We start from the raw sequence: 72,089 nt of genomic DNA, 5'->3' as shown, positions 1-72,089 counted from the left end.
GCAGAACTTGGGTGCAATCTCAAAAATGACAGGATTATCTTGATTTGTTTCCAAAGCAAACCATTCAATATCACCATGATGCAAGTCTATGCCCCAACCACTAATGCCAAAGAAGCTGAAGCTGAACAGCTTCCAGAAGGTTCTGTTCTAGTTCTTTTCATCATAGGGTACTGGAATGCAAAAGTAGGAAGTCAAAAGCTACCTGGACAAGTTTGGCCTTGGAGTACAAAATGAAGCAGAGCAAAGGCTAACAGAGTTTTGCCAATAGAACACACTGGTCATAGCAAACACCCTCTTCCAACAATGCAAGAGACAACTCTACACATGGACATCACCAGATGGTCAATGCTGCCATCAGATTGACTATATTCTTTGCACCTGAAGATGGAGAAGCTCTGGCAGTCTGAAAAAATAAGACCATGAGCTGACTGTGGATCAGATCATGAACTGCTTATTGTGAAATGGAGACTTAAATTGAACACATTAGGGAAAACCACTAGGTCACCGAGTCAGTCAGTCTTTTCAGTTGCTCTGTCGTGTCCGACTCTTTGTGACCCCATGGACTGCAGTACGCAGGGCTTCCCTGTCCATCACCAACTCCTGGAGCTTGCTCAAATTCATGTCCATTCAGCCGGTGATGCCACTGAGTCGGTGATGCCACCATCCTCTGTCATCCCCTTCTCCTCCTGCCCTCAATCTTTCCCAGCAACAGAGTCTTTTCTAATGGGTTAGCTCTTCCCATCAAGTGGACAAAGTATTGGAGCTCCAGTTTCAGCATCAACCTTCCGACAAATATTCAGGACTGATTTCCTTTAGGACTGACTGGTTGGATTTCCTTGCAGGCCAAAGGACTCTCAAGAATCTTCTCCAACACCACAGTTCAAAAACATCAATTCTTCGATATTCAGCTTTCTTTATGGTGCAATTCTCACATCCATACATGAATACTTGAAAAACCATAGCTTTGACAAGACAGACCTTTGTCAACAAAGTAGCATCTCTGCTTTTTAATATGCTGTCTATGTTGGCCATAGCTTTTCTTCCAAGGAGCAAGTGTCTTTTAATTTCATGGCTGCAGTCACCATCTGCAGTGCTTTTGGAGTCCCCCAAAATAAAGTCTGTCACTGTTTCCATTGTTTCCCCATCTATTTGCACAAGCTGGAATCAAGACTACTGGGAGAAATACCAATAACCTCAGATATGCAAATGACATCACCCTTATGGCATAAAGCAAAGAGAAACCAAAGACCCTCTTGATGAAAGTGAAAGAGGAGAGTGAAAAAGCTGGCTTAAAACTCAACATTCAGAAAACTAAGATCATGGCATTTGGTCCCATTACTTCATGGCAAACAGATGGGGAAATAATGGAAACAGTGACAGACTTTATTTTCTTGGGCTTCAAAATCACTGTGGATGGTGACTGCAGCCATGAAATTAAAAGATGCTTGCTCCTTGGAAGAAAAGCTATGACAAACCTAGACAGCATATTAAAAAGCAGAGACATTACTTTGCCGACAGGTCCATCTAGTCAAAGCTATGGTTTTTCCAGTAGTCGCGAATGGATGTGAGAGTTGGACTATAAAAAAAGCTGAGCGCCAAAGAATTGATGCTTTTGAACTGTGGTATTGGAGAAGACTCTTGAGAGTCCCTTGGACTGCAAGGAGATCCAACCAGGGCATCCTAAAGGAGATCAGTCCTGGGTGTTCATTGGAAGGACTGATGTTGAAGCTGAAACTCCAATACTTTGGCCACCTGATGCAAAGAGCTGACTCATTGGAAAAGACCTTGATGCTGGGAAAGATTGAGGGCAGGAGGAGAAGGGGATGACAGAGGATGAGATGGTTGGATGTGTTAGGTAGTTAGAATAGGGGAAAGGAGTACAAGATGGCAGTGACTAAAAGACAAGGAAGGGAAAAGCCCGTGAAAATAGAACAAAGGAAGGTCGAAGGAACGTCCGAGGACCAGAGTGAGGACTTCAGGTAGAACAGCACTCCTGACTAAGCCCAATTTGCATAGGGCAGGCCCAGGGGGAAGAAAAAAACATATAAAAAGAGGAGCCAAAGTGTTCTCTCTCTCTCTCTTTTCTTCTCTCTCTCTCTCTCCCACGCCTGCGTGCGCTTGCTCGCTCTTTCTTTCTTTCTCTTTCTCTCTCCCCCGCGTGATGGGGCGCTCTTCTTTTCACATCTTTAGATCGACGTGCCCTCAAGCCTCGAAGATGGATTTTCCTTCTATCTTCTAAATAAAGTGGAGTTGTAACACTGAGCTGTAACACTGATTTGTCTAAGAGCTATAACACGGTCTGTCCAAGACCCGAGAGCTGTGACACGCTGAGGGGGCTTTAATGTCCGTCACTCCAAATCTTTGTTGTGACGAGACAAAGAACCAAGGAGCATACACTCGCCTGACAGATGGCATCACCGGCTCAATGGACATGGGTTTTGGTGGACTCCGGGAGTGGGTGATGGACAGGGAGGCCTGGCGTGCTGTGGTTCATGGGGTCGCAAAGAGTCAGACACCACTGAGGGACTGGACTGAACTGATGCTTAATCCAGCCTTTGTACCCCAATACCAAATTAGATCTCAGAGACCAAGTCTTGTATGAAGTAGAAAGTAGAAAAGAATAATTTTATTGCTTTACCAGGCAAAGGAGGCCACAAGGAGCTAGAGCCCTCAAAACTGTGTCTCAACCCTGGAGAGGGAGGTTGGGGGAAGAAGTGGGGAGGAGGCTGTAAGGGTTGCTGATAAGGATGAGGGTGAATTCAGGACCCACATTCTTTCAGTCCAGAGATCACCTGGCATCAGGTGATGATGGACAAAATGTGACCTTCTCTAAATTGAAGAGTGCTTCAACAGGTGCAACATTTGCTGGGGGTTTGGTGGCTCAGAGGTTAAAGCGTCTGCCTGAAATGCAGGAGACCCAGGTTTGATCCCTGTGTTGGGAAGATCCCCTGGAGAAGGAAATGGCAACCCACTCCAGTATTCTTGCCTGGAGAATCCCATGGAGGGAGGCGTCTGGTAGGCTACAGTCCAAGGGGTCACAAAGAGTCGGACACGACTGAGCTACTTCACTTCACTTTCACTTTAGCTCTGCAGAAGAGTTCAAAGATAATGTTATGTATATCCCTTGAGGGGAAACCAGGACCCTGCCCCCACGGCTGTCTTATTGTTTGTTGACTGCTCCTCCCTTGTCTCAGCATCCCCTCCCTTCCCAGATTAGCAACTGTTTGAACCTGCCCTTTGGAACTCAGGGAAGAGGATTCAGAAAGTCTTTTGTGCTCAGGAGCCTCACAGGGTCTTGCTTGGTTTCAGTCTTCTGTTCACAAAATGAGTAATAACAGAATATGGCTCAATTTGTTAATATCATCATCATTATCTCTTTGTCATCATCTTTTATTTTGTGTTCATTTTAGAAGTCTCAAATTTTTGGAATATTTTTTCATCTAAAGGAATATACATTTTATATTCAGGAGAAATATTTTAAAAGAGAGAAAAATGCATTTAACCTTGTGTATTTCTCATCCTGTTCTGCCTTAGTCACAAAAAACTGGGCAGAATCAATATTTCTTGTTTAAAAACAAGTGTCAACTACAAACTGGCAGTTACCAAGAGCATTGCCAATGACTGAACAACAAAGGCATTTGTCATCTGCCTCTATGGAAATTGAATCCCATGCTGCTATAGCTGTTGACCTTCAACAATCCCTGAGGGAGTTCAGGATGGAGTGAGGCAGTCTGTGCACCAGAAAATCTGGTGGGACGGGTCTTTAGATAGTTGGATGCTTTTAGGAACAGATTTAATGATCTCAATCCTTGCATCTCTTCATATCTAGAGAAGCACTAAATCCCTTCTTGGTGACATCAGATCCTCATGACTAACAAAAAAACATTTTGTAAATTAAGTGCTTCATGGTATTGAACTCCTCCTTCACCAAAACCTTATATATTGAGTTTCCCCCACTGCTACTTTGGAGTGGCCTCTCAGAGCTATCTGAGGTGCTACCTCCCGGGCTGCAGTCCTCATTTTGCCCCAAATATAACTTAACTCACAACTCTCAAGTTGTACATCTTTTTTAGTTGACACAAACAAAATGAAAAACTTTTCAAGTTCTCAGGTATTTTTAGGCATATTTTGTTTGTTTTGTACTCTGAAAAATTAGACTGTTTGAAATTCAGGGCTAAGACAAGCTTGAGAAATCATATATTTAAGCCTATGGGGGAACAAATCTTGCCACCCTAAAGAATATATATCTCATTGGCTTGAGATTTATTTTGGACTAATTGCTTTTAAGAAACAGAAGTCTCAGTAAGTCTTTCTTTTAAATCTCCCCTTTTTCTGCCTAAAAGAATTTAGATTTTCAGAAATAAAAAAAAATTGCTGTATCCTCTTAGGTTCTTCTGGCTGGCCTAAGAATTAAACTGACATGAGACAAATTAACAGGAGAAAATCAAACAAAAGTTTAATAACATGTATACTTGGAAGAGACCTAGGAGAACTGAGTAAAATGGCAGAGACTCTCATCTTAAATATGGTCTTCAACTAAAGACAAAAAAGGATGTTGAGGGTGGTGATTTGGGACTTCAAAAGGGCGGATGGCAATTCACATGGAGATGGAAAAACAAATTTTGATAAACAAATGCTTGTTGGGCCATCTAGAGACAATAAGACACAAAAACAATGGGACACAGAGAGGAACTTTAACAAATAGACTTTTCTTGGTTCCTGTCTACATTTCATATATAATTATCTATGGTGATGGCTTCCTTCCTGGAACAGGTCCTCTATTTACATTTTAGGCAGTTAAAGAAAGATCAAAAATTCTTCAGGAGTCTTTTGGGCTTTCAAAATAACTAACCTAATTATCTCAATAGATGCAGAGAAAGCCTTTGACAAAATTCAACACCCATTTATGATTAAAACTCTCCAAAAAGCAGGAATAGAAGGAACATACCTCAACATAATAAAAGCTATATATGACAAACCCACAGCAAGTATCACCCTAAATGGTGAAAAATTGAAAGCATTTCCCCTAAAATCAGGAACAAGACAAGGGTGCCCACTCTCACCACTACTATTCAACATAGTTTTGGAAGTGTTGGCCACAGCAATCAGAGCAGAAAAAGAAGTAAAAGGAATCCAGATTGGAAAAGAAGAAGTGAAACTCTCGCTGTTTGCAGATGACATGATCCTCTACATAGAAAACCCTAAAGACTCTTCCAGAAAATTACTAGAGCTAATCAATGAACATAGTAAAGTTGCAGGATATAAAATTAACACACAGAAATCCCTTGCATTCCTATATACTAACAATGAAAAAACAGAAAGAGAAATTAAGGAAACAATACCATTCACCATTGCAACAAAAAGAATAAGATACTTAGGAGTATATCTACCTAAAGAAACGAAAGACCTATACATAGAAAACTATAAAACACTGATGAAAGAAATCAAAGAGGACACAAACAGATGGAGAAATATACGGTGTTCCTGGATTGGAAGAATCAATATTGTCAAAATGGCTATTCTACCCAAAGCAATCTATAGATTCAATGCAATCCCTATCAAGCTACCAACAGTATTTTTCACAGAACTAGACCAAAGAATTTCACAATTTGCATGGAAATACAAAAAACCTCGAATAGCCAAAGTAATCTTGAGAAAGAAGAATGGAACTGGAGGAATCAACCTGCCTGACTTCAGACTCTACTACAAAGCCACAGTCATCAAGACAGTATGGTACTGGCACAAAGACAGAAATATAGACCAATGGAACAGAATAGAAAGCCCAGAGATAAATCCACGAACCTATGGACACCTTATCTTTGACAAAGGAGGCAAGGATATACAATGGAAAAAAGACAACCTCTTTAACAAGTGGTGCTGGGAAAACTGGTCAACCACTTGTAAAAGAATGAAACTAGAACACTTCCTAACACCATACACAAAAATAAACTCAAAATGGATTAAAGATCTAAATGTAAGACCAGAAACTATAAAACTCCTAGAGGAGAACATAGGCAAAACACTCTCCGACATAAATCACAGCAAGATCCTCTATGAGCCACCTCCCAGAATATTGGAAATAAAAGCAAAACTAAACAAATGGGATCTAATGAAACTTAAAAGCTTTTGCACTACAAAGGAAACTATAAGTAAGGTGAAAAGACAGCCATCAGATTGGGAGAAAATAATAGCAAATGAAGAAACAGACAAAGGATTAATCTCAAAAATATACAAGCAACTCCTGAAGCTCAATTCCAGAAAAATTAATGACCCAATCAAAAAATGGGCCAAAGAACTAAACAGACATTTCTCCAAAGAAGACATAGAGATGGCTAACAAACACATGAAAAGATGCTCAACATCACTCATCATTAGAGAAATGCAAATCAAAACCACAATGAGGTACCATTACACGCCAGTCAGGATGGCTGCTTTCCAAAAGTCTACAAGCAATGAATGCTGGAGAGGGTGTGGAGAAAAGGGAACCCTCTTACACTGTTGGTGGGAATGCAAACTAGTACAGCCACTATGGAAAACAGTGTGGAGATTCCTTAAAAAACTGGAAATAGAACTGCCATATGAACCAGCAATCCCACTTCTGGGCATACACACCGAGGAAACCAGATCTGAAAGAGACACGTGCACCCCAGTGTTCATCGCAGCACTGTTTATAATAGCCAGGACATGGAAGCAACCTAGATGCCCATCAGCAGATGAATGGATAAGGAAGCTGTGGTACATATACACCATGGAATATTACTCAGCCGTCAAAAAGAATTCATTTGAATCAGTCCTAATGAGATGGATGAAACTGGAACCCATTATACAGAGTGAAGTAAGCCAGAAAGATAAAGAACATTACAGCATACTAACACATATATATGGAATTTAGAAAGATGGTAACGATAACCCTATATGCAAAACAGAAAAAGAGACACAGAAGTACAGAACAGACTTTTGAACTCTGTGGGAGAAGGTGAGGGTGGGATGTTTCAAAAGAACAGCATGTATACTATCTATGGTGAAACAGATCACCAGCCCAGGTGGGATGCATGAGACAAGTGCTCGGGCCTGGTGCACTGGGAAGACCCAGAGGAATCGGGTGGAGAGGGAGGTGGGAGGGGGGATCGGGATGGGGAATAAGTGTAAATCTATTGCTGATTCATGTCAATGTATGACAAAACCCACTGAAATGTTGTGAAGTAATTAGCCTCCAACTAATAAAAAAATTTAAAAAAAAATAAGTAAATAAATGAAAAAAAAAAAAAAAGAATGAAACTAGAACACTTTCTAACACCATACACAAAAATAAACTCAAAATGGATTAAAGAGCTAAATGTAAGACCAGAAACTATAAAACTCCTAGAGGAGAACATAGGCAAAACACTCTCCGACATAAATCACAGCAGGATCCTCTATGACCCACCTCCCAGAATATTAGAAACAAAAGCAAAAATAAACAAATGGGATCTAATGAAACTTAAAAGCTTTTGCACAGCAAAGGAAACTATAAGTAAGGTGAAAAGACAGCCGTCAGATTGGGAGAAAATAATAGCAAATGAAGAAACAGACAAAAAATTAATCTCAAAAATATACAAGCAACTCTTGAAGCTCAATTCCAGGAAAATAAATGACCCAATCAAAAAATGGGCCAGAGAACTAAACAGACATTCCTCCAAAGAAGACATACAGATGGCTAACAAACACATGAAAAGATGCTCAACATCACTCATTATCAGAGAAATGCAAATCAAAAGCACAATGAGGTACCATTACACGCCAGTCAGGATGGCTGCTTTCCAAAAGTCTACAAGCAATAAATGCTGGAGAGGGTGTGGAGAAAAGGGAACCCTCTTACACTGTTGGTGGAAATGCAAACTAGTACAGCCGCTATGGAGAACAGTGTGGAGATTTCTTAAAAAACTGGAAATAGAACTGCCATATGAACCAGCAATCCCACTTCTGGGCATACACACCGAGGAAACCAGATCTGAAAGAGACACGTGCACCCCAATGTTCATCGCAGCACTGTTTATAATAGCCAGGACATGGAAGCAACCTAGATGCCCATCAGCAGATGAATGGATAAGGAAGCTGTGGTACATATACACCATGGAATATTACTCAGCCATTAAAAAGAATTCATTTGAATCAGTTCTAATGAGATGGATGAAACTGGAGCCCATTATACAGAGTGAAGTAAGCCAGAAAGATAAAGAACATTACAGCATACTAACACATATATATGGAATTTAGAAAGATGGTAACGATAACCCTATATGCAAAACAGAAAAAGAGACACAGAAGTACAGAACAGACTTTTGAACTCTGTGGGAGAAGGTGAGGGTGGGATGTTTCGAAAGAACAGCATGTGTATTATCTATGGTGAAACAGATCACCAGCCCAGGTGGGATGCATGAGACAAGTGCTCGGGCCTGGTGCACTGGGAAGACCCAGAGGAATCGGGTGGAGAGGGAGGTGGGAGGGGGGATCGGGATGGGGAATACGTGTAAATCTATGGCTGATTCATATCAATGTATGACAAAACCCACTGAAAAAATAAATAAATAAATAAAGGAAAAAAAAATAACTAACCTAAACTAATCCTCATGCCAAAGATATATTTTTGAGTGGCAAATTTTGTTCCCCTATGAGATAAAGGGCTTGGAAGGGCCAGAAAGAGCACTATCACCAGAGACATCTACAAAGAATGGGGCTAGCTCTGGTGGAGAAAACTTGTCAGGGCCTAGAGACCAAAGTCCTCTCTGTTTCCCCAAGTCACACAGTCAGTATCAGTAGTGCTGAGACTATAAAATGGACCCCCCATATGTGGTCAATCCAGTGCTCTATCTCACACCCTTTGGCCCTTTAAGTAACCCTCATCTTGTTTTCTAAGCCTTTGTGGGTTACTCAGGCAGCAGCTCTGTTTGCTGTAAATGGTTGGCAGGACTTGGGTATAGGCAGCTGATGGCAGGGCCCTGCTGAGCATCTGGTATAGTACAGAGGTAGGTGGCTGAGATGCAGGCTGGGAGGCTGTGATATAAAAGGAGCCCTGTCTGAGCCTGGTGTCAGAGGTCGCCCTCAGTCTTCTGTTTCTCATACTCGCTTTCATGTATTAGGATCAAGACAACCAAGCCTCTTCCCAAATCTTGTCGGTACCACCATAAAGATATTGGAAAATAATTTGTTCAGTTACAGGTCACAATGGCCTTTTCACCCTCCCGAAAGCCCAGGGACTAAGGATTCTGTTCCATCTTTTGGCTGTTCATCCCTAGACGGAAACACTAGACCACATACAGGAGGTTGACACTAACACTCTTAAGAGTTTTATTTTCTTCCCACAACCCCAGGTATAACCAAAGATGAAGCAGAGTGGATCCTGATCCTCCTCACTCCTTCATGTGGGCTGTGTCCCTGGATCTCTTTCTCTTCATCACCAGGAAGCTTCTAACTCACAGCCCAGTGGAAGCCACAAAATCACTAACAACTCCCAGGAGCTGTAGCATTCTTCTCCCCAACTGTGGCTTGAAAGGTGGACTCAGCCTCCTCAGTCAGAGAGCTACTCTCTTTAGTTTGGCAAGTATTACTGGGGTTCTTCTATTGGAGGAAGTCTCCACCTCCTACCCAACTAATCCATGACGAGCCTGTTCAGTCCTTTACATACACACACTGACCTAATTCAACTCTAAAGTGAACTTTCTCTCAAATCTGAGAAAGCATCTGAAAAAAATAGGAAACACTGCCATCTTGTGTTCAGCAGGTTTTTATAAAATGCAATGTGCTCTAGAGAGGGCTTATCTGGTGGCTCAGACAGGAAAGAATCTGCCTGCAAGGAGACCCAGGTTCGATCCCTGGGTCGGGAAGATCCCCTGGAGAAAGGAATGGCTACCCACTGCAGTATGTGTTCTAGAACAGTGCTTCTCAAATTTACTATGCATACAAAGCACCTAAAGATTTGCCAAGATACGAATTCTGTTCCATTAGGGTTGGGATAGGACTGGATAGTGTAAGTTTCTAACAAACTTACTGGTGATGTTGGTGCCACTGGTCTTCAGATCACACTTTAAGTAGCAAGTCTAGGACAAAGTTTGTTGAGCCTCAGTACATGCAAACTGAATTTGTAGTATTAGGTTTGGGCTTCCCTGAGAGCTCAGCTGGTAAAGAATCTGTCTGCGGTGCAAGAGACCCTGGTTAGATTTCTGGGTCAGAAGGATCCCCTGGAGAAGAGATACGCTACCCACCCCAGTATTCTTTGGCTTCCCTAGTGGCTCAGACTGTAAAGAACCTGACTGCAGTGCCAGAAATCTGGGTTCAATCCCTGGGTTGGAAAGATCCCCTGGAGGAGGACATGGCAACCCACTCCACTGTTTTTGCCTGGAAAATCACCGTAAACAGAGGAGCCTGGCGGGCTACAGTGCATGGGGTAACAAAGAGTCAGACACAACTTAGTGGTTTTCACTTTCACTTTTTTCACTTTCAAGTTTGATACAGGACAAATGATAAGGCTTCCCAAGGTCTCCATGCCATTGCCCAGACTATTCTGCTGTTCCCATGACAGTTATTAGAGGGTTTCATGAGCTCCAGATAATGTAAACATAGAAGAACACATGACTGAATTCCAGGAAACCTCAGATCCAAGGATCGAATCTCCTCTCTTCACCTTATTTACCTCCCCACAGGTAGGAAAATTATTGCTTTGACTTCAAAATTTCTTTCTTCTTAATCTTGTTGGGCTAGCATAAGTAAATGGTTAAAATCCAATGACAACTCAAATCAGTGATGTTTCTCAGTTCATACAGAATGCTCTCTAAGAGGTCCTGTAAATTTTTTTTAAAAAATACAGCCATCCTTTCCTGGTGACTCAGTGGTAAAAAATTCACCTGCCAATGTAGGAGACACAGGTTTGATCTCTAGTCTGGGAAAATCACATATGCCATGGAGCAACTAAACCCATGCACCACAACAACTCAGCCTGTGCTTTAGAGCCCACGAGCCACAACTACTAAGCCCATGCACTCTAGAGCCTTTGCTGTGAACTAGAGAAGCCACCACAATGAAAAGCTTGCACACTGCAGCCAGAAAACAGCCCCTGCTTGCTGCAACTAGAGAAAAGCCCAAGCAGCAGTGAAGACCCAGCACAGCCAAAAATAAATAAATGAAATTCTTAAAAGTACACCAGTCCTTTGACTATAGATATCAGAATTTCTTTCTTTTCCACTTTGCTGTTTTCAAGATGAATTACAGTTATTTCCTCAAATATATTTAAGCCATACTTGTGCCTAGACAGATGGATAGAGGGACAGACAGATGGACAAATTCATGGAAGAAAGGAGAGAATCATCTACAGTATGATGAGAAATAAACCTAGAAGGAGAGTTCTGGTTTAGAAAGCAGATTTTGAATGCCTAAATTCATTGTGTAGGTTATTTTATTAGCAAATAACTACTGAGGCTTTTGAGCAAGTGAGTAATGTGAAAATTCCATACATTTGATCTGACTGCTTGTCCACAAGAGGAATTTGGAGGAGGTGGTAGCCATTATGAAGTAATCTTTAAAAGACTATGTTCCAGCCTCAAACTAATCTGGCTTTGAAATTCAGTTCTTTCATTAAATCTCTCTGACTGAGCTTCAGTAAGCTACTTAATGTCTTCAAGTACCACTTTTCTTGCCTATAAAATATGGATACTATCAGGATGTTATTATGAGGAATGGATAGACTAATGTACATGGAATGCTTTGTACATTCATCATACACAGTAAGAACTATTGATAGAGGAAAAAGAATACAAGGCAAACAGTATAACCAGTCAGGAGCCCATTTCTGCCTTCCCACTGTGAAGTAGAGGTGACTGAACCAGGGTCACTAAACTTCAGAGCTAGAAGGAATTTTAGAGAATTTACAGAAAGTGATGGATTAGAACTACTTTATATCAAACAAGATTCAAATTTTGAAAGTATAGAAAATGGAATGAAAAAGTAAAAATCATTACTTATCCTATCAAGCAAAGCTATGTATTGTCAGTGTTTTGGTGTATTACTTTCCAGCCTATACACTAGTCATGTTTTTACTATGTAGCAATCACTACAGTTAGTATTTTGATTCCTCCCAATTATCACTTTTAAATAATCATTGTAGATTTTTTTTAATAAATACCATTTATTTGCTATTATATAATATTCCATTTGAGTGATTAAGCCTTTCATGATTATACATTTTGGTTTTTAATTTTTGGATGGTATCAATAACTTTACAAATACCTTTGTAAATAATTATTTTTTTATAAATTGAGGTTTTCCTGCATACAGATTCCCTATAGAAAATTACAACAAAGAAAATAATTTTAAAAATAAATAAGTTTAAAAATAATAAGAAGAAAAAAAATAAGAAGAAGAAGACAGTAAAAACAAATTGTTAAAAAGAAATTATGCTTTTTAAGAGTTTCCAAAATTGCTTACAGATGTATTCTCTCACTAGAGTATGTCGATATCACTGCATCATGTCCAAATTCTTTCTTTTAATTGCCATTAAATTATTCCTATAATTCCCTAATAGGTTTTTTAAAGTTATCCATTTACATTTATATCACTTAATGGCAAATAGAAGGGGGGAAAGTAGAAACACTGACAGATTTTATTTTATTGGGTTCCAAAATCACTGTGGACTGTGACTGAAATCATGAAATTAAAAGACACTTGTTCCTTGGCGGTAAAGCTATGACAAAATTAGACAGTGTATTAAAAAGCAGAAGCATCAGTTTGTGGACAAAGATCCATATAATCAAAGCTATGGTTTCCAGTAGTCATGTATGGATGTGAGAGTTGGACCATAAAGAAGGCTGAGTGCCAAAGAATTGATACTTTTGAATTACAGTGCTGGAGAAGACTCTTGAGAGTCCCTTGGATTGCAAGTAGATCAAACCAGTCAATCCTAAAGGAAATCAACCCTGAATATTCATTGGAAAGACTGATGCTGAAGCTGAAGCTCCAGTACTTTGGCCACCTGAGGCGAAGAACCGACTCGTTAGAAAAGACCCTGATTCTAGAAAAGATAAAAGGCAGGAGGAGAAGGGGGCAGCAGAGGATGAGATGGCTGGGCGGCCATCATCGACTCAATGGATGAGTTTGAGCAAACTCAGGGAGATAGTGAAAGACAGGAGAGTCTGGAATGCTGCAGTCCATGGGGTCACAAAGAGTCAGACATGATTTAGTGACTGAACAACAATGATTTATGTTATTATAAATACCAGTAGGTTTAGACATTTTCCATGTTTGTGAACCATGTTGTTTTTTCCTGTGTAAATTACCTCATCACATCTTCTGTATATTTACCTACTTGGATATTAATATTTTTCTTTTGATGCATTTTAAAAGTATTTATAAAAATTATTGATCTGCTGTCAAAAGCAAATTAACAGTTAACTGTGACTGAAGTGAAGTGAAGTGAAAGTTGCTCAGTCATGTCTGACTCCTTGTGACCCAATAGACTATACAGTCCGTGGAATTCTCCAGGCCAGAATATTAGAGTGAGTAGCCGTTCCATTCTCCAGGGGATCTTCCCACCCCAGGGGTCGAACCCAGGGATGGAACCCAGGTCTCCTGCACTGCAGATAGATTCTTCACCAGGTGAGCCACCAGGGAAGTCCTGGTGTGATTGGGGCATAATAATTTTGATTTTTTTCATAGAATATATTAGCTTTTAATATTTAAGTAATCAAATCTTCTACTTTTCCCTTTATTTCTTCCATCATTTCTAAGTTCAGAAAGTCTTTCCTATTCAGTTTCTCAATTAATATGCATTTGCATTTTTAACCAATAACTTCGTGATTTAATTACTTTAATCTCTCTGGAACTTACTTCCTCATGTAAGGTACTTCATTTGTTTGTTAATCAATATTTATTGATTATCTGGTGATTTGGCAACACTTTTTTTCCACCAAATGTTCAACTTTGTGCTTCTCAATTTAGAGTATTCCTCTCTTCAAGACAAAACCTGAGATACATCTGGGAGCATTATTACCACTGAAAAACTAAAGAACAGGCAAAGTGATAAATTAGTTAAAATTAATATGGACATCAGTTCAATTCAGTTCAGCCTCTCAGTCATGTCCGACTCTTTGCGACCTCAAGGACTGCAGCACGCCAGGCCTCCCTGTCCATCACCAGCTTCCGGAGTTTACTCAAACCCATGTCCATTGAGTCGGTGATGCCATCCAACCATCTCATCCTCTGTCCTCACCTTCTGCTGCTTTCAGTCTTTCCCAGTATCAGGGTCTTTTCAAATGAGTCAGTTCTTAGCATCAGGTGACCAAAGTATTGGAGTTTCAGCTTCAGCATCAGTCTTTCCAATGAATATTCAGGACTGATTTCCTTTAGGATGGACTGGTTGGATCTCCTTGCAGTCCAAGGGACTCTCAAGAGTCTTCCCCAAAGTTGGGGTCCTTTAATGGACCGGAACCTGGTGGTACGGAGTCAACGATAAGAAAATAAAAGAGAGAAAGAGAGAGAGACAAAAAAAGACCCGGGGACCTAAGCTCTGATGGAGCAAAGGTGCTTTAATGATTTTTCTATGAATATATATAGGCTGTGGTACAAGAAACGTGTTCGGGAATGATAGAGATCAGAAAACCAAACATACAGCAACCGTTACCAAGGGAACAAGGGGTAATGTTAGTCACAAGGTCAGGAGACACTCCATATCTCAAGAAAGGGGAACAAGACTAAGCAGTTTTGTCCTAAAGAGAATGTTTACTAAAGGAGACCCAAGCCTGCCTCACACAATGACCTCAGTCCCTGGGAGCAGCATGCTGTTCCGCTTGAAGAGGGACAAAGGACTCATGAGAGACAGCACGTAGGAATCTTCCCATCAAACATTCCCTGACACCCCAATACCACAATTCAAAAGCATCAATTCTTCTGTGCTCAGCTACAGTAAAATAAAAATGACCACTCCAATTTTTTAAAGTAAATATGAGACTGTTTGCACTGACAGCAGACTACTTTGAACCACTGTGCCTCATTGTATAGATTCCAGGAAGGAAATAATCATGTTTATTCTCCCTTCTTTGTAGGGATGCTTCAGGAGAAAGTCTGAGAACCTCTGATCTAAAAAACTGATATAACACAATTGGGGAAATAATCCTGTTCTGCCCATTAATTTAGAACTCATCTTCTGTTTTACTCAAATTCTTCTTTTTGTAGTCCATTCCTTCCTTTTTCACTGTCTTTATACCATTTATTAGTATAAATTATTTTGGTAGCCATTGCCATAAATATGGCTGCGTGTGTGTGCTCAGATGCTATTGAGTCCAACTTTTACTGACCCCATGGACTATAGCCCACAAGGCTCCTCTGTGTCTGGGAATTTTGCAGTCAAGAAAAAATGGAATGGGTTGCCATTCCTACTCCAGGGAGTCTTTCCAACCCAGGGGTCGAACCCACATCTCCTGCATTGGCAAGCACATTCTTTACCACTGCACCACCTGGGAAGCCCATAAATATGGCTACCTCATTTTTAAAACTATTTAAAGGGTAACTTCAAGAAAAATATTGCCTTTTACCACAAATGCAAGGGGATGATGTAAAAAGAAATAAAATGGTGACATAAAATTACCCATGAAATCATTATAAACTAGCTTTTATAAGATTTACAAATATGAAATGATTAGATTAGGATATAATATTAAGTGGAAATAATTCAAAATATCTGTCTATATGCTCCTAATTTTTAACAAGATTTTAATGAAGAAGGTATACTAAACATTAGCCATGATTTATCTGAATGATAGGATCACATTTTAACTTTCTATTTGGGGGGGGTTCTGTAACACATAGTTAATATTTTTAAAGTCAGGAAAAGTTAATAAATGATACCCTCAAAAGAGGAGAATCTTTCCGTCAAGAAGAGTGATCCTTGACACTGACACCAAAGATGTCCTTGGAAGGAGAGAACTCTGAGTGGTACCCATAAAGTCAGCCCTAAAGTCCAAATATCCGACTAAGAAACCACTAACTATCCTTGAGCAATCATTCAAAATATTCTAACACTTTTTGGGCCATTTTGCAACTCACTTTCTTTGAGGGATGTATAGAATGTCTATATATTTAAAATGCAATCGTATAGCAGAATATCTGACTATCTCTGTGGCAAGGAAAAAAAGGATTGGGGCTTTTACCCAAACTCAGGTTTGGGTACAGGCTGCAGGTGCCTGGGGACCACTGTGCTCTTGTAGCACAGAAATAGGTGGCTGAGTCTTCAGGGTGCGTAGCTGTGATGTTCAGGGAGAGATGTTTGTTCTTCTTATTCAATAAAACAATGAGTCTTTGTCCTTGTTTCTTACCCTCATTTGAAAGAATATGTATGAGCAACTGCAGACCTTTTCCAGGTTCTTGTTTGTACCAAAAAAAGTAAGTGGAGGCACTGTCTGTATAAGTGCAGTTGATAACACAGTTGTCTCCCTCCTGGACACTCTGGAAAGAGGGATACTGCTCCACTTTTTCTCCTCTACTCATATCTGTAACAAAAAAAAGAAAAGAAAGGAAAGCCAGACAAAATCATTATCATCATTTTCCAGAGTTTGCTTTTTTTCCCCTACAGTAATTTCAAGCAATCCAGAAAAGACCAGTCTTCTCCTCAGACTTCTCATAAATATTTACTAAAACACCCACTTCACAAAAGTTCTCCACTCACAGTCCAGCTGCAGCCACAAGAAGAGGAACCAAGGTCCCATAGGTGTCTTCATTGTTCTCCAAATTGGGACCGGCAGTCTCCAGCCAGGAGAGCTACTTCTATTACCAGGTTATCTCTTCCTTTCCTCCAAAGCACAGTGGTTTCTTAACGTTTCAACACAGGCATCTGCTTTTGTTGTTACAGAGTCAACCAAAAGGAAGCATTCACATATTCTTCCTCGGCAAAGGTGCTCTGCCATCTTGTGGTCAGATCCCCAACTGCTAAACCAACTTGTCAAATCCTCTCTTGTCCTGTATCTGTGAGAGACTCTGACCCACAAACAACAATAGGTGAAATAAATAAAGTTCCAAAGGTGTTTCCAACAAAAAAATTATGCGGATTAGCAAAAAGCAGACACAGTTAAGATGTAGAGCTCAGAATTCCATTCATCTTCTCAGCACACACTGAGTCATTGTGAATAAATTTGAAGAAGTTAGCTGTTTCTAACATTTTTTTCAAAAACAGGCTTAGTCTCTTTGAAAGAAAAAAAATGCCATGATTGACTCTGCTAAGCAACTGAGGAGCAAAACTTTTCCTTCTTATCTTCTCTAGCCTTTTCAATTGGCCAGAGAGTTCATCAGCCAAATCACCTATCTTAGTTCAGCTCTCACAAAGGAAAACTCTTCTAAAAGCAACATTTAAGCACAAGGACTGGAGTAAGAGATGAATAAATACATAAATATGTAAATAAAACATCAGATGCTTGCTATTGCAGACTCTGCTAAGCCTGGCCTTGGAGCGATAAATGGACAGTGACATGTGGCAAAACATGAATGTTTCTTTAGTAAAAGCTACTAGACTGTAGGGTAAGAGATAAAAAGAGGAGGAAAGACTTCCATAAGTTAGTATTATTCCAACCATAGGGAAGAGTTTGGCTGTGGACTGTGATAAGAAATCTGACATTCACTTTGAAATCTTTTCCTCCAGAAGAACAGATCATCTGAGATTATGAATAACCCTCATAGAGCTATTCCCTGGACAAATCTTCAGCTGTATGAATTTTTTAATTAAATCTTGCCTTGCTTTAAAAAAAAATTGACATGGAGGAGATTCTGTGGCAACATATGAGGCTACAGAAATTACTTTCTCCCACAGACATACCAAATCTAAAACTACATACAGTTTTTTCTCAAAGAAATCCAAAAACTAGCTATGTGACTCCTACACAGCAGGTGAACAAGAAAAAATATATATATATCAAAATAGGTAAGAAAGGGACTTCCTTGGAGCTCCAGTGGTTGAGAACCCACCTGCCAATGCAGGAGACATGGGTTCGATCCCTAGTCTGGGATGATCCCATATGTCCTGGAGCAGCTAAGCCACTGAATCACAACCACTGAGCCCATGCTCCAGAGCAGATGAGCCTCAACTACGGAGCCCACGCGCCACAACTACTGAAGCCCGTGTGCCTAGAGCCTGTACACAGCAACAAGAGAAGCCACCAGAAAAAAAAAAAAGAAAGAGAGAGAAAAGCCACTGCAATGAAAATCCTGTGCACCACAACCAGAGAGTAGCCCTCACTCGCGGAAACCAGAGACAGATTACAGGCAGCAATGAAGACTCAGCACAGCCATGCACATACGTAAGAGAGGCAGAGACAGTCTCACCATAAGACCCCTAATATGGCAATGAAAAATTGAGAGAGAACTCACAAGTCCAACCTTATCCTTGCAGTGTGAAGGGCTTAGATCCAACACCCAGCACCATAACTTTTAAGATCTGAGGAGAAATATAACTTTTTAAGATCTGAGAGACAGGTCCCCAAAGCAGTCACCTCTAAAAGGGCTTGCATCCATGAAACCCACAAGACTATAACAAACAAAGAAACAGTTTTTAATGGGCTCACAAAGACTCGCTGTGGCCATCCCCCCAGAGCTCGGCACAGAGGGAGCTAATGGACACACCCATTTCCCAGCTTTTCCCTGATCGAGGTCTATTTGTATAGTTAAAGAGCTATTGCCTGATGGTCTGGCTTCCAACCAACCCGCATCTAGGTACTGACTGAGATCCCCCTTTTCGGGCATTGACAGGTCTTTACCCACTTCCAACTACCGGGAGCCACTAAGAACAAAGAAGGCTACTTGGACAATCACACAAGTTTAAGAGACAGCAAAGAGCTAGGGCTAGGTTGAATGATAAGATTCATCTTCTGTATAAGACCACTCCTTCAAGACTGAGAAAAGTGTCTATTTGATATAATGGACAGAAACCAACACATAGAGTCAAGGAAAATGAAGAAACAGAGGAAGATGTCCTCAATGAGCTAAAAAAGCAGAACAAACTAAGCTCAAAATTATAGAAGGAAGAAAGTAACAAAGATCAGGCAGAAATAAATAAAATACAGACTAAAACGACCCAGAAAAAAATCAACAAAACTCAGAGCTGATTTTTGAAAAGGTAAACAATATACACAAACTTTTAGATAGACTCAACAAAAAAAGAGAACTCAAATAAATAAAATTAGAAATTAATGAGTAAAATTATGACTGATATCACAGAAATACAAAAGATCGCAACACAATTTTGTATATGGCTACATATTTGGAGAACCTAAAAGAAATGGATAAATTTCTAAAAACAATCAACCAAGACTGAATCAGAAAGATTTTTTTTTCCATTTATTTTTATTAGTTGGAGGCTAATTACTTTACAATATTGTTGTGGTTTTTGTCATACATTGACCTGAATCAGCCACGGATTTACATGTGTTCCCCATTCCGTTCCCCCCTCCCACCTCCCTCTCCACCCAATCTCTCTGGGACTTCCCAGTGCACCAGGCCCAAGCACTTGTCTCATGTCAGAAAGATTGATAACAAATAAATTACTAGTAAGGAGACTGAAGGGCTTCCCTGGTAGCTCAGCTGGTAAACAACCCGCCTGCAATGTGGGAGACCTGGGTTTGATCCCTGGGTGGGGAAGATTCCATGGAGGAGGGCATGGCCACCCACTCCAGTTTTCTTGCCTGGAGAATCCCATGGACAGAGAAACCTGGCGGGCTACAGTCCATAGGGTTGCAAAGAGATGGACACGACTGAAGTGACTTAGCAGGCACACACAAAGAGACTGAATCAGTAATCAAAAATAATGTCCAGGACCAGGTGGCTTCACTGGTGAATTCTATCAATCATTTAAATACGAGTTAATAAAAACCTTTCTCAAATATTTAAAAAGAAGAGAAGGGAATACTTTTAAGCTTATTTTATGAGGTCAGCATTATCCTGATCCAAAATCAGACAAGGACACTATAAGAAAGTAAAATTACAGGCCAATATCCCTGATCTACATAGAGGCAAAACTCCTCAACAATTTATTAGCAACTGAACTCAATAACACAATAAAAAGATCATGTACCATGATCAAGTGGGAATCATCTCTTGGATGCACAATCCAATCAGTGTAATACATTATATTAACTAAATGAAGGATAAAAATCATGATGATCATCTCAATAGGTTCAGAAGAAGTATTTTATAAAATACAACTTTCATTCATGATTTAAAAAAAAAACTCCAAACAAAATGAATATAAAGGGAGTGTACGTCAACATATTAAAGCTATATGTGACAACCCCACAGCCAACATCATACTCGACAGTGAAAAGCTAGAAGTTTTTCTTCTTAAGATCACAAACAAGATAAGTAGGTCCACTTTCACCATTATTCAATACAGTACTAAAAGTCCTAGCAAGAGCCAATTAGGCAAGAAAAAATAAACTAAAGACATTCAAATTGGAAAGGAAGAACTAAAACTCTGTTTGCAGATGACATGATATTACATGCCACCACAAAAATTTAAAAATAAAACTACCACATGACCCAGCAATTCCACCTCTGGGTATATATCCAAAGGAAATGAAAACTAGGATATTATAGAGGTATCTGCATTTCCAAGTTTACTGCAGCATTATTCACAATAGCCAAGATATGGAAACAATGTAAGTGTCCATCAATGAGTGAATGGATAAAAAGGATGTGATATAATATATATATATATAAAACATGGTTATGGATATGGAAGGAAATCCTGCCATTCGTGATAAGATGGATAGACCTTGAGTTCATTGTGCTAAGTGACTATCAAAAAGACCAATACTATATAATAGCACTTATATGTGGAATCTAGAAAAAGCCAAACTCATAAAAAGAGAGTACAATGATGATTACCAAGAGTTGGGAGTTAGGGATCTAGGGAGATGTTGTTTAAGAATACAAACTTGTAACTAGTAGATAAGTCCTGCAGGTCTAATGTACAACATAGCAAATATAGCCAACAATACTGTATTACAAACTTCAATGTTGCTGAGAAACTAGATTTTAATTGTTCTCACCACAAAAAAGGAATGATAATTATGTGGCATGATAAAGGTGTTAGCTAATCATATTGCAATATGTAAGTATACCAAATCAAAACGTTGTACACTTTAAACTTACACAATGTTATATGTCAATTATATCTCAGTTTTTAAAAAAACTGTTGGAAGAGATAAATATATCTTGAATGCATCCATAAAACAATATTCACTCCTTGCTCACTACATTGCAGCAAGGATGACAATATTAAAGCACAAATTATATCATGTCAATGTGGGGTTTTCATTCAGTCAACAGCTTTGTCCTTATACTTTGAACAAAATCTATACTCTTCACAAAGATCTGAATGCTGTGGCCCCAAACTATTTCTCCTATCTTTTCTTATATTCCTGATCCTCACTTCCATTAACTAGCCAGCTTTGCTCAAATCTTTCTTATCCTTAAAGTCTCAGATTAAAAAATCATATTTCAATTGATAAATGGATAAACAAAAATGTTGCATATCTCTACAATGGAATATTATTCTGCCCTTAAAAAGAATGAAATTCTGAGACGTGCTACAAAATGGGTGAACCTGGAAGACAGTACGCTAAAGTGAAATAAGCCAGACACAAAAGGACCAATACTATATGATTTATTCCATTTACATGAGACCTAGAATAGGCAAATTACTAAATTATATGACACAATCTGTATATCTTAAACTTTGATTCTCCTCTTCTACCTATATACTGAAGTACTGAGGACCACAGAACATGCTCAAGCTAGTTTTGTGAAGTTTCATGTCCTAATGCTGGGTGAGTGGACATAGTAGTCTGAAGGAATATTTCTGGAAGCAATTCCTACAGTAAAATTGACTAGCAAAAGCTTAACTATACACAGAAGACATTGTGAATCACATTTATATCTCACTTGATACAAACTAAATGTGTCCTCAACTCAATCTCACCCTTATAACCGGATTTCCAAAAATGTCCGAAGCTACTCCAATACTACCTGAAACAAGGCAAAGTGTGATATAGGAGTAGTGAGCGTGGGAAAACATTGTTTTAACCACCTGCCACTAAAATAGCTTGCTTTTAAAATTTTCACATTAAAAAAAGTGCCCACATTACAGGATCACCCCGCCCTAGAACTTGGTCTCCATCAGGTCTCTGTCAGGTCTCATTGAATCTCTCACAAGAGCCTCCTCATTGTCTTTATGGCATAATCTTGTCCCACCCTTCCTCTATGAGTTATTCCTCAGAGTACAGACTGTGTTCCTTCTAAAATATAAATTAGGTTTAAAACACCCTATTTAAAACACTTCAAATGCCTCCTGTTACATGTAGAATAAGATATAAATCTAACCATAATGTTAAAAGTTCACATAAGACTGAGCTCCTGATTACCTCTTAGCCATTATCACCCACCTCTCTTTTTTCACTATTTTATGGGAATATCATAATATATATCATAATATCCCAGCCATCTTTCTTTCACAAATAAATCAAATTTCCTTCTGCCTTAGGACCCTTCCTGCATTTGAAAACTCTTCCTTACCCCAGATCTTAACACTGCTTTTCGCCCTTTTTTTTTTAAAATTCAAGACTCAGTTGGAGTTTTTAGAACATCGAGCAGCTAAGCACACAACCACTGTGATTCTCTTTACTATTATGCTGTTTTATTTTATTAACGTCACTTAAGTTTTGAAGTCATTTGTTTGTTTTCTCATCCTATCTCCCCATGGTAGAATAAAAAATCCATATGTGCAGGAAACTTGTCTGTATTGCGGAATAAGGTATCTTTAACCCCGAGACCAGTACCTACCATAGTGTGCTACAAAATAAAATTTTTTGAGGGACTGTATATTTGAACAAACTTCAAATGAAAGAATTTTGGCTACTTCCCTCTTAGGGAGAAGAAAGCAGATCCTCGGGGGTCTGGTATGGTTTGAGTCTGGGATGACTCTGTCCTCATTTGTCTTCTGACCTCTGCTGCCTGGGTCACTGAGACCTGCTAGGGGTGGCTGTGGGTAGTTCTGTAGAACTAAGGACAATAGGTCAGGCATCACTCCATTGTTGTTGTTTAGTTGCTAAGTTCTGTCTGACTCTTTTGCAACCCCACGGACTGTAGCCCACCAGGCTCCTCTGCCCACAGGATTCTCCAGGCAAGAATACTGGAGTGTGTTGCCATGCCTTCCTTCAAGGGATCTTCCCAGCCCAGGAATTCAGCCCACATCTCCTGCATTGACAGGTGAATTCTTTACCACTGAGCCACCTGGGAAGGCCCTTCACTCCATAGGGGACCTCAAATTAGCTTTTCTTCAGAATTCACTCATTAGAAATTGTCAAAATGTGTTTGCTTGTTGACTCCCACGAAAATATTTTGCACTTTATCAGTGTAAAAATTTGACTTGTGAGTGTCTAAGAATATAGTCAGAGTGCTAGGAATAAGACTGTGGCATCTGAAGTCAGATTGCTTCTCTTCCAGTACTGCTCTGCCACTGGGTACCTCTACCTTGTAAAGTCTTTCAGATTTTTAATTTTTATGCTTTTTCCCCTTGTTGTTAAAAAAAAAATGAGGACAACCCAATACCTGTGTCATAAAGAGATATGGAGATTAAATAATCGCATGTAAGTGCTACCTAAACATTAGCTACTTTACTATATTTGATATTAAGGACTTCTAGACACTTAAACTCATGAATACAAGCACTGCCAAGCAAGACAATGCTCCCTTTTCCTTTCTTAAAAGTTGAGTCACAAGTTAATATTAATAGATAAACCCTTGTGTTACCAGCAGCACATGAACATTTGTGGGTTTCTTCCTGTACTAGCCTATGTAGTATCTGCTCCTTGAGGCTCTAACTTTGACCTCTAACTTTTACTACTAGCCTATGTAGTATCTGCTCCTTGAGGCTCTAACTTTGAGTTGGACTTTCCCACTGTTCACTGAAACATGAGTTTGAATCTTGCCATTTTTTTAAAGAATCTCTGTGTTAGCATTATATGTTTATAATTAGAGAGAAAGTTTAAATACTGACAAAATGAATCAGGGAACCTAATGCTATGCAAACGCTGCTGTGCAAGTCTGTCCCGTGGCAGGGACTGGGGCTGAGGCAGCTGCAGTTTGGGCACAGGCTGCAGATCACCAGGGAGCACTGTGCCTCCACCGCACAGAGGTAGGTGGCTGCGTCTTCCAGCTGGGAGGCTGAGATGTGTAGGGTGCTATACCGTTCCTTAGAATTCACTGTGGAACTCAGTCTTTCATTCTGCTTTGTCCCTGAAGCTATGAAAAACAGCGTGGTGAGGCTGCCTCCGGGATTCTGCTGGAACCACTGCACATAGTTTATTGAGGTAGAAAAATTACATCTCAGAGTAGAGTTGGCTCCCTCCTGGAGGCTCAAGACTGAAGGGCTCTGCTCCACCTTCACTCCCCTCACCCCTGCTTGGAAAGAGGGAGAAGCAAACATGAATGACTGATGTCACTGGGGAGTCACGGGTGCAGTTTCCAGACCTGTAAACTCTCTCAAGAAACACCTGAGGATGTAGGACCATCTAGGAGCCCCAGGTCAGCTCTCCTTCCCTCCCTCTCACTGTCAACTGTGGACACTCCCCAGCCCCCTCTCTGAGATGACCCCAACTCACAGCAAGTCTGGACGCACAGAAGCCCCAGCAGGGCTCCCCACTGTCTCTTCATGACTCCTTGCCCAGGTACTGGAGTGCCTTCTCCCCTACTCGAAGAATGCAGTCTTGGGTCCAGAGAACTTTTGTTCTTACTGTCACTATGTTCCATTAGAATCACTGAGAACCAATCACATCCGAGGTGTGTCACTCACTTCACAGGAAACTCCACCAATGACGGTCCGAGCTCAGTGTGTAAAGTCTCAGATGTGTGGATATGCAGGGGGTGGGGAAACCCAGGCTGGTGAGGATGAGGGAGGCAATGAAGGAGGAAATACCCAGCATCCCCAGTCTTTTTTTTTTTTTTTTTCAGAACTGTTTTAGGTAGGAAAGAGTGAAAGTTTGGATGGAGGGTAAGAAAAGTGAAAACAAAAAAAACTCAGAGGGAAATAGAGGCCTGGTTTTAACACAACCTGGAAGATGATAGTTTCAGTGAGCCTGCCTTCTAAACAAGAATTAAGACATGAAGTTTGACAAAGAATTGGATAATTTATTTATATGGAATGTCTAACAAAGGAATACTGTTTCATGGTACATTACATTTTGTTAATCCCTTTTGTTACAAAACTAAACACAAATAAAAGAAATTAAAATAGCTTTGTAAATCTAAAAATGTAGATTTATATTTATATGTGAACACAGTAGAGATCTACAATTAGACTTTGGTAGAAAAATTAATTGACCATGTATAGCTTATCCACTTTAATCTCATTCCCGCCTCCTCTCTTCTCCCTTCCAACCCTTTCCCCTGACATTCTGCACATCACATGGCTGATTCTGTTCCGTGAACATGAAATGAGGGCCATGTTTTTTACTTCAGACAAAGTGTTTTCTCTTTTTCCCTCCAGTCTTTCCTTACACTGTCCCCCTTTCTCCTCTCTTTACTTTTATTCCTTACTTCCCTCTTCTCTTTGTCTTTTTCCTCAGAGGAGAGACAGGATACAACACTGTATCAGGATATTAAAGTAATTTCTAACTCAGTAGGATAAAAGGTCATTTTAAGAATTTTTCATTCTAAAAATCAGAGGAAAAGGAAATAGATAATGTAGTTTGTTGTTTGTTTTTTTTTTTTTTTCCTACTGGATCCTCCAGCCCTATTTGGGTCTAACAGATTCCTACTCTTAATCCTGCTCTAGCAATCATCTCTGTCAAATTATCTTAGGCCAGGCCCTTCTCAACCTGACCCAGTGACCAGTCTAGGAAGATCTGAGCTCCATCTTTCTGAGATTATGCTAAAATAAAAGAACCAAGTAAATGACAGGAACATTTGGCAAATATTCTCCCTGAATATTTTTTTCTTTTAAATGTGATTTTTTTCTTTAAAAAATCTTTTTATTGTAGTAAAAGTCACATAATATAAAACATACTAACTTAACCATGTTTAACTGTATAGTTCAGTGGTACTAAGTACATTCACATTGTTGTGCAACTCTCACCATCATCCATCTCCCAAACTTTTCACCTTCCTAAACTGAAACTCTGTCCTCATTAAATACTAATTCCCTATTCCTCCCCCTCCCACCCCCACCCCCGCTCCATTACCCCACTACCCTCTAGCCCCTGGCACCTACCAATGGACTTTTTTTTTTATTCCAATGTACTTTCTGACTCTATGACTTTGACTATTCTAAGTACCTCATATAAGTGGACTCAAATAGTATTTATCTTATGCTTAGTGACTTTTACTTTATCACATTTTCCTCAGCCCCTTCTAACTATCTCCCCATTCAGTTTTTGGTTTTTGGTTTTTTTTTTTTTTTTCAAATATTCACCCACACATGGGACTATCTAGGATCTTAAGAAAAGTTCCTCAGTTAAAGTGAAGCCAGTGGATTAAAGCAGTTAGCATAAACTATGGCAGCTCTCTCCTATGTCTGATCTCAGGTCATGGGGCAATCCCCATGCAAAAACAGATGCTGCCACTGTCCCATTTGAAGTGATTCTCTGAGCAAGTTCCAGCCTCCAGTCTATTGGAGACATTGTATATTCCTCATAAACTGTCTTTCCTCTTATGAATCCTGACTCTGAAAATTAAGACCATGTCTGCATGAGAGCTAAGTGTCTTAGCTGCCCTACGTGTCTTTATAGAACATGCGATCTTTCTGAAAATGCCCTAGGTCGATCTCTTGAGTCACTGACAGCTTCATGTTCACCAGAAGTTTGTGTTCAGCTCTCCTTTGTCCCAGGAACTGTGTCACCCAGAGACAGAAGTACTTGGCCGAGTCCCTCCAACGGGCTAATGGTTTCTCCAGGTGGAAAGTGGTTTCACTCTTAAATTCAGCCTTAAAACCTCTGATGCCTGAAACTAGGCTGTCTCCAGATATGTACTTCAGGAGAAGCTGGAGTCCTTGGTTGGGGTACTGCACGTTACCAGAAGAGATATGGTGAAACAGGAAATGTGTCGTTACACCTCGGCTCCAGACGGGCTCCTTCAGAGACAGTGATGTGGCTGTCAGGCTGGGTCACTGACTGGGTTCCGGCTCCTCCTGAAACATCAATGCTGTGATAGTGAGTCCAAGACAGACTTACCTACTAAGAGACGATATCTCTATTCAGAGTCCAATTGCGATACCACACTTGGAGAGAACAGGAAGATGAAATAGAATTTTACTCACTCAGGGCCAACAGTGTCACAAGCACTGTTATGAGAACCAGACTCATGACTGAGCAGTGAAGAAGTGGTGGGATACTTTTTTGAAGATCTTTCCTGAGCAGGAAGGAATATGGCTGAAGAAACAGCACTCAAGAAAGAGTGGGTATGGTTGATGTTCTAGAATCTTGCTTTAAGCACGTTCCAGAGATGTTTGGAAGACTCTCTTCCTTTACAAATCTGAATGTTTTCTGACTTCTGAGCGCTTCTCATTTATCACTGTCTGCAGATGGACACCTCAGCCAGCTCTGGGAAGGAGGAGCTAAAAGAACGTTGCTCTTCTTTACCTGTAATTCTAGTTTGTGCAACATCGCCCTCTGGAGGCCAAACAGAAGTAGTTCTTCTCTTACCCCTTGCTATATCCCTTGCTGTTTCAAGCATGATTGTGCTGTGTGGGCTTAGTCGCTCAGTCGTGTCCGACTCTTGACCCCATGGACTGTAGCCCGCCAGGTTCCTCCATCCATGGGGATTCTCCAGGCAAGAATACTGAAGTGGGTTGCCTTGCCTTCCTCCAAGGGATCTTCCCAACCCGGGGATCGAACCCAGGTCTCCCACACTGCAGGCCGGTTCATACTGTTTATCCCAGGAGTGAAGACACATAAGAGAGAATCTGAGACGTAACAGAAAAATTGATTGAACGAGTATAATAGTATTCCGAGTCCTTTCCCATAATAGATTACATAGAAAGCATCAGAACAACCCTTAGGGCAAGAGAATCAGGGAGACTGACCCACGCTCAGTTTTAGTTATGGAGATTCCTTAAAAAACTAGGAATAAACTACCACATGACCCAACAGTCCCACTACTGGGCATATACTCTGAGAAAGCCATAATTGAAAAAGACACAAGTACCCCCAGTGTTCATTGCAGCACTATTTACAATAGCTAGGATATGGAAGCAACCTAGCTGTCTACCGACAGATGAATGGATAAAGAAGCTGTGGTACATATACACAGTGGAATATTACTCAGCCATAAAAGGAACACATCTGAGTCATTTCTCATGTGGTGGATGAATCTAGAGCCTATGATACAAGGTTAAGAAAGTAAGAGAAAAATAAATATCGTATATTAATGCATATATATATATATATATATGGAAACTAGAAAGATGATACTCAGGAACCTATTTGCAGAGCTGCAATGGAGACACAGACATAGAGAACAGACATGTGGACATAGTAGGGAGGGGACAAATGAGCAGGTGGGACGAATAGAGAGTAGCATGGAAAAATACCCACTACCATATGTAAAATAGATAGCCAGTGGGAATTTGCTGTAGGGCTCAGGGAACTCAAACCAGGGCTCTGTGACAACCTAGAGGGGTGGGATCGGGTGGGATCGGGTGGGATCTGGGTGGGAGGTTCAAGGGGGAGCAGACATATGTATACCTACGGCTGATGCATGTCAATATATGGTGGAAACCAAAACAATATTATAAAGCAACTATCCTTAAAAAATAAATAGCATATTTTTTTAAAAAAAAGAATCAACTCATCCAGAAGATCTTATCTAACCCTCGAAAGACAATCATGCATTATTTTCCAAAGTTTTGGCTCTTAGGATCTTTGCTTCTAATATTACACATGGTCTATTTATTACTTATACATGATTAATATTCTTCAGTTTTATGGGAAAATTCCAGAAGTATACACTTCAAAAAGTAAATTATGTTTATCTAAAGATATTGAGGTATTCAGGGGCATTTTTATTTCTTTGTCGATTTTACTTATCATTGTTTTCTAGATTTTCTACTGCTATAGTAGTTCTTCATTACATTGATGACTCTCAATGAATCATGCTTCCTGATATTCACTGCCCTGTATGTCCCCTCTCCATGAATCTGGGAGGGCCCTGGGATTCACATAACTGATAGAATGCAGGAAGAGTGATGTCAAACCAGTCCTGAACTTAAGCTTAAGCAATTCTCCTTTTATACTCTTAGCAACTACTATGAAAGAAACCCAACTACCATGCTGATGACAGCATGTGCAGAGACCACTTGGAAAGATCAACTATATATTCCATATTTTAAAACCATACACACACGTGTAGGTCCACGGGAGTATGGAAATGCATCTGAGTAAAGTAGGCTATTTGCCTGTAATGTGCTCAATGCAGATCTATGCAAAAGCTCTTCTCTAATGATACTCCATAAATACTTCTGATCACTATAATGGAAGTCCTGTAAGTACACATAATAACAGGGCTCTGTGCTTTGATATACTGTTGACTGCCAGAAAGGCAGAAAAAAACTCAACCTTGTCTCTGTAATTGCACAAAGCTCTGAACCTTTTGTAATCATTTATTCAAATAGACTGTCTTCAGCCTGGAGGCAGAGAGTTACCCATTCATGCGTGAGAGTCCAGAATCAGCAGTCATTCCATGAACCATCTTTTATCTACTTGAACCTTGAAAGCCTCACTCTGGGGGTTATTTGGCAAAAAAAAAAAAAGAAAGTTCTGTTATCTCTTACAGAGAAATGGCTGATCAATATCGATTTTTTTGGACAAAGTTAAGAAAACCAAGTTTTCTCTCACCCACAAAAAATTTTATATTTGTTTAGATCTTCTTCAATTTATGACAAGATCTGATGTCATTTTACAAACAGCTCTGTATAGCTGGCAGATCAGGTTTAATAACTTTATTATCCAGAAATGATAATGCAGGCTATGGACACCATAATGAGAGCATATTAAGTATAAGACCTTTGGTGTAATATTATTTTACCTCATAATAACCCTGGAACAAAGAATTCTGAGCCACACTTTATAGAAGCAGTATTGAAGCTCAGAACCCATAAGTATTTGATCAACATCAAATTCTTTAAGAGTAACGTCTCAGATTCCAACCCAGGAAGGCCTGGCTCGAGCTTATTCTTTTTCCATTGTTTTGCTACCCAAGGGCAGGTAGCAATGAACAAGCACAACTAGAATTATAACTTACTACTTCTAATCCCATGCTCTTTTAACCATCACACAGTGGTTATTATTCCAAAATGTTCAACATGCAGACTCCTGTTTATAAAACTAGAACTTTAAACCTCACTGTGTTGTTTCCCAGTAGCCAGTGACTCCTTGAAAGAACCTGGACCATATTTCTGGTTCCTTCATCCCTGAGACTTCCTTTCCTCTATACTATGACCAAGGAGTCATTCAAACGTGATAGCATGAACAAGGGTGGGAGAAAATGCCAATGTGGATAGAAAATATTTTCAAGATTTATCCAGCCAATATCCCATCTATAATTTCCTGGATCAGTTATCTACAGAACCATCTAACATCTTCCTTAGTTAATCACACACCAACTCTCAGAAATGATATGAATATTTATTTTCAAAAGTAGATAGAAACATTAGATATTCCCCTCTACCCTACTCTCTCAACTCTCACGTCAGGAGTGTGGTTGGAGCCCCTGCTGCTAGTTTGGGTAGAGGCTCCAGATACTTGGGGATCACTGTGAACTCGCTATCCAGAAGTAGATGTCTGAGTCTCCAGGTTTCAAATCTGTGATATGCAGGGAGATGTGTTTCTTGTCTTTGTTCAAATGCTATGAATCTTTTCTCCTTTTCGCCATTTGAGATTATGGGAAGTAGAAGTCCTGGGCTTTCCAGGGTATTATCCTTGCTGCATGAAGTACTAGAAATTGTGGTCTTAGGCAAAGTTGAGAGAAGAGCCAGCTACATCTTAAACATTCAGAGGCCCGGCACTCCTTCTGCAGGTTCCTCAACCATCTTTAAAAAGGTGTTGCCAAAGCGAGATGAGTTCATGGGCTCTAATGCTCTATAGTTCTTTGTTTTTCCACAATAGTATCTCCTACCAAACCCTCAGATGAGCTAGATGGAAATACTCTCCCATTCCACAGTTCAGTTCAGTCGATCAGTAGTGTCTGACTCTTTGCGACCCCATGGACTGTATCACACCAGGCTTCCCTTTCTATCACCAATTCCTGAGGCTTACTCAAACTCATGTCCATTGAGTTGGTGATGCCATCCAACCATCTTATCCTCTGTCGTCCCCTTCTCCTACCGCCTTCAATCTTTCATAACATCAGGGTCTTTACAAATGAGTGAGTTCTTCACATCAGGTGGCCAAAGTATTGGAGATTCAGCTTCCACATCAGTCCTTCCGATGAATATTCAGGACTGATTTCCTTTAGGATGGACTGGTTGGATCTCCTTGCAGCCCAAGGGATGCTCAAGAGTCTTCTCCAACACCACAGTTCAAAAGCATCAATTCTTCGGCGCTCAGCTTTCTTTGTGGTCCAACTCTCACATCCATACATGACTATTGGGAAAACCATAGCTTTGACTATATGGAACTTTGTTGGCAAAGTAATGTCTCTGCTTTTTAATATGCTGTCTAGGTTGGTCATAACTTTTCTTCCAAGGAGCAAGCATCTTTTAATTTCATGACTGCAGTAACCATCTACAGTGATTTTGGAGCCCCAAAAAATAAAGTCTGTCACTGTTTCCCCATCTATTTGCCAGGAAGTGGTGGGACCAGATGCCATGATCTTAGAAATAGGTTCAGGGATTAGATCTGATAGACAGAGTGCCTGAAGAACTATGGATGGAGGTTTGTGGCATTGTTACAGGAGGCAGGGATCAAGACCATCACCAAGAAAAAGAAAGGCAAAATGGTTGTCTGAGGAGGCCTTACAAATAGCTATGAAAAGAAGAGAAGTGAAAGGCAAAGGAGAAAAGGAAAGAGGCACCCATCTGAAAAGGAAAGAGCTAAAGAACAGCAAGGACAGATAAGAAAGCCTTCCTCAGCAATCAATGCAAAGAAATAGAGGAAAACAACAGAATGGGAAAGACTACAGATCTCTTCAAGAAAATTAGAGATACCAAGGGAACATTTCATGCAAAGATGTGCACAATAAAGGACAGAAATGGTATGGACCTAACAGAAGCAGAAGATATTAAGAAGAGGTAGCAAGAATACACAGAGGAACTATACAAAAAAGATCTTCATGATGCGGAAAACCACGATGGTGTGATCACTCACCTAGAGCCAGACATCCTGCAATGTGAAGTCAAGTGGGCCTTAGGAAGCATCACTATGAACAAAGCCAGTGGAGGTGATGAAATTTCAGTTGAACTCTTTCAAATCCTAAAAGAGGATGCTGTGAAAGTGCTGCTCTCAATATGTCAGCAAATTTGGAAAACTCAGCAGAGGCCATAGAACTGGAAAAGGTCAGTTTTCATTCCAACACCAAAGGGCAATGCCAAAGAATGTTCAAACTACCACACAATTGCACTCATCTCACATACTAGCAAAGTAATGCTCAAAGTTCTCCAAGCCAAGCTTCAACAGTATGTGAACCATGAAATTCCAGATGTTCAAGCCGGATCTAGAAAAAGCAAAGGAATAAGAGATCAAATTGCAAATATCTGTTGGATCATAGAAAGAGCAAGAGAATTCCAGAAAAATACCTACTTCTGTTTTATTGATTATGCTAAAGCATTTGACCTTATAGATCACAACAAACTATGTAAAAGTCTTCAAGAGATGGGAATACCAGACCACCTGACCTGCCTCTTGGGAAATCTGTATGCAGGTCAGGAGGCAACAGTTAGAACTGGACATGGAACAACAGACTGGTTCAAAATTGGGAAAGGAGTAGGTCAAGGCTGTATATTGTCATCCTGCTTATTAAACTTACATGCAGAGTACATCATGAGAAACGCTGGGCTGGATGAAGCACAAGCTGGAATCAGATTGCCAGGAGAAATATCAATACCCTCAGATATGCAGATGACACCACCCTTATGGCAGAAACTGAAGAGGAACTAAAGAGCCTCTTGATGAAAGTGAAAGGGGAGAGTGAAAAAGTTGGCTTAAAACCTATTCCATAGGGTGAGTCTCAATAGAAAATATCACCAACTGTTGCATTTTGTGTTGCCAAAATCAGAGACAACTCCCCACTAAAACATTAATAATAATATCCTCACAGTCCTGACTAAGCTGCAGGCTCACTAGCAAGATGGAACCTTGCCATTATTCTTGTCTCCATTTGGTCCCCAAAGGACTCAACCTGAAAATTTATAATGACCCAGAATCCTTATGTTTCTGCTTCATATATGGAAAAATAGTCTATGAAAACAATTAGAATCAAAAACCTTTTCCACTCCCCCCACCATCATCCCCATTCTATTAGCCATGCTATCCACAACAAGGGAGTGGGACAAAAGACAAGAGAAAGAGGGGTAACAGAGAGTAAAAGATCCAAACACAGAGAAGACTTGGAAAGAATCTTGTGGGGCTTAAAGTTCCAAAGAAATGTTCAAAATTTGTGTGACAATAATTACCTGACACAGACTGAATTTTTCAAAAGCTGAGAAGCTTGTTGTCTAAACTGCCTGCATGCAATGTGCGTGTAAGGGTGTGTAGTGTGTGTGTGTGCCCAGTGCGTGTGTGCAGGTGTGTACATGAACTGAGGGGCATCAGTGAGCTAGGTGACAACAGTATGCATACTACAGGTTGTCTCCTTTTGTATAACTGAGCATCTCAGAGACAATTGGGACAAAGGCATCATGTCCCTTTCCATTTTACGAATTTTAGACCATAGAAATGGAATACCTATTGTAAAAATAAATAAGACCAATATTTTTTAAAATAGTAAAGTGATACATAGGTTTGCTAATACCGTCTGAAAATAGTACAGTGAAATAAACACTTTAGAAGGTACTCCTTTGGGGATCCCCTGGGCTGTGACTCCCACCCCACCCAGAGATACTGCGCAGGTGCAGCCCCATCTGTCTCGGTGTGCATCCTTACGATGCAGTAGTACACAGCGCTGTCTCTCAGGGAAGCCCGGGCCAGCCTCAGGGTGCTGACCTTCCTGTCAGCAGGAATGAACAGAGAGGCCACTTCATTTTCCACATTTGTCTTATATCCTTGAATGATATATTGTGGTCCCTGGTTGGGGAACTGTCGATACCAGAAGATAGAGTCACCTGTAGCTATTGTAGTGAGGTTACAAGATATGTTCACGTCTTGTCCTTCGTATGAGTCAATGAAAATAGGCTGGGAGGTCTTAGCAAGACTCAAAGTACCTGTGGAAGTGAAAAACACAACACTAGCTCCTATTTTGACATCAAACTGAAGGTCCAAATCAGCACCCTCCAGGTTCCTTCTCAAGTAAATCCCCTATCTCCCCACCATATACAGACACACACAATTTACTTCTCACTTTGTTTCAGGACATCTTTTTTAAATAATTATTCTGAGGAATCCTAGGAACACACAAACAGAAGTGGCAGGTCTGATTTCTTCCTCCCATGGACACACCAGAGCTCAGTAACCCCAAATGTCTTTATTTCTCTCACTCCTCACATAAATGCCAAGGAACAGCCTGGAGAAAAACAGGACCCCAAAGCCATCCCTCAGCATCTTGAATAAAGAGCAATGGTAGCAGGCAAGCTTGTAGATCCTTGTCTGGACCCAGATCCCAATTTCTCTTAATGCCATAATAACTCACCCAAGGTCAGGAGCACGGTCACTCTTGTCATCTGCCTCATATTCTAATGTAAACCAAGACCCAGGGTCTAAGTTCTGTTACTGAGTCTGAGCCTGGACCAGGCTATGAACCAGGCAAGAGACGTGGCAGCAAATTCCAGACCACACACGAGCAGCTCTCACACGGGGGCTGTCCCCAGAAGAGAGCCAACAGCAGGGCCACAGCTCCTCAGAATGGGCTTCCCCTCAAGGTTCAACTGAACATTCAGGAAGAAGAAGAGTGGTAAAAACTTCTAGCACAACAGCATAGAAGCCTGGATTTCCTTTTAGATCTTTGCTATGATCTAACCCTCTAAAGATTTGGTCTGAATGAAACAACTATTTTAAAGGATAGATTCCACCAGGCTCCTTATTCCTCATCGATTTCCCACAGTTCCAGAAGGTGCTCATCCACTGTAATCAGCCTCTTTAATGAGCTCTGAGAATAATCCATCTAAGATGGTCATTCATGTCCAGAAATTCCCCATTGCTTCCAATGTAAGATGAAATTAAACCTTAATCTTATTCCACAAAAGAGCACATGAGGCCATCTGAACTGGACCTTTCATCTCCTGACACCCTGGTGTCCTTTTGGAATCACACTAAGTACGCACCTTACATCTGCTACTCAAACTCACTTGACAGATATTTACAGAGAAGCGGACCCCTCACTAGTCCCTCCTGACTAGCTGCTGCTGCTGCTGCTAAGTCACTTCAGTCGTGTCCAACTCTGTGCGACCCCATAGACGGCAGCCCACCAGGTTCTGCCATCCCTGGGATTCTCCAGGCAAGAACACTGGAGTGGGTTGCCATTTCCTTCTCCAATGCATGAAAGTGAAAAGTGAAATTGAAGCCGCTCAGCCCTGTCCGACTCCTAGCAACCTCATGGACTACAGCCTACCAGGCTCCGCCGTCCATGGGATTTTCCAGGCAAGAGTACTGGAGTGGGGTGCCATTGCCTTCTCCGACTGACTAGCTAGGAAAAGACATTTGATGAGGAATCAGTCACCAAAACAGGAAGTGGAGGAGAAGAAGAAAAGGCCCAAGTTCAGAGTCAAGACAGACCTAAATCCAAATCCCAGCTCTTCTACCTTGTGACCTAGGGCAACTCTCTCCTTGGAGCCTCAGTTTCTTCATCTGTAAAATTGGGACAATGAAACCTACTTCAGAGTCAGCCTGTTGGAAACAGTCAGCAGTAAACTGTAATTGCTTCCCATTCCTTTCCTTCTTTTCTAAACCACAGGTAAAGAACCATGACCAGTAGAAAGCAATTGTGTAGGAATTATAGTATAAGTGACTATTTTTAATGTATTTATGGATCATTCACTCTTCCTTCAAGAAATATCCAGTAGAGAATCCCTTGGAAGTCCATTGTTTAGGACTCCAAGTTTCCATTGCAGGGTGTATGGGTGGGGAACTAAGATCCTGCAGCCAAAAAAAGAGAAAAGAAATTCCCAATATAAACTCAGTAACAGTAACAAAAAATTTTTTTAACTCTGAAAAAGAGCTAAATCCAGAAGATATCTTAATGTAAGTTGAATCAGCCAATTGCAATAATCCAAACACGTTAAATACTCACATTAATGTGGAAAAAATAGTGGTATGTTGAGTTCTTTGCTCATATAATATGGGAAAGGAAAAGCACTAGAAAATATTTGGGGAGCACTTCTTCAATGTCTAAAATTGTTGATAGTATTCTCAGTAAGCAACTTTTTAATTTTCCCATGGAAAAGATCAATGAGTGCTGATGACTTCTAGTAACATTTTGACACAGTATATTGAAATACCAGGTATGGAATAACCAGCTTCCCTTCAGTACCAGGTGGAGAAGGAAGAAGGATTTATGAGGGAGTTAAATAGGCTAGAACACCTTGTACAGAAGTAATATAAAAGGGTCACATTTTAGAATCAGCTCGTTGCAACAGCGACCCCATGTGGTAAATATACTTGGACAGAAGATATGTTTCACAGGAGTCGATAGGTCTCAGATCCATGCAATTTATGGACCGACCATCGTATTTCTTTGTTAAAGGTAGAAGCCAATAGTTTGCCTTGATCACGTGGACCATGGGGTCTATTTTAGGCAATGGAAAACATTCTGAATGAGGATCCAGACAAACCAGTTGAGAGCAATTTTCTGGACGGGATATTTGTGCAATTTTATGCAAATCACTTTTTGTCTGAGAAGCAGTTTCTTCACTTCTATAAGAGATTATATAGATTAAGAAATTAATAATGATGGTTAATTAATTAAATAAAAAAACTCCAAGCCATGTTACTTAATAAAGAACTTCCATAATAAGGTTCTTTCTAAACTACATGTTTCTATATAAATACAACTATGTTTGACATAGTAAATAACACAGGACCAAAACAATGATGATACTTTTTCAGAACAGCAAATAGAACTTGATTTTTCTGTGTTGCCATTTATTAACTGATTTAGGAGACTATTAACGAATCAAACAGCTAAAGGAAGAAATATTAGAGGCTTTTCTATGCTGCAACCTTTGGAATGAAAGTAATCGTTAATGACTATGTTGTTATGGGCTGAATTTTGTCTCTTCCCACCTCCCCTGCTCACTCAAAATATATGTTGCAGACCTAATCCCTACTACCTCATAATATGACTTTATTCAGAGAGTGGTCTTTAGAGAAATAATCAAGTTAAAATGAGATGTGGGTGGACTCTAATCCAACATGACTGGTGTCCTTATAAAAAAGGGAAATTTGGACACAGAGATGACACAAATAAAGGGAAAACAATGTGAAGAGACACAGAGAAGTGGTGTCCATCTACAACCCAAGGAGAGGGTCCTGAAACAGATCCTTCTTTCACAGCCCTTGGAAGGAACCAGACTTGCTGACACCTTAGTCTTGGACCTTGATTCTCTAGAACTTCAAGACAACAAATTTCTGTTGCTGAAGGCACCCACTTTGTCACAGTAGCCCTGGAAAACAAATATATGGTACTAATAATTATGCTTTATAACATATATTCTCCTTTGAAAAGGCCTTTTTGTGTTCAAGAGATCTGGGTCAACACAGGAGCATATACATACATTAATGTTATTTGTTATGTGTACTGTAACAACAACAAAAAAAAAATCTCAAAGCCCTGTTAAAGCAAATTTTAGAAGGTTCTTTTGATTAAGAAAGAAAGCTGTGCACCTATAGCAAGAGTCACCAACTGGAGATATATTTTAAATTTTTAAAAAGTGAGTTTTTCACAAAAAAAAAAAAGTAAGTTTTTCTCTGGTTGTTAAAATAATGAATTCTAAATACATAATGTGGAAAATATGAAAAAGTATAAAAATCATGTGAATGCCATATCCCAGAAATATTATCAATACTATTTGGGTATATATCTTTTTTCCTTTGACTATGCATAAATACTTTTAACAAAATTGGGCTGCATGTGCTTATATGCACAAACACATAAACACATACATACACATTTGGGTACCCTGGATTTTTTAACGTTATTTCTGAAATATTTTTGCCTATTAATAAGTATATGTGGAATTTGGATTCTAGCTGAAAACATTCCTCAAAATATTCCATGATAGAGATTTACTATAATTTATTTATCAATTTTCCTAGTATTAAATATTTAGAGTTTAGGAAGAATACTATATAAACACCTTTATACATAAATCTAAACTTCCAGCTATTTCCTTTTTTTTTTTTTTAGTTCTCCCACTTTATTGCTACCAACCCATCTCCCTCCACCCTTGTGCACACATGCTCAGTCATGTAATCCCATGGACTTCAGCCCGCCAGACTCCTCTGTCCATGGATTTTTCTGGGCAAGAATACTGGAGTGGGTTGCCATTTCCTTCACCCAGCTATTTCTTTTTTAAGAGTTTTCCCATTTTTATTTTTCACATGGCCACTTATAAAATAACATAAACTTTCAGTTATTTCTTTAGACTAGCTTCTACAAATAGGATGCCCTGAGTTAAAGAGTAAGAATATTTTAAGACTCATGGTAAATATAAATTTACTCAATCAAACAACATTTGCAGAGTCCCTACTTGGGTCAGGCACTGAGCTAGACACGACATCCCCCTATGAGTATGGAAGGAATGTTTGAAGGAAGGAGGAAGAATGGAAGGAAGAGAAATGTTTAAAGGAAGAGAATGTTTAAAGCAGTGATAGTCTTCATGATAACTGCTGTGATAGGGGAAGTACAGTATTATGGGAACGCACAGGTAGTAAGACTACTGTGGCTGTGCGGTTCCAGGAACACTTCCCAGCTGGAGTGTCACCCAAACTAACACGTAAGGGAAGATGGATGAACCTGGTAAAGACTGGGTCAAGTAGGAAGAGGCCAAAGGAACAGCAGCTGGACCGACCTGGAAGCACCTGTGGAAGCACAAGTGGATAGCACTTGAGTAGATGGTAGTTCCATTGTTTGATATAGAAACAAAAAAATGTGAGTTTGCCTTATTTATTTCTTCTGTTTGGGAAAGGGAAGAAGATGAAAAGCTAAACTAACACTTCAGTTCAGTTCAGTTCAGTCACTCAGTCGTGTCCGACTCTTTGGGACCCCATGGATCACAGCACGCCAGGCCTCCCTGTCCATCACCAACTCCCGGAGTTTACTCAAACTCATGCCCATCAAGTCAGTGATGCCATCCAGCCATCTCATCCTCTAACGTCCCATTCTCCTCTTGCCCCCAACCCCTCCCAGCATCAGGGTCTTTTCCAATGAGTCAACTCTAGATCTCTAGTCTTTCCCATTCTGTTCTTTTCCTCTATTCCTTTGCATAACTAACTAACACTTAATTTTAAGTATTTCTTGATTCTTGTAGAGAACCCAGTAAAACTTTTTATACAATTAGAAAAAGATCAGAGGAGGGAAGACTGAATGGAACACAAAGTGGCTCCATGGAGGGTGGTTCCGCTTAGAGAGAGAGATGTCTCCCCAGCCTCCAGGCAAGGGTGAGTTCTCACATGGGTGCAGCAAAGTACAGCTCTCAGGAAAACCAGGATAATAAGCCGCCAAAATGCTTCTCTACTCCTACCTTCTCTAAAATATTTAACATTATATTTTAAAATGAAAACTGTGATTCCACAAGTATTTAAAAAAACAAATGTTGGTACTTCCCTAGTGTTCCAGTGGTTAAGAATCTGCTTTGCAATGTAGGGTATGTGGGTTCGATCCCGGATTGGGGAACTAAGACCCACATGCTGCAAAGGAACTCAGCCCAAGAGAACAAGAGAAGCCCCCACATCTTATCAAAGACCCAGTACAGCCAAAACGTGAAAAAACACAATAAAAAATGCAGTTTTGCATAAAATTGAATAAAATGTTGCTTGATGCAATTTAACCACAATGTAATTAGATAGGATGCTACTAGCTGCTTTCTTAAAAGCAGGTTTTCCAGTATATAAGATGGTATACAGGTTCAAGTATTGTGACAAAGGCCAAAGTAAAGTAACTTAAACACAAGATCGACTGTATTTCCATCTCATGTTGCAGCCCAAATATAAGCAATTCAGGGCAGATATAGGAGATCCATAGCTTTGGTGATGGCCTTAGTCCATTTGGGCTGCTATAACAAAAATAGCACAGTCTAGACACATAAGCAACAAACATTTCTTTCTAACAATTCTGAAGGTTAGGGAGTCCAGGATCAAGGTACCAGTGGATTGGGTATCTGGTGAGGACCCACTTCCTGGTTCATAGACCACCATCTTCCTGCTCTTCTGTCATATGAAGGAACAGGCAAAGGAGATCTCTGGGGTGCCTTTTACTTATAAGAAAATGAATTCCATTCAAAAGACCTTCACCCTTACAACTTAAGAATTTCCCAAAGGCCCCATGTCCTAATACCATCACACTGACAGGTTTCAACATACAGATTTTGGCAGGACAAAAATATTCAGCCCATAGCAGTGACTAAGTTTCTGATTGCTATGCTTCCCTCAAAACCCACTTTTATTTGGGGTCCAAGACATGTACAACAATCCTCACAACAGTCCTTCCAATTATCTCAATTTTATGATTTAGGAGATGAGGCATATAGATTGTAAGTGGCTGATCCACTGTGACAAAATTACTAAGAAGAAGAATCATAATATATAATTTATGCTTAGCCCTCTTTCCACAGAGTCCTTAAAATGAGATAAAAGAGAGGATAAAAATGAATATTATAAACAAAAACTCCATTGAATTTCTGGTTTTACTTAAAAGTTACCTGGTTATAAGGAACATTTTCCAGTAAGCATAGGAAAATGAGAATACTAAGCTAACTTTCCTTCTCAAGGTAAAACAAGCCAATTACAAGGACCAAATGACAAAACAGAACTTCTAAGGAAACTTATTTGCTCCCTCCTAGCCACCTCAGTAAACAGGGGAAACATAGACCTGAGCACACAGTCTCCCTACTCCAGTCCTCCATTATAATAGGCTCTTCCCTGGCCATCCTCCCACGTCTCTGCCTGGGAGAAGTCCACTGAGCCAAGGAGATATCTCTTCTAGATCTTGCTCTCCTTACCCAGATCCCAGGATTCCCTGCACACAACGGTTCCCCAGGTCCACTTTTAAGGTCTCCATGTGCTTCTTCCAAGGACCTTCTTCCCTGACATAGATATTTCACCAATGTATACACAACCCAAGCCCAAGGGGTAGTCGAGGAATACCTCTTTGCAGGGATTGTAATCATGTTGGGCTAAGTTACCCCCATCAAGAATACAATCCAAGAATAGATCTGGGTATATATAAGAATTTAGTATACTATAAATGCAGTATCCCAAATCGATGGAGCAACTGTGAAGTTTTCAATAAGTAGTGTTCTTATGAATGTCTATCCATTTGGAAAAAATGAAGAAATGTAAGTCTCTACATAAAAATTAATTTCTTTTGGGATATACTCCTTTGATTCATATGGTTCAAACTGGAGCTGCTAATTTCTTGCAGAATCATCCCCCAGCCACCACTAATTAATTGGTCACATGTTGACCAAAGCTGGGCTAACCCTAGTAGCCAGCACAACTTGTCCAGGGAACAGCATCTGACTCACACTGAGTCAACCAGAGCCCTTCCTGGGAGATTCTAAGTTGAAAAGAGAGAAAAAGAGAGGTATTGAGTCCAGTCCTTCACAAGGGGATACATAAGAAGATGGGAGCACAGGAGCTGTAACCGGCCTACATGTTTACACGACATACTTAAATCCTCCATTGTTTTGAATCCTCCTCGCATTATGTCTCATTTGCTTCCTCTCTCCTTCCTTCAGAGTCAAGTTACCTCTACTTCCTTTTGGCACACAGCATTTATGCACTTCTCTGAGCACTTACCAAACTCTTTTCAGTTATCACTTCACTGTTCATTTCTACAACCAACACTTCTTATTAACAGGGACTATTTGGGGAGTTAGGGCTACACCACTGTTGAAATCTGTCTCATGCCTGGAGGAGCCTATAGGCTGAGGAGAAGTGGAGTGGTTAGACTACACTTCTGAGAGGCAGGCTGCCTGGGTTTCAATTTATTGTTAAGCAGTTCTGTGACTTAAGTAAGATAGGTAAATTCTCTGAGCTTGAATGCCTTCATCTATAAAGTGAAGCTCATGAGGAGAGTTGTGAGAATTAAAGGGATTCACAAATGTTTGGGATCACACCTGGCATCTGCAGATCAAGGATGCTTTCTTTCACCTCTTTATGATCAGTGCTCAGCAGAGTAGCTGGCACACAAGGATTTATTTCAATATATACTTGTCAAATGAACAAATTCTGTGGGTTTAGAAAAAAAAATTCTTTTAGTTATAGTGAAGGACAAATCCTGGAGCCACAACACCCCCTTGTGGAGGGATATCAAGGCTTCAGGAGCAAGGTTTTCTGTGCTCAGGGGTTTGTATTCAGCTCTGCCTGCGGCCCCCACCACTGTGTCGCTCACAGCACAGAAGTACAAGGCAGAGTCACTCCCTGCAACAGATGGTTTCTTCAGGTGGAAAGAGGTTTGGCTCTTGTTAAATTCAGCCTCAAAACCGTAGTTGCCTTGAACCAACTTGTCCCCTCCGATGTATCTCAGAAGGAACTGGAGACCTTGATTGCGATGTTGGACATACCAAAAAAGATAAGGGCTCCCCGAAACTGAATAGGTGCACTTCACAGTCACTGGATCCCCTTCCGCGACAGGGACCTGATCTTCTGGCTGAGTCACCGACTGAGCTCTCAGTCCACCTGGAAATTAACTCACATTAGTGAAGCTTCTGAAAAAGAACGTAAGTGGGTAATACAAGTGGAAAACGAGAAGGGAATGTCACTCACTGAGCGTAAACAGAATCCCAAGTGTCCAGATGTGTGCAGAGGCCATGGCTCCCGCTGGGCTGGATGGGGGCTCTTCTGCAGCTCACCTCTGCTGGAGATAGGACACCACTCCAGAGACTATGTTCTCCAGGAGCACAGCGTTTTACAAACGCCCCCTGGTGCTTCCCGGCACCTGTATCTTCTCTCTGTAGAGCAAGCTCTTCCTCAGACCTCCGTGAGAAGCAAGACCGCTGCACCTCCTGCACTCAAGGCAAACCGCACAGAGCAGCGCCCCCTAGAGCCCGCTTAGAATCAGGAGACTTTCCAGGCTAGTAGCTCAGCCGCTTAACGAATGACTCTGCGGTAAAGAAGCCACCTGCCATCGCAGGAGCACGGAAGAGCCTCTGGAGGAGGAAACGACAACTCACCCCAGTATTCTTGCCTGGAAAATTCCATGGACAGAGGAGTCTGGGCAGGTTACAGTCCATGGAGTCACAAACAGTCAGACACCACTGAGCACGCACACCCACGCGCGCGCAATAACAACACACACACACACACACACACACACACACACACACACACACACACACACACACACACACACACACACACACACACACACACACCCGTGGGGCTTCCAGGTCTTATCCCAGGACCAGTATCTGGGTGTCTACATTTTCCATTGGTGTTCAAGGAGAAGAATCAGGGATGTATGAACCAAAGAAGTAAACAATTCACCCTGGGTGGAACAAGTTTTAAATGCTTTTTGCTCTCTCAAAATAATACAGGGACAGAAAGAAGGGAAAAGCATATTTTGATAGGATGGGGAAATAAATAGAAAAACAGAAAGGAAAGCATAACGTTGAATGGAGAGAGAGAGAAAAGTGAGAGACAAGAAAAAACAAACTGAGGGAAAAGAGGAAGGCAAGAGAAGACGAATAGTAAGAATGAGCTTATTTGTCTCTTTAGAAATAATTTAGAGCTGACTTCCAATTAAACCTCTTTGACCACAATATAACTTCGGTTTTCTTTTGGTTGGGTCTGTTAGGACCTCGCCCTATGATATTTAAATAGTCATACAAGAACTCGAACCTTCTCTCTAAACATTTTTACAGAGAGAAAAAGAAGGGGTCGTGATATAAACTTGTAGTAAATATTTGTCCTATTAAACAGTATGTTTTACAGCTAAAAAACTTCTATGAAGGTTTGCAAAAATAGAAATTTTCCACATAGAGAGGCTACTTAAAACAGACTTCAGATGAAATACACATGGATTAAAAGTTGATGGTTAACTAAGCTTGAGGTATTATGATGATGGCAAAGAGTTCATTTTAAGGGGAAGACAGGTTAAATTTTACACTAAAAATTGCCACAGTAGCAGCAGAGTGATTATTCAATAGAGTCGAACTTAAAGAAAATAAGCAAGTATCAACATAAAGAAGTACTTTCTCTGATTTTCCTTATTTTTCCTTTAACTAATATTCAAAGAAACCACCCAATTTAGAAAGATGATAGAAAATCTCTTTGCTTTGAATCAGAAAAAAAATTGTGGAACGTAGCTATTTCTCAAAGCTTGGCTAAGGATCTCATACTTAACTAATCGAAAGCTTGACCCTAATATAATATCTTTCTTTGAAATATGTAAGTTATCTTTAAATAATAAACTTCAAGTCCCAAAGAGGCCTATGATGAATGGGAAAATAGAATAAATTTCTTCTCTTTCCATCTAGAGCTTAACTGTTAGTGTTGTTATTTTAAAAGGTACTGGCAATCATCTTCAAAGGAATGATTGGGAAAAGCTTAAAGAAAGGAATATTTTTAAATACATGTGCAGGATTGGGGGAAATCTACAAGAGAAGGTAAAGCACCCTGGGACCAACAACAGTAAGAAGACGTCACCACTCCTAGGCTTGAAGGGACAGAGGAGGAAGAAATTATCCCAGCCTGGGAGACCTGGAACTGAGGTGGATCCACAGAACCTGTGGATCTCAGCACAGGAAGGAAAAGATCGCAGAATATAAACAGGCTGACCACTCTTTCCTGCCAGTGGCTCCCACTGGGCCAAGCCCAACTAGAAGCAAAAGAGACAAGTATAGAAGTCAGCCTCCTGGGTGTAGAGCAGGATGGAGAGTGTACTTGGGGAGGAGAACAGAGAACATCCAGAACCCTGACGTTGGTTTTCAGTTCAATTCAGTACAGTCACTCAGTCTTGTTCGACTAATTACGACCCCATGAACCGCAGGCCTCCCTGTCCATCACCAACTCCCGGAGTTTATTCAGACTCATGTCCATCAAGTCGGTGAAGCCATCCAACCATCTCATCTTCTGTCGTCCCCTTCTCCTCCTGCCCCAGTCCCTCCCAGCATCAGTGTCTATTCCAATGAGTCAGCTCTTCACATAAGGAGGCCAAAGTATTGGAGTTTCAGCTTCATCATCAGTCCTTCCAATGAACACCCAGGACTGATCTCCTTTTGGATGGACTGCTTGGATCTCCTTGCTCCAAGGGATGCTCAAGAGTCTTCTCCAACACCACAGTTCAAAAGCATCAATTCTTCGGCGCTCAGCTTTCTTTAGAGTCCAACTCTCACATCCGTACATGACTATTGGAAAAGCCATAGCCTTGACTATATGGAACTTTGTTGGCAAAGTAATGTCTCTGCTTTTTAATATGCTGTCTAGGTTGGTCATAACTTTTCTTCCAAGGAGCAAGCATCTTTTAATTTCATGACTGCAGTCACCATCTACAGTGACTTTGGAGCCCCAAAATATAAAGTCTGTCACTGTTTCCACTGTTTCCCCATCTATTTGCGAGGAAGTGATAGAACCAGACACCATGACCTTAGAAATAGACTCAGGGATTAGATCTGATAGATAGAGTGCTTGAAGAACTATGGATGGAGGTTTGTGGCATTGTACAGGAGGCAGGGATCAAGACCATCACCAAGAAAAAGAAAGGCAAAATGGTTGTCTGAGGAGGCCTTACAAATAGCTGTGAAAGAAGAGAATGAAAAGGTAAAGGAGAAAAGGAAAGAGATACCCATCTGAATGCAGAGTTCCAAAGAACAGCAGGGAGAGATAAGAAAGCCTTCCTCAGCAATCAATGCAAAGAAATAGAGGAAAACAACAGAATGGGAAAGACTAGAGATCTCTTCAAGAAAATTAGAGATACCAAGGGAACATTTCATGCAAAGATGTGCACAATAAGTACAGAAATAGTATGGACCTAACAGAAGCAGAAGGTATTAAGAAGAGGTAGCAAGAATACACAGAGGAACTATACAAAAAAGATCTTCATGATGTGGAAAACCACGATGGTGTGATCACTCACCTAGAGCCAGACATCCTGCAATGTGAAGTCAAGTGGGCCTTAGGAAGCATCACTATGAACAAAGCCAGTGGAGGTGATGACATTCCAGTTGAACTCTTTCAAATCCTAAAAGAGGATGCTGTGAAAGTGCTGCACTCAATATGCCAGCAAATTTGGAAAACTCAGCAGTGGCCACTGGACTGGAAAAGGTCAGTTTTCATTCAACACCAAAGGGCACAGCCAAAGAATGTTCAAACTACCACACAATTGCACTCATCTCACATACTAGAAAAGTAGTGCTCAAAATTCTACAAGCCAACCTTCAACAGTACGTGAACCATGAAACTCCAGATGTTCAAGCTGGATCTAGTAAAGGCAGAAGAACAAGAGATCAAATTGCAAATATCTGTTGGATCATAGAAAGAGCAAGAGAATTCCAGAAAAACATCTACTTCTGCTTTATTGATTATGCTAAAGCATTTGACCTTGTAGATCACAACAAACTATGGAAAATTCTTCAAGACATGGGAATACCAGACCACCTGACCTGCTTCTTGAGAAACCTGTATGCAGGTCAGGAGGCATCAGTTAGAACCAGACATGGAACAAAAAACTGGTTCCAAATTAGGAAGGGTGTACGTCAAGGCTGTATATGGTCACCCTGCTTATTTAACTTACATGCAGAATACATCATGAGAAACACTGGGCTGGATGAATCACAGCTCGAATCAGATTGCCAGGAGAAATATCAATACCCTCAGATATGCAGATGACACCACTCTTATGGCAGAAAGTGAAGAGGAACTAAAGAGCCTCTTGATGAAAGTGAAAGAGGATCGTGAAAAAGTTGGCATAAAACACATTCCAAGGGGTGAGTCTCAATAGAAAATATCATCAAATATTGCATTTTGTGTTGCCAAAATCGGAGACAAATCCCCACTAAAACATTAATAATAACATCCTCACAGTCCTGACTAAGCTGCAGCCTCACTAGCAAGATTCCCGGGAACTTTGCCATTATTCTTGTCTCCATTTGGTCCCCAAAGGACTCAACCTGAAAATTGATAATGTCTCAGAATCCTTATGTTTTTGCTTCATATATTGCAAAAATAGACTATGATAACAATCAGAATCAAAAACCATTTGCCACTCGCCCCACCATCATTCCCATTCTATTAGCCATGCCATCCACAACAAGGGAGTGGGACAAAAGACAAGAGAAAGAGGGGTAACAGAGAGTAAAAGATCCATATCAGAGAAGACTTGGAAAGAATCTTGTGGGGCTTAAAATTCCAAGGAAATGGTCAAAATTTGTGTGACAATAATTACCTGACACTTAGACTGAATTTTTCAAAAGCTGAGAAGCTTGCTGTCTAAACTGCATGCATGCAATGTGCGTGTAAGAGTGTGTAGTGTGTGTGTTCACAGTGTGTGTGTGCAGGTGTGTACATGAACTGAGGGGCATCAGTGAGCTAGGTGACAACAGTATGCATACCACAGATTGTCTCCTTTTGTATAACTGAGCAGCTCAGAGACAATAATGGGACAAAGGCATCATGTCCCTTTGTGTTTTTTGAGTTTTAGACCATAGAAACGGAATACCTATATTAAAAATAAATAAGACCAATATTTTTAAAATAGTAAAGTAATACATAGGTTTGCTAATACCGTCTGAAAATAGTACAGTGAAATAAACACTTTAGAAGGCACTCCTTTGGGGATCCCCTGGGCTGTGACTCCCACCCCACCCGGGGATACTGGGCAGGTGCAGCCCCATCTGTCGAGGTGTGCGTCCTCACGATGCAGTAGTACACAGCGCTGTCTCTCAGGGAAGCCCGGGGCAGCCTCAGGGTGCTGACCTTCCTGTCAGTAGGAATGAACAGAGATGCCACTTCATTTTCCGCATTTGTCTTATATCCTTGAATGATATATTGTGGTCCCTGGTTGGGGAACTGTCGGTACCAGAAGATATAGTCATTTGTAGCTATCGTGGTGTGGTTACAGGATATGTTCACGTCTTGTCCTTCGTATGAGTCAATGAAGATGGGCTGGGAGGTCTTAGCAAGACTCAAAGTACCTGTGGAAGTGAAAAACACAACACTAGCTCCTATTTTGACATCAAATTGAAGGTCCAACTCAGCACCCTCCAGGTTCTTTCTCAAGTAAATCCCTATCTCCCCACCATATACAGACACACACAATTTACTTCTCACTTGTGTTTTGGGACACAATTTTTTTAAAATAATTATTCTGAGGAATCCCAGGAACACACGAACAGAAGTGGCAGGTCTGATTTCTTCCTCCCATGGACACACCAGAGCTCAGTAACCCCAAATGTCTTCATTTCTCTCACTCCTCACATAAAAGCCAAGGAACAGCCTGGGGAAAAACAGGACCCCAAAGCCATCCCTCAGCATCTTGAATAAAGAGCAATGGTAGCAGGCAAGCTTGTAGATCCTTGTCTGGACCCAGATCCCAATTTCTCTTAATGCCATAATAACTCACCCAAGGTCAGGAGCACGGTCACTCTTGTCATCTGCCTCATATTCTAATGTAAACCAAGACCCAGGGTCTAAGTTCTGTTGCTGAGTCTGAGCCTGGACCAGGCTATGAACCAGGCAAGAGACGTGGCAGCAAATTCCAGAGCCCACACGAGCAGCTCTCACACAGGGGCTGTCCCCAGAAGCAAGCCAACAGCAGGGCCACAGCTCCTCAGAATGGGCTTCCCCTCAAGGTTCAACTGAACATTCAGGAAGAAGAAGAGTGGTAAAAACTTCTAGCACAACAGCATAGCAGCCTGGATTTCCTTTTAGATCTTTGCTATGATCTAACCCTCTAAAGATTTGGTCTGAATGAAAAAACTATTTTAAAGGATAGATTCCACCAGGCTCCTTATTCCTCATCGATTTCCCACAGTTCCAGAAGGTGCTCATCCACTCTAATCAGTCTCGTATTCATGGAGCTCTGAGAATAATCCATCTGTGATGGTCATTCATGCCCATATATCCCCCCATTGGTTCCACTGTAAGATGAAATGAAATCTTAATCTTATTCCACAAAAGAGCACATGAGGCCATCTGAACTGGAACTTTCATCTCCTGACACCCTGGTGTCCTTTTGGAATCACACTAAGTCCACACCTTACATCTGCTACTCAAACTCACTTGACAGATATTTACAGAGAAGCAGACCCCTCACTAGTCCCTCCTGACTAGCTGCCCCTGCTGCTGCTGAGTTACTTCAGTTGTGTCCGACTCTGTGCGACCCCACAGATGGCAGCCCACCAGGTTCTGCCATCCCTGGGATTCTCCAGGCAAGAACACTGGAGTCGGTTGCCATTTCCTTCTCCAGTGCATTGAAGTGAAAAGTGAAAGTGAAGCCGCTCAGTCATGTTCTACTCCTAGCGACCTCAGGACTGCAACCTACCAGGCTCCACCATCCATGAGATTTTCCAGGCAAGAGTACTGGAGTGGGGTGCCATTGCCTTCTCCGACTGACTAGCTAGGAAAAGACATTTGATGTGGAACCAAAACAGGAAGCGGAGGAGAAGAAGAAAAGGCCCAAGTTCAGAGTCAAGACAGACCTAAATTCCAATCCCAGCTCTTCCACCTTGTGACCTAGGGCAACTCTCTCCTTGGAGCCTCAGTTTCTTCATCTGTAAAATTGGGACAATGACACCTACTTCAGAGTCAGCCTGTTGGAAACAGTCAGCAGTAAACAGTAATTGCTTCCCATTCCTTTCCTTCTTTTCTAAACCACAGGTAAAGAACCATGACCAGTAGAAAGCAATTGTGTAGGAATTATAGTATATGTGACTATTTTTAATATATATATGGATCATTCACTCTTCCTTCAAGAAATATTCAGTAGAGAATCCCTTGGCAGTCCAGTGGTTAGGACTCCAAGTTTCCATTGCAGGGTGTATGGGTGGGGAACTAAGATCCCGCCGCCAAAAAAAAAAAGAAATACCCAATATGAAGTCAGTAACAGTAACAAAAAAAAATTTTTTAACTCTGAAAAAGAGCTAAATCCAAAAGATATCTTCATGTTAGTTGAACCAGCCAATTGCAATAATGCAAACGCATTAAATAGTCACATTAACATGGAAAAAATAGTGATATGGTGAGTTCCTTGCTCATATAATATGGGAAAAGAAGATCACTAGAAAATATTTGGGGAGCACTTCTTCCAGGTCTAAAATTGTGAAAGTAATCTAAGTAAGCAACTTTTTCATTTTCCCATGGAAAAGATCAATGAGTGCTGATGACTTCCAGTAACATTTTGACACAGTATATATGAAATACCAAGTATGGAATAACAAGCTTCCCTTCAGTACCAGGTGGAGAACAAAGAAGGGTTTATGAGAGAGTTAAATATGCTAGAACACCTTGTACAGAATTAACATAAATGGGTCACATTTTAGAATCAGATCGTTGCAACAGTGACCCCATGTGGTAAATATACTTGGACAGAAGAAGTGCTTCACAGGAGTCAATAGGTTTCATATCCATGCAATTTATGGACCGCCCATCATATTTCTTTGTTAAAGGTAGGAGCCAATAGTTTGTCTTGATCACGTGGACCATGGGGTCTATTTTAGGCAACGGAAAACATTCTGAATGACGATCCAGACAAACCAGTTGCAAGCAATTTTCTGGACATGATATTTGTGCAATTTTATGCAAAACACTTATTGTCTGAACAACAGTTTCTTCACTTCTATAAGAGATTATGTAGATTAATTAATTAACTCTGATTGTTAATTAATTAATTTTACATAATAAAGAACTTTCATAATACGGTTCTTTATGAACTACATATTTCTATATAAATACAACTATGTATAACAAAGGAAATATCACAAGACCAAAACAATGACCCTACTTTTTCAGAACAGCAAATAGAACTTGATTTTTCTGTGTTGCCATCTATTAACTGACTTAGGAGATTATTAACGAATCAAACAACTGAAGGAAGAAATATTAGAGGCTTTTCTATGCTGCAGCCTTTGGAATGAAAGTAATCATTAACGACTGTGTTGTTATGGGCTGAATTTGGTCTCTTCCCACCTCCCCTGCTCACTCAAAATATATGTTGCAGACCTAATCCCTACTACCTCAGAATGTGACTTTATTTAGAGAGTGGTCTTTAGAGAAATAATCAAGTTAAAATGAGATGTGGGTGGACTCTAATCCAACATGACTGGTATCCTTATAAAAAAGGGAAATTTGGACACAGAGATGACACAAATAAAGGGAAAGCAATGTGAAGAGACACAGAGAAAAGATGTCCATCTACAACCCAAGAAGAGGGTCCTGAAACAGATCCTTCTTTCACAGCCCTTGGGAGGAGCCAGACTTGCTGAAACCTTAATCTTGGACCTTGATTCTCTAGAACTTCAAGACCACAAATTTCTATTGTTGAAGGCACCCACTTTGTCACAGTGGCCCTGGAAAACAAATATATGGTACTAATAATTATGCTTTATAACATATATTCTCCTTTGAAAAGCCCTTTTTTTGTTCAAGAGATCTGGGTCAACACAGGAGTACATACATGCATTAATGTTATTTGTTATATGTACAGTAATTTAAAAAAAAGAAAACTCAAAGCCCTGTTAAAGCACATTTTAGAAGGCTCTTGCGATTAAGAAAGAATGCTGTGCCCCGACAGCAAGAGTCACCAACTGGAGATATATTTAAAATTTTTAAAAGGTGAGTTTTTCTCTGGTTGCTAAAATAATGAATTCTAAATACATAATGTGGAAAAAATGGAAAAGTATAAAAATCATGTGAATGCCATATCCCAGAATTATTATCGATACTATTTGAGTATATGTCTTTTTTCCTTTGACTATGCATAAATACTTTTAACAAAATTGGGCTGCATGTGCTTATATGCACAAACACATAAATACATACATACACATTTGGGTACCCTGGATTTGTTAACGTTATTTCTGAAATATTTTTGCCTATTAGTAAGTATATGTGGAATTTGGATTCTAGCTGAAAACATTCCTCAAAATATTCCATGATAGAGATGTACTATAATTTATTTATCAATTTTCCTAGTATTAGATATTTAGAGTTTAGCAAGACGACTATATAAACACCTTTAGACATAAATCTAAACTTCCAGTCATTTCTTTTTTAAGGGTTTTTCCATTTTCACTTTTTACATGACCACTTATAAAATAACATAAACTTTCAGTTATTTCTTTAGACTAACTTCTACAAAGGGGATTCCCTAGGTTAACGAGTAAGTATATTTTAAGACCCTTGATAAATATTAATTCACTCAAACAACATTTGCAGAGTCCCTACTTGGGTCAGGCACTGAGATAGACACGACATGCCCCTATGAGTATGGAAGGAATGTTTGAAGGAAGGAGGAAGAATGGAAGGAAGAGAAATGTTTAAAAGAAGAGAACATTTAAAGCAGTGTTAGTCTTCATGATAACTGCTGTGATAGGGGAAGTACAGAATTATGGGAACGCACAGGTAGTAGGACTACTTTGGCTGTGGAGTTCCAGGAACACCTCCCAGCTGGAGTGATGACCGAGCTAACACGTAAGGGAAGATGGATGAACTTGGTAAAGACTAGGTCAAGTAGGAAGAGGCCAAAGGAGCAGCATCTGGACCGACCTGGAAGCACCCATGGAAGCACAAGTGGATAGCACTTGGGTAGATGGTAGTTCCTCTGTTTGATATAGAAACAAAAAAACAGTGAGTTTGTCTTATTTGTTTCTTTTCTTTGGGGAAGGGAAGAAGATGAAAAGCTAAACTAACACTTAATTTTAAGTATTTCTGGATTCTTGCAGAGAACCCAGTGAAACTTATCATACACTTAGAAAAAGATCAGAGGAGGGAAGACTGAATGGAACACAAAGTGGCTACATGGAGGGTCGTTCCGCTTAGAGACAAAAATGTCTCCCCAGACTCCAGGCAAGGGTGAGTTCTCACATGGATGCAGAAAAATATAGCTCTCGGGAAAATCAGGATAATAAGTCTCCAAAATGATTCTCTACTCCTACCTTCTCTAAAATACTTAACATTATATTTCAGAAATGAAAACTGTGATTCCACAAGTAATTAAAAAAAAAAATTGGTACTTCCTTGGTGTTCCAGTGGTTAAGAATCTGCTTTGCAATGTAGGGTATGTGGGTTCGATCCCCAATTGAGGAACTAAGACCCACATGCTGCAAAGGAACTCAGCCCATGCTTCAGAACAAGAGAAGCCCCCACATCTTATCAAAGACCCAGTACAGCCAAAATGTGAAAAAACACAATAAAAAATGCAGTGTTGCATAAAATTGAATAAAATGTTGCTTGATGCAATTTAACCACAATGTCATTAAATAGGATGATACTAGCTCCTTTCTTAGAAGCAGGTTTTCCATTATATAAGATGGTATTCAGGTTCAAGTGTTGTGACAAAGGCCAAAGTAAAGTAACTTAAACACAAGATCGTATTTCCTTCTCATGTTGTAGTCCAAATATAAGAATTTCAGGGCAGATATAGGAGATCCATAGCTTTGGTGATGGCCTTAGTCCATTTGGGCTGCTATAACAAAAATAGCACAGTCTAGACGCATAAGCAACAAACATTTATTTCCAACAATTCTGAAGGTTAGGGAGTCCAGGATCAAGGTACCAGTGGATTGGGTATCTGGTGAGGACCCACTTCCTGGTTCATAGACCACCATCTTCCTGCTCTTCTGTCATATGAAGGAACAGGCAAAGGAGATCTCTGGGGTGCCTTTTACTTATAAGAAAATGAATTCCATTCAAAAGACCTTCACGCTTGCAACCTAAGAATTTCCCAAAGGCCCCATGCCCTAATACCATCAAACTGGCAATTAGGTTTCAACATACAGATTTTGGCAGGACAAAAATATTCAGTCCATAGCAGTGACTAAGTTTCTGATTGCTATGCGTCCCTCAAAACCCACTTCTATTTGGGGTCCAAGACATATGTACAACAATCCTCACAACAGTCCTTCCATTATCTCAATTTTATGATTTAGGAGATGAGGCACATAGATTGTAAATGGCTGATCCACTGTGACATAGTTACTAAGAAGAAGAAGTAGAAAATATAATTTATGCTTAGCCCTCTTTCCATAGAGCCCTTAAAATGAGATAAAAGAAAGGATAAAAATGAATATTATAAATAAAAACTCCACTGAATTTCTGGTATTCCTTAAAAGTTACCTGGTTATAAGGAACATTTTCCAGTAAGCATAGGAAAAAATAATACTAAGCTAACTTTCCTCCTCAAGGTAAAAAAAAAGCCAATTACCAGGACCAAATGAGAAAACACAACTTGGAAGGAAACTTACTTGCTCCCTCCTAGCCACCTCAGTAAACAGGGGAAATATAGACCTGAGCACACAGTGTCCCTTCCCTGAAAGTGAAGCACTCAGTCATGTCAGACTCTTTGCGACCCCATGGACTGTAGCCCACCAGGCTCCTCTGTCCATGGGATTCTCCAGACAAGAATACTGGAGTGGGTTGCCATTTCCTTCTCCAGGGAATCTTCCAGACCCAGGTATTGAACCCAGGTCTCCCGCATTGCAGGCAGGCGCTTTAACCTCTGAGCCACCAGGGAAGCCCATCCCTTCCCTAGTCCTCCATTATAACAGGCTCTTCCCTGGCCATCCTGCCACATCTCTGCCTGGGAGAAGTCCACTGAGCCAAGGAGATATCTCTTCTAGATCTTGCTCTCGTTACCCAGATCCCAGGATTCCCTGCACACAGCGGTTCCCCAGGTCCACTTTTAAGGTCTGCATGTGCTTATTCCAAGGACCTTCTTCCCTGACGTAGATATTCCACCAGTGTATACACATCCCAAGCCCAAGGGGTAGTCGAGGAATACCTCTTTGCAGGGATTGTAATCATGTTGGGCTAATGTACCCCCATCAAGAATACAATCCAAAAATAAATCTGGGTATATATAGGAATTTAGTATACTATAAATGCAGTATCCCAAATCAATGGAGCAAGTATGAAGTTTTCAATAAGTAGGGTTCCTACGAATGTCTATCCATTTGGAAAAAATAAATGTAAGTCTCTACATAAAAATTAATTTCTTTGGGGATATACTCCTTTGAATCATATGGTTCAAACTGGAGCTGCTAATTTCTTGCAGAATCATCCCCCAGCCACCACTAATTAATTGGTCACATGTTGACCAAAGCTGGGCTAACCCTAGTAGCCAGCACAACTTGTCCAGGGAACAGCATCTGACTCACACTGAGTCAACCAGAGCCCTTCCTGGGAGGTTCTAAGTTGAAAAGAGAAAAAAAGAGAGGCATTGAGTCCAGTCCTTCACAAGGGGATACATAAGAAGATGGGAGCACAGGAGCTGTAATCGGCCTACATGTTTACACGACATACTTAAATCCTCCATTGTTTTGAATCCTCCTCGCATTATGTCTCATTTGCTTCATCTCTCCTTCCTTCAGAGTCAAGTTACCTCTACTTCCTTTTGTCACACAGCATTTTATGCACTTCTCTGTCTGAGCACTTACCAAACTCTTTTGAGTTATCACTTCACTGTTCATTCCTACAACCAACACTTCTTATTAACAGGGACTATTTGGGGAGTTAGGGCTACACCACTGTTGAAATCTGTCTCATGCCTGGAGGAGCCTATAGGCTGAGGAGAAGTGGAGTGGTTAGACTACACTTCTGAGAGGCAGGCTGCCTGGGTTTCAATTTATTGTTAAGCAGTTCTGTGACTTAAGTAAGATAGGTAAATTCTCTGAGCTTGAATGCCTTCATCTATAAAGTGAAGCTCATGAGGAGAGTTGTGAGAATTAAAGGGATTCACAAATGTTTGGGATCACACCTGGCATCTGCAGATCAAGGATGCTTTCTTTCACCTCTTTATGATCAGTGCTCAGCAGAGTAGCTGGCACACAAGGATTTATTTCAATATATACTTGTCATATGAACAAATTTTGTGGCTTTACAAAAAGAAAATTTTAGTTATAGTGAAGGACAAATCCTGGAGCCACAACACCACCTTGTGGAGGGATATCAAGGCTTCAGGAGCAAGGTTTTCTGTGCTCAGGGGTTTGTATTCAGCTCTCCCTGCGGCCCCCACCACTGTGTCGCTCACAGCACAGAAGTACAAGGCAGAGTCACTCCCTACAACAGATGATTTCTTCAGGTGGAAAGAGGTTTGGCTCTTGTTAAATTCAGCCTCAAAACCGTAGTTGCCTTGAACCAACTTGTCCCCTCCAAGGTATTTCAGAAGGAACTGGAGACCTTGATTGCGATGTTGGACATACCAAAAAAGATAAGGGCTCCCCGAAACTGAATAGGTGCACTTCACAGTCACTGGATCCCCTTCCGCGACAGGGACCTGATCTTCTGGCTGAGTCACCGACTGAGCTCTCAGTCCACCTGGAAATGAACGCACAATACATGAGTGCAGCTTCTGAGGAAGAACGTAAGCGGATAATACAAGTGGAAACCGAGAAGGGAATGTCACTCACTGAGCGTAAACAGAATCCCAAGTGTCCAGATGTGTGCAGAGGCCATGGCTCCCGCTGGGCTGGATGGGGGCTCTTCTGCAGCTCACCTCTGCTGGAGATAGGGCACCACCCCAGAGACTATGTTCCCCACGAGCACAGCGATTTACGAACACCCCCTGGTGCTTCCCGGCACCTGTATCTTCTCTCTGTAGAGCAAGCTCTTCCCTCAGACCTCCGTGAGAAGCAGGACTGCAGCACCTCCTGCACTCAAGGCAAACCGCACAGAGCAGCGCCCCCTAGAGCCCACTTAGAATCAGGAGACTTTCCAGGCTAGTAGCTCAGCCGCTTAACTAGTGACTCAGCGGTAAAGAAGCCTCCTGCCATCGCAGGAGACGCAGGTTCCGTCTTGGGTCAGGAAGAGCCTCTGGAGGAGGAAATGACAACCCACTCCAGTATTCTTGCATGGAAAATTCCATGGACAGAGGAGCCTGGGTTGGTTACAGTCCATGGAGTCACAAATAGTCAGACACGACTGAGTGCGCCTGTGCGCCCCCTACGCACACACAGACACACACACACACACCCTCTTATCACAGGACCAGTATTTGGGTGTCTACATTTTCCATTGGTGTTCAAGGAGAAGAATCAGGGATGTATGGACTAAAGTCGGAAAAAATTCATCCTGGGTGGAACAAGTTTTAAATGGTTTATGCTCTCTCAAAATAATACAGGGACAGAAAGAAGAGAAAACCATATTCTGATAGAATGGGGAAATAAATAGAAAAACAGAAAGGAAAGCATAACGTTGAATGGAGAGAGAGAGAAAAGTGAGAGACAAGCAAAAAGAAAATAAGGGAAAAGAGGAAGGCAAGAGAAGACGAATGGTAAGAATGAGCTTACTTGTCTCTTTAGAAATAATTTAGAGCTGACTTCCAATTAAACCTCTTTGACCACAATATAACTTGGCTTTTTCTTTTGGTTGGGTCCGTCGAGACCTCGCCCTATGATATTTTAATAGTCATACAAGAAGAACTTGAACCTTCTCTTTAAACATTTTTAGAGAGAAAAAAAGAAGGGATGGTGTTATAAACTTCTTATAAATATCTGTCCTATTAAACAGTATGTTTTACAGCTAAAAAACGTCTATGAACGTTTGCAAAAATAAAACTTTTCCACATAGAGAGCCTACCTAAAACAGACTTCAGATGACACACACATGGATTAAAAGTTGATGGTTAACTGAGCTTGAGGTATTATGATGATGACAAAGAGTTCATTTTAAGGGGAAGACAGGCTAAAGTTTTACACTATTAACTGCCACAGTAGCAGCAGAGTGATTATTCAGTAGAGTCAAACTTAAAGAAAATAAGCAAGTATCAATATGAAGAAGTTGTTTCTCTGGTTTTCCTTATTTTTCCTTTAAATGAGATCCAAAGAAACCACCCAATTTAGAAGAGGGTAGAAAATCTCTTTGCTTTGAATCAGAGAAAAAAAAAATGTGGAACATAGCTATTTCACAAAGCTTTGCTAAGGATCTCATACGTAACTGATTGAAACCTTGACCCTATTATAATGTCTTTCTTTGAAATATGTAAGTTACTTTAAATAATAAGCTTCAAGTCCCAAAAACCCCTATGATGAATGGGAAAATAGAATACATTTCTTCTCTTTCTGTCTGGAGATTAACTGTCAGTGTTGTTATCTTAAAAGGTACTGGCAGTCATCTGCAGAGGAATGATTGGGAAAAGCTTAAAGAAAGGAATATTTTTAAATACATGTGCAGCCCACTGGGTGAAACCTTCACAATAAAAAGGAACCACAGACCACCAGAATACAGAAAGCCCACTCCAGACACAGCAATCTAAACAAGATGAAAAGGCAGAGAAATACCCAACAGGTAAAGGAACATGAAAAATGCCCACCAAGTCAAACAAAAGAGGAGGAGATAGGGAATCTACCTGAAAAAGAATTTAGAATAATGATAATAAAAATGATCCAAAACCTTGAAAACAAAATGGAGCTACAGATAAATAGCCTGGAGACAAAGATTGAGAAGAAGCAAGAAATGTTTAACAAGGACCTAGAAGGAATAAAAATGAGTCAATTAAAAATGAAAATGCAATAAATGAAATCAAAAACACTCTGGAGGGAACCATGAGTAGAATAACAGAGACAGAAGATATGATAAGTGAGGTAAAAGATAAAATGGTGGAAATAAATGAAGCAGAGAGGAAAAAAGAAAAAAGGATCAAAAGAAATGAGGACAACCTCAGGGACCTCTGGGACAATGTGAAATGCCCCAACATTTGAATCATAGGAGTCCCAGAAGAAGAAGACAAAAAGAAAGGCCATGAGAAGATACTCAAGGAGGTAATAGCTGAAAACTTCCCTAAAATGGGGAAGGAAATAGTCACCCAAGTCCACAAAACCCAGAGAGTCCCAAACAGGATAAACCCAAGGCGAAACACCCCAAGACACATATTAATCAAATTAACAAAGATCAAACACAAAGAACAAATATTAAAAGCAGCAAGGGAGAAACAACAAATAACACACAAAGGGATTCCCATAAGAATAACAGCTGATCTATCAATAGAAACCCTCCAGGCCAGAAGGGAATGGCAGGACATACTTAGAGTAATGAAAGAGAATAACCTACAACCTAGATTACTATACCCAGCAAGGATCTCATTCAGATATGAAGGAGAACTCAAAACCTTTACAGACAAGCAAAAGCTGAGAGAATTCAGCACCACCAAACCAGCTCTTCAACAAATGCTAAAGGATCTTCTCTAGACAGGAAACACAGAAAGGCTGTATAAACGTGAACCCAAAACAACAAAGTAAATGGCAACGGGACCATACCTATCAATAATTACCTTAAGTGTAAATAGGTTGAATGCCCCAACCAAAAGACAAAGACTGGCTGAATGAATACAAAAACAAGACCCCTATGTATGCTGTCTACAAGAGACCCACCTCAAAACAAGGGACACATACAGACTAAAAGTGAAGGACTGGAAAAAAATATTTCACGCAAACGGAGACCAAAAGAAAGCAGGAGTGGCAATACTCATGTCAGATAAAATAGACTTTAAAATAAAGGCTCTGAAAATAGACAAAGAAGGACACTACATAATGATCAAAGGATCAATCCAAGAAGAAGATATAACAATTATAAATATACATGCACCCAACATAGGAGCACTGCAATATGTAAGGCAAATGCTAATGAGTATGAAAGAGGAAATTAAGAATAACACAATAATAGTGGGAGACTTTAATACCCCACTCACAACTATGGATAGATCAACTAAACAGAAAATTAACAAGGAAACACAAACCTTAAATGACACAATGGACCAGCTAGACCTAATTGATATCTATAGGACATTTCACCCCAAAACATTCAACTTCACCTTTCTCTCAAGTGCGCACGGAACCTTCTCCAGAATAGATCACATCCTGGGCCATAAATCTAGTCTTCGTAACTTCAAAAAAATTGAAATCATTCCAGTCATCTTTTCTGACCACAGTGCACAAAGATTAGATCTCAATTACAGGAAAGAAAATTATTAAAAATTCAAACATATGGAGGCTAAACAACATGCTTCTGAATAACCAACAAATCATAGAAGAAATCAAAATATGCATAGAAATGAACGAAAATGAAAACAGAGCAACCCAAAACCTATGGGACACTGTAAAAGCAGTGCTAAGGGGAAGATTCATAGCATTACAGGCCTACCTCAAGAAACAAGAAAAAAGTCAAATAAATAACCTAACTCTACACCTAAAGCAACTAGAGAAGGAAGAAATAAAGAACCCCAGGGTTAGCAGAAAGAAAGAAATCTTAAAAGTTACAGCAGAAATAAATGCAAAAGAAACTAAAGAGACAATAGCAAAAATCAACAAAGCTAAAAGCTGGTTTTTTGAAAGAATAAACAAAATTGATAAACCGTTAGCAAGACTCATTAAGAAACAAAGGGAGAAGAACCAAATTAACAAAATTAGAAATGAAAATGGAGAGATCACAACAGACAACACTGAAATACAAAGGATCAAAAGAGACTACTACCGGCAGCTCTATGCCAATAAAATGAACAACTTAGAAGAAATGGACAAATTCTTAGAAAAGTATAACTTTCCAAAACTGAACCAGGAAGAAATAGAAGATCTTAACAGACCCATCACAAGCAAGGAAATCGAAACTGTAATCAGAAATCTTCCAGCAAACAAAAGCCCAGGACCAGATGGCTTCACAGCTGAATTCTACCAAAAATTTAGAGAAGAGCTAACACCTATCTTACTCAAACTCTTCCAGAAAATTGCAGAAGAAGGTAAACTTGCAAACTCACTCTATGAGGCCACCATCACCCTAATTCCAAAACCAGACAAAGATGCCACAAAAAAAGAAAACTACAGGCCAATATCACTGATGTACATAGATGCAAAAATCCTTAACAAAATTCTAGCAAACAGAATCCAACAACATACTAAAAAAATCATACATCATGACCAAGTGGGCTTTACCCCAGGAATGCAAGGATTCTTCAATATCCGCAAATCAATCAATGTAATACACCACATTAACAAATTGAAAGATAAAAACCTTATGATTATCTCAATGGATGCAGAAAAAGCCTTTGACAAAATTCAACATCCATTTATGATTAAAACTCTCCAAAAAGCAGGAATAGAAGGAACATACCTCAACATAATAAAAGCTATATATGACAAACCCACAGCAAGCATCACCCTCAATGGTGAAAAATTGAAAGCATTTCCCCTGAAATCAGGAACAAGACAAGGGTGCCCACTCTCACCACTACTATTCAACATAGTTTTGGAAGTTTTGGCCACAGCAATCAGAGCAGAAAAAGAAGTAAAAGGAATCCAGATAGGAAAAGAAGAAGTGAAACTCTCACTGTTTGCAGATGACATGATCCTCTACATAGAAAACCCTAAAGACTCTACCAGAAAATTACTAGAGCTAATCAATGAATATAGTAAAGTTTCAGGATATAAAATTAACACACAGAAATCCCTTGCATTCCTATACACTAACAATGAGAAAACAGAAAGAGAAATTAAGGAAACAATACCATTCACCATTGCAACAAAAAGAATAAAATACTTAGGAGTATATCTACCTAAAGAAACAAAAGACCTATGCATAGAAAACTATAAAACACTGATGAAAGAAATCAAAGAGGACACAAACAGATGGAGAAACATACCGTGTTCATGGATTGGAAGAATCAATATTGTCAAAATGGCTATTCTACCCAAAGCAATCTATAGATTCAATGCAATCCCTATCAAGCCACCAACGGTATTTTTCACAGAACTAGAACAAATAATTTCACAATTTGTATGGAAATACAAAAAACCTCGAATAGCCAAAGTAACCTTGAGAAAGAAGAATGGAACTGGAGGAATCAACCTGCCTGACTTCAGACTCTACTACAAAGCCACAGTCATCAAGACAGTATGGTACTGGCACAAAGACAGAAATATAGATCAATGGAACAGAATAGAAAGCCCAGAGATAAATCCATGAACCTATGGACACCTTATCTTTGACAAAGGAGGCAAGGATATTCAATGGAAAAAAGACAACCTCTTTAACAAGTGGTGCTGAGAAAACTGGTCAACCACTTGTAAAAGAATGAAACTAGAACACTTTCTAACACCATACACAAAAATAAACTCAAAATGGATTAAAGATCTAAATGTAAGACCAGAAACTATAAAACTCCTAGAGGAGAACATAGGCAAAACACTCTCCAACATAAATCACAGCAGGATCCTCTATGACCCACCTCCTAGAATATTAGAAACAAAAGCAAAAATAAACAAATGGGACCTAATGAAAGTTAAAAGCTTTTGTACAACAAAGGAAACAATAAGCAAGGTGAAAAGACAGCCGTCAGATTGGGAGAAAATAATAGCAAATGAAGAAACAGACAAAGGATTAATCTCAAAAATATACAAGCAACTCCTGAAGCTCAATTCCAGAAAAATAAATGACCCAATCAAAAAATGGGCCAGAGAACTAAACAGACATTTCTCCAAAGAAGACATACAGATGGTTAACAAACACATGAAAAGATGCTCAACATCACTCATTATTAGAGAAATGCAAATCAAAACCACAATGAGGTACCATTACACGCCAGTCAGGATGGCTGCTATCCAAAAGTCTACAAGCAATAAATGCTGGAGAGGGTGTGGAGAAAAGGGAACCCTCTTACACTGTTGGTAGGAATGCAAACTAGTACAGCCGCTATGGAGAACAGTGTGGAGATTTCTTAAAAAACTGGAAATAGAACTGCCATATGACCCAGCAATCCCACTTCTGGGCATACACACCAAGGAAACCAGATCTGAAAGAGACACGTGCACCCCAATGTTCATCACAGCACTGTTTATAATAGCCAGGACATGGAAGCAACCTAGATGCCCATCAGCAGACGAATGGATAAAGAAGCAGTGGTACATAGACACCATGGAATATTACTCAGCCATTAAAAAGAATTCATTTGAATCAGTTCTAATGAGATGGATGAAACTGGAGCCCATTATACAGAGTGAAGTAAGCCAGAAAGATAAAGATCATTACAGTATACTAACACATATATATGGAATTTAGAAAGATGGTAATGATAACCCTATACGCAAAACAGAAAAAAAGGCACAGATGTACAGAACAGACTTTTGGACTCTGTGGGAGAAGGCGAGGGTGTGATGTTTCGAGAGAACAACATCGAAACATGTATATTATCTAGGGTGAAACAGATCACCAGCCCAGATTGGATGCATGAGACAAGTGCTCGGGCCTGGTGCACTGGGAAGACCCAGAGGGATCGGGTAGAGAGGCAGGTGCGAGAGGGGAGCGGAATGGGGAATACATGTAAATAGATGGCTAATTCATGTCAGTGTATGACAAAAAAAAAAAAAACTACAATATTGTAAAGTAATTAGCCTCCAACTAATAAAAATAAATGAAAAAAAATAAATATATACATGTGCAGGATTAGGGGAAATCTACAAGAGAAGATAAAGCACCCTGGGACCAACAGCAGTAAGAAGACTTCACCACTCCTAGGCTTGAAGGGACAGAGGAGGAAGAAATTATCCCAGCCTAGGAGACCTGGAACTGAGGAGGATCCACAGGACCTGTGGATTTCAGGAAAGGAAAGAAAAGATCGCAGAATATAAACAGGCTGACCACTCTTTTCTGCCAGTGGCTCCCACTGCACCAAACCAAACAAGAAGCAAAAAAAGACAAGTGAAAAGAAGTCAGCCTCCTGGGTGTAGAGCAGGATGGAGAGTATACTTGAAGAGGAGAACAGAGAACATCCAGTCCCCTAACTTTGGGTTTCAGTTCAGTTCAGTTGAGTCATTCAGTCTTGTCCGACTCTTTGAGACCCGATGAACTGCAGCATGCCAGGCCTCCCTGTCCATCACCAACTCCCGGAGTTTACTCAAATGCCTGTCCATCGAGTCGGTGATACCATCCAACCATCTCATCCTCTGTCATCCCCTTCTCGTCTTGCTCCCTCTTGCCAGCATCAGGGTCTCTTGCAGTGAATCAGCTCTTTGCATCAGGTAGCCAAAATATTGGGAGTTTCAGCTTCAGCATCAGTCCTTCCAATGAACACCCAGCACTGATCTCCTTTTGGATGGACTGCTTGGATCTCCTTGCATTCCAAGGGACTCTCAAGAGTCTTCTCCAACACCACAGTTCAAAAGCATCAGTTCTTCAGCGCTCAGCTTTCTTTGTAGTCAAACTATCACATCCATACATGACTATTGGAAAAACCATAGCCTTCACTATATGGAACTTTGTTGGCAAAGTAATGTCTCTGCTTTTTAATATGCTGTCTAGGTTGGTCATAACTTTTCTTCCAAGGAGCAAGCATCTTTTAATTTCATGACTGCAGTCACCATCTACAGTGACTTTGGAGCCCCAAAATATAAAGTCTGTCACTGTTTCCACTGTTTCCCCATCTATTTGCGAGGAAGTGATGGGACCAGATGCCATGATCTTAGAAATAGATTCAGGGATTAGATCTGATAGACAGAGTGCCTAAAGAACTATGGATGGAAGTTTGTGGCATTGTACAGGAGGCAGGGGTCAAGACCATCACCAAGAAAAAGGAAGGCAAAATGGTTGTCTGAGGAGGCCTTACAAATACCTGTGAAAGAAGAGAAGTGAAAGGCAAAGGAGAAAAGGAAAGAGATACCCATCTGAATGCAGAGTTCCAAAGAACAGCAGGGAGAGATAAGAAAGCCTTCCTCAGCAATCAATGCAAAGAAATAGAGGAAAACAACAGAATGGGAAAGACTAGAGATCTCTTCAAGAAAATTAGAGATACCAAGGGAACATTTCACGCAAAGATGTGCACAATAAAGGACAGAAATGGTATGGACCTAACAGAAGCAGAAGATATTAAGAAGAGGTAGCAAGAATACACAGAGGAACTATACCAATAAGATCTTCATGATGTGGAAAACCACAATGGTGTGATCACTCACCTAGAGCCAGGCATTCTGGAATGTGAAGCCAAGTGGGCCTTAGGAAGCATCACTATGAACAAAGCCAGTGGAGGTGATGACATTCCAGTTGAGCTATTTCAAATCCTAAAAGAGGATGCTGTGAAAGTGCTGCACTCAATATGCCAGCAAATTTGGAAAACTCAGCAGTGGCCACTGGACTGGAAAAGGTCAGTTTTCATTCAACACCAAAGGGCACAGCCAAAGAATGTTCAAACTACCACACAATTGCACTCATCTCACATACTAGAAAAGTAGTGCTCAAAATTCTACAAGCCAACCTTCAACAGTACGTGAACCATGAAACTCCAGATGTTCAAGCTGGATCTAGTAAAGGCAGAAGAACAAGAGATCAAATTGCAAATATCTGTTGGATCATAGAAAGAGCAAGAGAATTCCAGAAAAACATCTACTTCTGCTTTATTGATTATGCTAAAGCATTTGACCTTGTAGATCACAACAAACTATGGAAAATTCTTCAAGACATGGGAATACCAGACCACCTGACCTGCTTCTTGAGAAACCTGTATGCAGGTCAGGAGGCATCAGTTAGAACTGGACACGGAACAACAGACTGGTTCCAAATTGGAAAAGGAGTACATCAAGGCTGTATATTCTTATCCTGCTTATTAAACTTATATGCAGAGTACATCATGAGAAACGCTGGGCTGGAAGAAGACAAGCTGGCATCAGATTGCCAGGAGAAATATCAATACCCTCAGATATGCAGATGACACCACTCTTATGGCAGAAAGTCAAGAGGAACTAAAGAGCCTCTTGATGAAAGTGAAAGAGGAGAGTGAAAAAGTTGGCTTAAAACCCATTCCATGGGATGGGTCTCAATAGAAAATATCATCAACTGTTGCATTTCCTGTTGCCAAAATCAGAGACAACTCACCACTAAAACATTAATAATAACATCCTCACAGTCCTGACTAAGCTGCAGCCTCACTAGCAAGATTCCCGGGAACTTTGCCATTATTCTTGTCTCCATTTGGTCCCCAAAGGACTCAACCTGAAAATTGATAATGTCTCAAAATCCTTATGTTTCTGCTTCACATATTGCAAAAATAGACTATGATAACAATCAGAATCAACCATTTGCCACTCGCCCCACCATCATTCCCATTCTATTAGCCATGCTATCCACAACAAGGGAGTGGGACAAAAGACAAGAGAAAGAGGGGTAACAGAGAGTAAAAGATCCATATCAGAGAAGACTTGGAAAGAATCTTGTGGGGCTTAAAATTCCAAGGAAATGGTCAAAATTTGTGTGACAATAATTACCTGACACTTAGACTGAATTTTTCAAAAGCTGAGAAGCTTGCTGTCTAAACTGCATGCATGCAATGTGCGTGTAAGGGTGTGTAGTGTGTGTGTGTGTGTGCACAGTGTGTGTGCAGGTGTGTACATGAACTGAGGGGCATCAGTGAGCTAGGTGACAACAGTATGCATACCATACATTGTCTCCTTTTGTATAACTGAGCAGCTCAGAGACAATAATGGGACAAAGGCATCATGTCCCTTTGTGTTTTTTGAGTTTTAGACCATAGAAATGGAATACCTATTTTAAAAATAAATAAGACCAATATTTTTTAAAATGGTAAAGTAATACATAGGTTTGCTAATACCGTCTGAAAATAGTACAGTGAAATAAACACTTTAGAAGGCACTCCTTTGGGGATCCCCTGGGCTGTGACTCCCACCCCACCCGGGGATACTGGGCAGGTGCAGCCCCATCTGTCGAGGTGTGCGTCCTCGCGATGCAGTAGTACACAGCGCTGTCTCTCAGGGAAGCCCGGGGCAGCCTCAGGGTGCTGACCTTCCTGTCAGTAGGAATGAACAGAGATGCCACTTCATTTTCCGCATTTGTCTTATATCCTTGAATGATATATTGTGGTCCCTGGTTGGGGAACTGTCGATACCAGAAAATATAGTCATTTATAGCTATCGTGGTGTGGTTACAGGATATGTTCACGTCTTGTCCTTCGTATGAGTCAATGAAGATGGGCTGGGAGGTCTTAGCAAGACTCAAAGTACCTGAGGAAATAAAAAACACAACACTAGCTCCTATTTTGAAATCAAATTGAAGGTCCAACTCAACACCCTCCAGGTTCCTTCTCAAGTAAATCCCCTATCTCCCCACCATATACAGACACACACAATTTACATCTCACTTGTGTTTTGGGACGCATTTTTTTAAAAATAATTACACTGAAGAATCCCAGGAACACATGAACAGACAATTTACTTCTCACTTGTGTTTCGGGACACAATTTTTTTTATATATATTTATTCTGAGGAATCCCAGGAACACATGAACAGAAGTGGCAGGTCTGATTTCTTCCTCCCATGTACACGCCAGAGCTCAGTAAACCCAAATGTTTTGTTTCTCTCACTCCTCACATAAATGCCAAGGAACAGCCTGGAGGAAAATAGGACCCCAAAGCCATCCCTCAGCATCTTGAATAAAGAGCAATGGTAGCAGGCAAGGTTGTAGATCCTTGTCTGGACCCAGATCCCAATTTCTCTTATGCCATAATAACTCACCCAAGGTCAGGAGCACGGTCACTCTTGTCATCTGCCTCATATTCTAATGTAAACCAAGACCCAGGGTCTAAGTGCTGCTGCTGAGTCTGAGCCTGGACCAGGCTATGAACCAGGGAAGAGTCGTGGCAGCAACTTCCAGAGCCCACACGAGCAGCTCTCACACAGGGGCTGTCCCCAGAAGCAAGCCAACAGCAGGGCCACAGCTCCTCAGAATGGGCTTCCCCTCAAGGTTCAACTGAACATTCAGGAAGAAGAAGAGTGGTAAAAACTTCTAGCACAACAGCATAGCAGCCTGGATTTCCTTTTAGATCTTTGCTATGATCTAACCCTCTAAAGATTTGGTCTGAATGAAAAAACTATTTCAAAGTATAGATCCCATTGGGCTCCTTATTCCTCATCGATTTCCCACAGTTCCAGAAGGTGCTCATCCTCTGTAGTCAGTCTCGTATTCATGGAGCTCTGAGAATAATCCATCTGAGATAGTCATTCATGCCCAGAAATCCCCCATAGGTTCCAATGTAAGAATGAAATGAAATCTTAATCTTATTCCACAAAAGAGCACATGAGGCCATCTGAACTGGACCTTTCATCTCCTGACACCCTGGTGTCCTTTGTAATCACACTAAGTACGCACTTTACATCTGCTACTCAAACTCACTTAACAGATATTAAACAGAGAAGCAAACACCTCACTAGTCCCTACTGATTAGCTGCTGCTGCTGCTGCTAAGTCGCTTCAGTCGTGTCCGACTCAGTGCGACCCCACAGACGGCAGCCCACCAGGCCCCCCCATCCCCGGGATTCTTCAGGCAAGACCAATGGAGTCGGTTACCATTTCCTTCTCCGATGCATGAAAGTAAAAAGTAAAAGTGAAGCCGCTCAGTCATGTTCTACTCCTAGCGACCTCAGGACTGCAACCTACCAGGCTCCACCATCCATGAGATTTTCCAGGCAAGAGTACTGGAGTGGGGTGCCATTGCCTTCTCCGACTGACTAGCTAGGAAAAGACATTTGATGTGGAATCAGTCACCAAAACAGGAAGTGGAGGAGAAGAAGAAAAGGCCCAAGTTCAGAGTCAAGACAGACCTAAATTCCAATCCCAGCTCCTCCACCTTTTTACCTAGGGCAACTCTCTCCTTGGAGACTGTTTCTTCATCTGTAAAATTGGGACAATAATACCTACTTCAGAGTCAGCCTGTTGGAAACAGTCAGCAGTAAACTGTAATTTCTTCCCATTCCTTTCCTTCTTTTCTAAACCACAGGTAAAGAACCATGACCAGTAGAAAGCAATTGTGTAGGAATTATAGTATATGTGACTATTTTTAATATATATATGGATCATTCACTCTTCCTTCAAGAAATATCCATTAGAGAATCCCTTGGCAGTCCAGTGGTTAGGACTTCAAGTTTCCATTGCAGGGTGTATGGGTGGGGAACTAAGATCCCGCCGCCAAAAAAAAAAGAAATACCCAATATAAACTCAGTAATAGTAACAAAAAAAAATTTTTTTACCTCTGAAAAAGAGCTAAATCCAAAAGATATCTTCATGTTAGTTGAATCAGCCAATTGCAATCATCCAAACACGTTAAATATTCACATTAATGTGGAGAAAATAGTGATATGTTGAGTTCCTTGCTCATATAATAGGGGAAAGGAAAATCACTAGAAAATATTTGGGGAACACTTCTTCCAGATCTAAAATTGTTGAAAGTATTCTAAGTATGCAACTTTTTCATTTTCATTGATTTTTCATGGAAAAGATCAATGAGTGCTAATGACTTCTAGTAACATTTTGACACAGTATATATGAAATACCAAGTATGGAATAACCAGCTTCCCTTCAATATCAGGTGGAGAAGAAGGATTTATGAGGAAGTTAAATATGCTAGAACACCTTGTACAGAAGTAACATAAACCCGTTGCAACAGTGACCCCATGTGGTAAATATACTTGGACAGAAGATATGTTTCACAGGAGTCGATAGGTCTCAGATCCATGCAATTTATGGACCGCCCATCATATTTCTTTGTTAAAGGTAGAAGCCAATAGTTTGTCTTGATCACATGGACCATGGGGTCTATTTTAGGCAACGGAAAACATTCTGAATGAGGATCTAGACAAACCAGTTGCAAGCAATTTTCTGGACATGATATTTGTGCAATCTTATGCAAAACACTTATTGTCTGAGCAGCAGTTTCTTCACTTCTATAAGAGATTATGTAGATTAATTAATTAACTCTGACAGTTAATTAATTAATTTTACTTAATACAGAACTTCCATAATAAGGTTCTTTATGAACTACATATTTCTATATAAATACAACTATGTATAACAAAGGAAATATCACAAGACCAAAACAATGATCCTACTTTTTCAGAACAGCAAATAGAACTTGATTTTTCTGTGTTGCCATCTATTAACTGACTTAGGAGATTATTAACGAATCAAACAACTGAAGGAAGAAATATTAGAGGCTTTTCTATGCTGCAACCTTTGGAATGAAAGTAATCGTTAATGACTATGTTGTTATGGGCTGAATTTTGTCTCTTCCAACCTCCCCTGCTCACTCAAAATATATGTTGCAGACCTAATCCCTACTACCTCATAATATGACTTTATTCAGAGAGTGGTCTTTAGAGAAATAATCAAGTTAAAATGAGATGTGGGTGGACTCTAATCCAACATGACTGGTATCCTTATAAAAAAGGGAAATTTGGACACAGAGATGACACAAATAAAGGGAAAGCAATGTGAAGAGACACAGAGAAAAGATGTCCATCTACAACCCAAGAAGAGGGTCCTGAAACAGATCCTTCTTTCACAGCCCTTGGGAGGAGCCAGACTTGCTGAAACCTTAGTCTTGGACCTTGATTCTCTAGAACTTCAAGACAACAAATTTCTGTTGCTGAAGGCACCCACTTTGTCATAGTGGCCTTGGAAAACAAATATATGGTACTAATAATTATGCTTTATAACATATATTCTCCTTTGAAAAACTCTTTTTGTGTTCAAGAGATCTGGGTCAACACAGGAGCATATACATGCATTAATGTTATTTGTTATATGTACTGTAATTAAAAAAAAAACTCAAAGCCCTGTTAAAGCAAATTTTAGAAGGTTCTTGCGATTAAGAAAGAAAGCTGTGCCCCTATAGCAAGAGTCACTAACTGGAGACATAGTTTAAATTTTTAAAAGGTGGGTTTCTCTCTGGTTGTTAAAATAATGAATTCTAAATACATAATGTGGAAAATATGGAACAGTATAAAAATCATGTGAATGCCATATCCCAGAATTATTATCAATACTATTTGGGTATATGTCTTTTTTCCTTTGACTATGCATAAATATTTTTAACAAAATCGGGCTGCATGTGCTTATATGCACAAACACATAAATACATACATACACATTTGGGTACCCTGGATTTTTTAACGTTATTTCTGAAATATTTTTGCCTATTAATAAGTATATGTAGAATTTGGATTCTAGCTGAAAACTTTCCTCAAAATATTCCATGATAGAGATGTACTATAATTTATTTACCAATTTTCCTAGTATTAAATATTTAGAGTTTAGGAAGAATAGTATATAAACACCTTTAGACATAAATCTAAACTTCCAACTATGTCTTTATTAAGAGTTTTTCCATTTTCATTTTTTACATGACCGCTTATAAAATAACATAAACTTTCAGTTATTTCTTTAGACTAGGTACTACAAAGAGGATTCCTTGAGTTAAAGAGTAAGAATATTTTAAGACTCTTGGTAAATATTAATTTACTCAATCAAACAACATTTGCAGAGTCCCTACTTGGGTCAGGCATGAGCTAGACTTGACATCCCCCTATGAGAATAGTATTGTCAAAAGGAAGAGAATGTTTAAAGCAGTGATAGTCTTCATGATAACTGCTGTGATAGGGAAAGTACAGTATTATGGGAACGCACAGGTGGTAAGACTACTTTGGCTGTGGGGTTCCAGGAACACTTCCCAGCTGGAGTGATACCTGAGCTAACACGTAAGGGAAGATGGATGAACCTGGTAAAACTGGGTCAAGTAGGAAGGGGCCAAAGGAAC

At 40.2% G+C, this 72,089-nt stretch overlaps 3 gene segments (V, D, J or C); all 3 read right to left on the bottom strand.

The window, feature by feature from the left end:
* Window positions 1-42,446: 42,446 nt before the first annotated feature.
* On the bottom strand, window positions 42,447-43,229 carry LOC122705272. The segment is given in 2 exon segments: window positions 42,447-43,040; window positions 43,128-43,229. Coding segments are annotated over 2 exon segments (525 nt in total).
* A 1,951-nt stretch (window positions 43,230-45,180) lies between these two features.
* Window positions 45,181-49,112, bottom strand: LOC122705691. The segment is given in 3 exon segments: window positions 45,181-45,244; window positions 48,160-48,493; window positions 48,922-49,112. Coding segments are annotated over 3 exon segments (438 nt in total).
* Window positions 49,079-68,081, bottom strand: LOC122705690. The segment is given in 4 exon segments: window positions 49,079-49,156; window positions 66,363-66,479; window positions 67,176-67,504; window positions 68,015-68,081. Coding segments are annotated over 4 exon segments (564 nt in total).
* Between the last annotated feature and the right edge of the window lie 4,008 nt (window positions 68,082-72,089).

This window comes from Cervus elaphus, chromosome 12 (assembly GCF_910594005.1).
Source record: "Cervus elaphus chromosome 12, mCerEla1.1, whole genome shotgun sequence".
Taxonomy (NCBI): Eukaryota; Metazoa; Chordata; class Mammalia; order Artiodactyla; family Cervidae; genus Cervus; species Cervus elaphus.
The sequence above is the reverse complement of the archived record's forward strand: the minus strand, read 5'-3'. Positions and strand labels throughout refer to the sequence as shown.